Source organism: Anopheles marshallii, chromosome 2, assembly GCF_943734725.1.
Source record: "Anopheles marshallii chromosome 2, idAnoMarsDA_429_01, whole genome shotgun sequence".
Taxonomy (NCBI): domain Eukaryota; kingdom Metazoa; phylum Arthropoda; class Insecta; order Diptera; family Culicidae; genus Anopheles; species Anopheles marshallii.
The window spans coordinates 62733124-62794071 of NC_071326.1; the positions used below are offsets into that span (position 1 = coordinate 62733124).

Genomic DNA, 60948 nt, shown 5'->3' on the forward strand with positions numbered 1-60948 from the left:
GTTAAGTGGTTTCATGTTTACTGTTCTTTTTCACTTGTGGGTTATAGTTTTCTCATCTGTTTCGTTCACCAGCCCGATCGTGTAACTTGATCGCTATGTGTTTTTTTTTTGTTTTCTCTTACTGTTACTTTCAAACTTTTACATTTCTTTTGCTGCTTGTTACAGTTACATTTGTTTTAACGTTCTACTTGTCTGGTTTCTACCATCGTTTGTATGTTTTTAGCATTTCTTTCTTTGCCACCAGCTTACATTGCATGCTGTTTTTGCTTTCGAAGGGTTTTGGTCGTTCTAGGTTTACGTATCGTATAAACTACAGCATTGCCGTTTCTGATTTTCACCGATTTTGCCACCGATATGCGACGGACACAATACATCGATTTGCCATCGTGCAGTTGCACAGCGATCGCTGGATTGTTATTATAATCTTCTTGTTTTGGTTTTGGTTTTGTTTTTTAAACGGTAACATCTCGCTGATACCTTGCGGTTAATCCGTGTGATTTCGGGTGGAGATTTGATCTCCGAACGTTTTCCGCTTGTTTCTTCACTATCTCTACATTGCGCCTCCGTACCGCGCTGTGGTCTAGTGTTGATGCCACCCCATGGCACAAGGATTGATCACGTTTTGTGTGTTCGCTGTCTGCATTTGTTCTCACTGTGTCTATGACCATGCTTTTCTAATAATATAACCATTTCTCTCATTAATTAAAGCTACTGTGTAGGATGCAGAGTTTCTGGGAAACTCTCTCTCTCTCTCTCTTTGTCTCTCTCTCACGCTGTTAAACAACGGGATGAAAAGAAAAAATTGAAACGGAAACATCCAGATTGGCCTGTTCTGTGCGATGCGCGGGGAACGGATCCGATAACAGGGAACGTAGTTGCGCGTAGTTGATGTGTACGTTGCCATTGCTTCGTTTCCTTGGGGTTGAAAAAAAATCGTTTGAGATTTACTTCCGTTTCTGTATTAGTTGATCACATTTCGAAGTCGTTTTGGAACCGGAATGGTGTTCCGGTTTTTGTAAATAAGTGATTTGTTGGAGAAATTGTAATACTCTATAAAAACATCACCACCCTTCGGAACGGTGAATCGAACCTTCTTGGTTGAATGTTTCGTGTAACATTATTAGCATGTGCTGTTCCATCACTAGTCAGTAGGAGCGTAGCCATAAGATAGGAGGGCATCCGTAATAAACGTAATAAAGAACACATCCTTAGCGTTATTTTACAGATTGCCTTACACACACACACACACACTAACAGACTGAGCTCGATCGAAAACTTGTACATGAGTGCTAGGTGTCAGGTCATGTGTGTTGATTTTTTTTTTTTCCATTTGTGGTTTAATTATGTTTTGTTCCTTCGTCATGTGTCTTTGCTTTACAACTTCATGCACAACGAACGTGCTGCTCCGGATATGCCGGATTTTGAGATGCATGCATTTTATTGTGATCGCTTAAAAATCGCATTATGCGATAAGGTAGTGTCGTATAAATTCGAGAAAAACGGTTCTATTTTTAATTTCTCGTGGAGGCGTGTGTTCCATATTACTGCATTTTTCGGGTTTCTCCATCAAACAAACTATTGCTGGTAAATTAGTTTTTCTTTTGTTTGTGTGGGTGTGTCGGAGTTCGTTTTTGTCTCGCTTTCTCGTGAATGCTTCTGGTGCTTGAAGGCTCGCGTAAAAAATGACATTACACAAAAGTATTTGTTGCGAATTCTTGCGTATTTTGTTCCTTAGCATCGTCGTACGATTGACCATACTTTTCTCATGGTTTCGTGTTTTTGCTTTGTTTTCTTCTCTTTGCGCATTTAATGCCTTAAATCGTTACCTATGATAGTACATCTTAACATTAGTTTTTACTTCTTTTTTTGTTCTTTTCTGTTTTTTTTTTTCGTCGCTTATTTTACTTCCTCTGTTCGGGTTTCTTTCTCTTTTATACTGTTCATTGGTTTTCGGTACCGATTCGCACAGGTTAAGATTGCACACATTTGCTGATTTCCTGCTGCAGCGCGCATAATTTCAAACGTTTGACAAATAGTTTTTGCAACCCTTACGTACAATTTGCCCTTTTCTTCTGTTCTTTGTCCGCCCCTATACCTACATCCTAACGATACTTTTATTTGTTTTTTTCTTGTTTATTCGCTATAATAGACTTGAAAGGAAACAACAGAATTTAAAATTTCACAATATTTCATAATAGATAATCGGTAGTAGTCACCGTTCTTAATTGTTAGCTTCTTTCGATCCGTTTTGTTTTTGTTTGTTTGTTTTGTTTTTGCTTTCGTTCACTGGCCACACAGTGATGCGTTTCGTATTGCATGGTTTGGTTGTAGTTCTTCCTCCTTAGTCCCGATTTGTATGCCTTAAATACACCGTTTCTTATTTGGGTGGTTACATATTCTTGAAACGCTTAAAACAACAACGTGTGCACGATGAATAGATCAGAGGCAATGAGTTATAAAACACCGGAAAGTATAGGAAACTCAACCAAGATGAACGTTCTGTCTATTCTGGACCGAAACTCAGCCGAAAGCTGTTAGTTTAACGTAATGAAACAAATGCACAACACTTATTTTAACGATAATTTGTACTTCTTTCCTTTTCCCGTACACACAAGTATAAAATGTTGAAAAGCTTGCAAACCTCATTTCCAATATAATAATTGTTGGTTTAGTGACAGACGCCGTACATTTTTTCTCAATACATCGTACGCAAACAGAAACATACCTTAGGTCTCGCATATCGTAAGAGCTAATTCACGGAAAACATCTTTTTCAGCAATCGAATCATTTTCTGCTAAAGAAAATTGTGGAGCAAACATAAACTAACAAAATTTAACTAATTAGTAACTTTGCTTGCCTTTTCATTTCTCTATTCGCAATGCATATTGTTTTAGTGCTCTTTTTTACAATTACCTTCTTCATGTTACTCTGCAGTTGCTTTGCTTATGCAATGCTTCTAAATAAAAAGAATTAGCTTTCACTTTTTCGGCTATTTTCTCTCTCTCTCTCTCTCTCTCTCTCTCTCTTTCTATCTTATTCATTTTGTTTTGTGCTTGTTGATGTTTTTTTTTCGTTTCTCTCTTTTGCATTTTCCACTCGTAACATTTAACAGTAATATATATTGACTTCGTTATAATTTGCGTTTTCCATATAGGTTTTCTTTTTACTTGCTTTGAACCACAGCTGCAATCGTTATACTATCCATCTGATGGTCAAGTTCGGATGCGCTACCCATTACCACACCAAGGGACCTACACGATTTTTGTCGCTAATTCAATGCAATGGTTTTGTGTAAGAAATCAAAACGGATCCAAAAACTTAATGAGCTCTTGATGAATACTAGCGTTGGCAACGGATCTATGCAATACAAAAATAAAGTTGTTTACTTATAGTCTTGCACATTACTTCAACTCTCTTTAACTGAATCCTCTAAACGAGCTTTCCGTATTGGAAAGGATTTTCATTTCGATTAGCCGATTTTTTAATAAAGATTAACTGAGAAAAACAATGTCAGGGACTGTTTTATCCGTTATTATTCGTATCTGAAAAAAATATCCTGTGAAATATTTTCCTGAATGAAACACCAACAATTGAATGAAGCCTTTACAACTTTGCACAGTACGCGATCGTACATTGTACAGCAATTACCTTCATGCATTGGTTTCTGCTATGTTGTTTTACGCTGTGGTATCTTCATACTTTTCGTTTCGCAGCACAAATACTGCAATAACGGACAAACAAATACAACGTAAACTAGCAGTACACAACAATTTATTTTAACCTTTTGAATAGTTTTCTTTCCACTCGCTGTCAACGTATCCATATATATTCAGATTTGATCTGACCATTCTGATTAGTCTCGTTAATTTTGCAGGATATTTTCCGCAGTTCCTTGCCCTTTTAATCCCTCTGGTTCTTTCCCTTTCTCGGGTATCGTGATCAGGGTGTTTGCTTATCTTTGCCTTCATTGAATGATACTTATCATTGTTCTTTTTTTCACCTGCCTGTAGTAGTGTAGGCTTTGCGTGGTATTTTTAAAATGGTTTACCTTGATACACTATTTATCGACCATAAACGATAACTTGTTTTTACAGAGAAAAGTCTCAAGACTCACTGCTAAAGACTTTTGATGACGTCTTCTCGGCTAGGCTAGATAGAAGACGGGACCCAAATCTAGCCTACAAACACAGGGAATTGTTAAAAGATTTTAAAGGCGATGAGATGATCACGGTGTGTGGTCAGTACTCTAACGCATGTATCACGTGCATTCGCGCGTAGAAAGGCAGGTGTTCATGCTCCTTCCTAGTCTATAGTTTCTCTACCCCGTTGCGTTAATAACATGAGAAATAAGTAAATTAAAAAAAACTAAATAAAGTAACAGACACAAAATTAAACAATCTTACAACACAAAAGCCTAAGAACAATAAAACGATACATAATAGGAAGGGTAGTCGGAGGAGGAGAGGGGAGAGGGGATTAGAGCGGAAATGTGTAGCTTATTCTCTTCACCTAATTCACATCACCCACTCCGTCTGAATCGATATCTTCACTGTGTGTGTACGCCTCTTCTGTCCCTTGCGTCACATTCATCATTTCCACTACATGTGTTATAGTTCTTACTTTCTTTTAATATGCATTTTGCTATTAACTGTTGCTGCCGTTTAACGTTTCCACGAACTACCTCCAACCACCACCATTTTCAATTTAGCTTCAAACTACAAACCAACCAATTCGTTTGTCCTAGATTTTAACTGAATTTGCTTCACCTGTCACTAAATATTCCCAACTGTATTTTTTCTTCTTTTTTATTATTTATCTGCTATTTATCATTTTCCCGCCATCGTTGCACATCAGTGTGTGTTATGCTTCTCTTGTGTTCGATTTTTAATCCTTTTTCCCATGATCTGCTCTCATCACTATTTGATCTACGATTTATCAATATTATAATCTTTATTATTATTTGTGTTTTTTTTATATTACTCTTTCCATCTGTTCTCTATCTTTTTCCACCAGGTTCCTTTTGTATCTGTTTTTTGTGTTGTGTATTCTTTTGCTGTGTGTTTGCTTTGCAGTTGGGTATTTTCTTGTTACTATTCCTTTGCTTACCTTTGCTTGTTCATTGTTGTTTATTTTTATAACTCGAAATTTTACATATTATTTGATGTTTGCTTTTGTAAAGTATTATCGGCAGTGATTGAAGAAGTAGTTGACTCGGACGTTTTCTTCATTTTGTCACAGTAATCGGTGAGGATGTCGCGGAACCGTGACCAGCACTTTTCCGGCACCGTGATTGCGGTGCGGAAGTTGCTTTTAACCTCCGACACGCGCATGTATATTCCCCGGCTATTCTGTCCGATGTCGAAATAGAAATTTTTGTTATCGACCCGCATATGGCGCCCCTCGGGCAGCTCTCCCTTGTAGCCACCATCGTTGGTACCAAACTCCTCGAGCAAATCGGTTAGGGCGTCGCGGAACTCGATCATGCCCTGGGCCGGAATGGCGATCTGGGAGCGTGGACCGCCCCGCGTAATCGTCTGCGACACGCGTAGAAACCGTCCCCGTACGTTCTCCTTCAGATCCAGGTAGTACCGTCTGTTGTCCTTTATCATCATCTCCGACTTTAGCTTTCCGTCCTCGGGCACGTTGTCCGGGTTTGGTGGGCCAAGCGATGCATAGTAATCACTGAAGGTTGACAGATGATCTCGGAACTCGGCCGCGGTCGACAGTGCCAGAAAGATTTGGCTGCGCCGTCCATCTGCACCGATTTCCGCCACCTTAATGAACCGACCGCGCCGATTCTGCTTCACGTCCAGGTAGAAGCGCTTCGACTGGATCTGCAGCATCTTCGTGGCAAGTTCCTGCTCCGTCTGCTGGCTTTGCTGGCCAGAATCGAAGTCGCCGCTGCCTCCCCCTCCCAGCACACCTCCGCCGTCCATCTTCTGTGAATAGTCCTTTTGGGCGCCTCCGTCGTGTCCACTACCAGTGTCGGACATTTCCGAGGTGCCACCGAACCAACCGAGAGTCAGATTAAAGTTTATTTTCTATGCCGCTTTGGAACCGGGAAAACAAGAAAAGTGACAGGGATAAGGCCCCTGTGTACAAGTAGCAGCCCTTAACGGTACTACTACTGTTTTCTACCGATACCGCTACCCGCTTCGGCGTTTGCAACCGCTTGCTTGCAGACGCTACGGAACGCAGAGCGTATTACTGCCGATTGTGTCGTACCGGAATGGAACCTGGTGCGGCGTCGATCGTTGTGTATGATTTGCTGGCCTGCTTTGCCTTGTGCGTGAGTGTGCAACTGTGTTTATAGGACCTTCTAGCGATTCCTTCCGATCCTACGCCTCCGCCGGCCTCCTCCGACATATACCGTCCACCCGGCCCGGCTTACAGCATCCAACAGTCTGGTACGCGCTCCTGCACCCGCACGTTTGTCTTCGTCTCCTGCAGCACCGAATTGGTAATTAATGGCGTTACATCTGCCGCTCCCTTCAATTCGCAACTCTACACATGCCACCTCCGATGCTATTGGTCATCTGCCGGTCGCTGAACGCCACACATTGGTAAAGAGGTGGTTTTGCAGCATTCAAAGTTATTATGCACGGGCGTGTTACTTGCTACCTTGCTGGACAGCTTTAGATGTACACTATGATCCTAAAATGTTCAAAAGTGGTGTAATAATGGAATGTATCATCGGATCTTAAGTAAAACATACGTTGAAGCGGTTCCGGACGATGGCAAATTGGTGTCATTACAGCATTCGGAGGAATTTCCATACAAAAACAACGATCAACGTGTGCGTGCATAGGTGACAAATCCAAGCAGGCGTTGCATCAATCGATCAGTAAGAACCATGCAATTGAAAAAAAAGAATACATAACTTTCATTTAGTAAAGAATGGTTTGTAACATTCATAATATTCATTTTATCTGAATAGCCATCGGCTAAAAGTATACATCAAAGCATTTCTGAACTTTGATCCAACCCCAACAATAACCCTAAAAAGAGTGGTGCTCTTTCAGTACGTTGTATCACATCTATGAGCCGTGTTTTGTTGGGGCAACTGAAGCTAAATACAGGATCGATCGTACGCACACACTTCAGATGTCGGTGGAAAAAACACATTCAAACCAGCACGCACACTTTTCGCACCTGGCGATAGGCTAACCTGATACATAAGCACGATTGCCCTTATGCTATTTTCACGGAGGGTTATTTAATTGTGGTCGACGTTGGGGAAAAATCAATCCAACAAGTAATGGAGCTTCCAACAACAAGAACGAAATTCTTTTAGTCACATTTGTTTGCCTCAGTATTTTCACTTGCTTCTATAGAATGGCAATGGTTTGGATCTGACGATGATGATGTGTCTTTTTTCCTTCCATAGTGACACTTCACTCGCATAATACACGCACTTTTCACACTAGCACCGATGATCGTGGAGAAGCACAGGAACACCGATTTAACTAAATTTTAACCAAAGCCTACTATCCTAAAGTAAAGATACACATTCCAACACATTGTGCATGATGCTTTGGCATTCTTAACATAGCTGGCATCTCTTCCAGGCGATTGGAATCTAATTCGGGATGTAGTTTGAATGATGCTGCTGGAACAATAGCGTAAAAATGATGCTCTTTTGTAAAGAAGTGTATTTAACCTACACAAAATATCTTGATTTCGAATTGCTTTTGCGAGACCCAAAACAACACTCTTTGCGTGTATCTTACACACCACCCTGAAGCACAATGGTCTGCTTTTATATACTATTTCGTTGCGTCGTTATTTATCTACTGGAACAACGAAAAATGTACACTTTAGTCCGTACAAAATTAAAACTAATTACCGCGCCGAATGTTGTACTGACAAAATGCTAGCTGCTGCCAAGATGACGGCTGACGACAACGAATCGTTGATTCGGTTTTTTTATCCACACACAAGCAACTACCCTGGCCCACAGAGAATTGACACGCACACAACTGAAAACACACGCGCTCCCTTGCTTCTCGCTCACACGCACAGCTGTTGTTTCGCTCTCGTCTACGCACTTTACCCTTCACTCAAAAACGCTCAGCATTGCATTACAGCAAGCGCTTGCATGGCGACAGTCACCTTCCGTGCGCGCACACACACATACTTACACAAGCACACACAATCTATATACGAAACATACGCACATTTCGATACAGCTGCTACCGCGCGCCGTCAACTATTCTCTCGTCACTCTCTTTATAACTATTTCGCGACGATGCTCTCTTGTTTCAGCGACACACAACCACCACAGCACAGCACTGTTACGTTTTTATCTTCATCTTATGCCAAACTTTTTCACCTTTTCACTTTTAAAAGAAAACCCAGAAAGGCGAATTATTTTCCCCTAGCACAGCATGCCACTTCCGTTGTTAGCTGCCGAGCCAGTTTACTTCCATTTTGCACGATTCATTTCCTGCAAGCACTTGCCATCTCACCCTGTGCAACGTACCGATTGGTTGCGATCAGCTGAATTCGCTGATGCTCTGCTGCTGGTACAGCCGCTGCTGGTGCGACGGGGTAGTTCTGCACTCACTTTTCCACCACTGCTGCCTGTTCAGACCGTTTTGCCGCAGCCACACGACCCACCACGGGGCGCTGCTCCGCTTGCGCTGATGCTGCTGGGTTTAATCTTTTCAGCAACGCCAGGTTTAACAACACCTGCAACAGTGCAGAAAGAACGGTTAGTGAAGGCTCCGGGCGCTATTTTTCCGTACCAAGAACCAACACTTTTATTGCCTGCAACCAAACACTTTGACGGCTGGTAAATTTTCGACCAAGAAAAGTCACACAACTGTCAAGCAAAATGAAGGTAGAGAAAGAGCGTGCGAGAGCGACGTTCATCTCTCGCTCTTATTGGATGCATTTCTTTGTTACGCACTCTCTCGAAACTCATTTTTTTTTATTGGGGTCTGTTCGTTGCTGGGAGAAGAAGAAAAATATTCAAAATTTTCTCCAAATCACCAAGGATATCTCTATTTAACATGTTTTCCATGAGTAGTTCAGAAAATGTTTAATCTTATTTTGCAAAGAATTACCCACCGAAACGGAGGAATGGATGGCCTGCAAGTGCCTTTTACCATGTTTCGAAACGTACCAGGAGCCTCCATCAACATTGGTAAAGGGCATTCGGGTGAACAGTATCAGCATAGCATGATCATCAGTAAGGTTAACGATCTTGAGGTTAATGCTCAACGATGCCATTAGCCTTACAACTTTGGAATAAGGTTAGTGAATGAAAAAAACTATTCCAGATTGAAGTCATACAAATGGTTTTAATTGATCCGTTAAACTACTTGCTAATTTTGCTGCATGATTAACATATTAGTGCAGTATTATGTGCTCGTCTGATTAGCGCAGAAAGGAATATGTGCAACCTATTGCGCGAAAACAGGAACTGCAATAACGGTGGCCAATGAGAAAAATCGATATGATACTGATTTTAATTATACATTCAATGTCACGAAGCGAATAGGCTCGTGTGCTTCTCAAGTGTGTGTATGCACATTCGCACGGAATGCAAAAATTTGTTCCCTGGAGAGATTCTTCATCTTTTCATCGTCGTCCGATGCTTGCATTCAAATCTTGTACTAAACAATCTGAACCAAGTCCGGAACCACCGATGTTGGCACTGTTTGTAGGCCAATTTTTAAACCAACATTTGCTTGTTCGTTTTATGGTACATCCCAGCTGCTCTAGGTACAGCCAATCAACAAAATCAATATTGTTTTCAACACGGTTTTGGAACAAGGGTTTTGTCACCGAATATTTCAGCAGAAAGTGATTAGACAGTGGAAGAGCCAACGTAGCACAAAAGCAAAAGGTTTTCTTTCCGCGTAAAGTCTCTAGTGCAGGAATCAATGAACAATTAACGCACAGGGATTTCGACCACATTGTACCTATCACACACACTTGGTTCACTTAACCAAACATCCTCACGTTGAACGCACTCACTTTTTGACTGCTATAAATGTCATTGGTTTCTCATCGAAAAATTAAAAAAAAATATATTTCACATCATATGGCCACCGTTGCACGGAAAATAGAATCTTTATCCTTGCCTTGTAGCGCATCTATGTTGCTTGCCGTTAGACCGTGAAACAGAGAGAAAAAGAGAGAGAGAGAGAGAGAGAGAGAGAGAGGGAAAGAGAGATAGAGAGAAAGAGGGAGTGAAAAAGGAGAGAGTTTCACATGAAAATCCTCCAACTGTCGAAGAGAAAACTCGACGCTGAGCGAAGGGAAAATTCGACCTACCCGTGAGCCGAACAAACTGAGAAGCGTAGACTGAAACAAGAAAAAAATCATCATCTACAGAAAGGAGGTTGGCACGGAAGAAACTTTTTTCTTGCAAGACATCATTTCATAACTACGAATTCGGTCACTAATAAATGTACACGGCTCTTTTGCCGTGTGTACAGTATGTAAGGAGAAATGCTACTACAATTCTCTATTTGCACTAGCTGAAAAGTCAATCCTTGTGACGGTGGAACCAACACACACACACACACACTCACATATATATTCGATTCAATTTCGATACCTTTGATTAGTCCTGTAGCAAGGACAAACCATCAAAGAGCTTCCTTAGTATCGCCCAATTCCCAAAGGACACCTATTTTTCGGGAAGGAGAATTCCTTTACATTCAACACTAAGCGTACATTATAGATGACGGTGTGAGCATAGGGTCCGCATCATACACGCACATACACACACGCACAGGCACACACGCAAGCACAGACACCATGCGCCTCCATCTGCGAGTCAAGGTTCCCCGAACGTCTGCGGTAGAATCCTGCAGTAGAAGTAAGTCGCAAACACCTTCCTTACCCAAAACGAGTGCAATGGCAAAGCTTTACATATAATTCGGTTTCGATGCTTACTTTCACACTTTGTGGAGCAGTACACTGGCACTGCTAGTACAACCGTGTACACGCGTTGTCTACTGCCGAACACCGCTTTGCCGTGCGCCAATGGTACCAAACGACTGAGCGGGCCGTCGCGAATTCGATGGGGCAAGAAACCCATTGCTCTCCTGGTGCTGTGATATGCTCTTTGCTGGCGATGGCAAAAAGGATGCGAGAGCTGCCGCTCTCGTACGTAGCAGTGTTGCATCAGAGCGGATAGAAATGTATCCGACGGTGGCGACTTGGCGGAAAATACTATAATCAAATGACGACACGGCACGTGCAATGTAACGAAGCAAACAATCATCCCTTCCTTCCCGAGCAGGTGGAGTATGAACAGATGGTTGGTTAAAAGGTAATAGTTAGATGGACGACATTTTGCGTCAGTTGCGAAAGCAGAGTGGCAGAGAGACTCATAAAAAGCTACGTTGGGCACATCACGAATTACTGGGCAGGTTAATGCAACCATTACCGTTTGTGCAATCAGTAAAGATATTTAAAGTGCTAACATTCGATTTGATTTGAAAAAAGACATTATTTTCCGCCATCTTGTAACGAGTTTCTGTTACTATAAACCGTGCAAAATTGCCCGTCTCTTTGGGGTTTGCTTCCCATGCGTACAAGCTTTAACAAACCCCAGCACCTCAAGGTAAGATCACGGCGTTACGCACTTTTATTTTTCTACTGAAAATGTCGCGTCAAACACCGTATCCTCTTGACTGTCTGGTTCGGCACGGGTGAAAGATAAACTCCATCCCCGCTGTTGCACCATCAATTCTCCCTACAGGTAGCGCTCCGATTGGACTTGCGGTTGGTCGATCGTTGCCTACCACAACAACCAACCAGCGGCAAACACCAGCCCAACAATGCCCTGTGCTCAACCGCATTTAGGTACGGGTAGAGTTTTGTGTGCGAAGCTTCCCCTATGGTGCCTTTTATTCCTGCTCGCCCATCCATTCGCCGACCACCTGCACGTGGGTTTGTGTGCGTGCGCACCACCCACCATCAGGATGGGACGGGAGGTTTAGGGTTAGTGACAAGGTGAAACAGCACAATGCCCTTATTTTACATCCCGTTGCTAACCTCCGCCACCATCGACCATGCATCGACGAGCAGCTGAAGCTAACGGGGTCAACGAACTGCGACGCACGACGTTGCTCTGGTCAATGTCATTACAAAACTTTTTGGAGAGGAAATTCGACGGTAGATTGTATACCATCATAAAAGCGTTTAAAAACGGCAATGTATAGTGTAGTAACTTTGAAGATACATTTTTACTCAACGAATATTGTGCCCCAATTAACAGCAGAGGCTCGTCCTTGGCGCATCCAATTGGCGAGAATTTTCAGACGGTTTTTGTTTCAGAAACTGACCTAATACGAAATGGGTTCGCTTCTAATTTGACCATATGTAAGATTTGCGTATGTGGCAGACAATGAGAAAGGGAGAGATAACGACAAAGTATTACAAAGAGAGAATGGTTCGGAAGAGAGGAGAGCGAATTTAGATGTTTTATGTATACTAGCAACATTTGAAGAGCGAGTGTATTTGAACAACAAACTACACTAAGATACTTTCCCTTTGTTTGCGCATTCAGGGAACAAGCGTATGTTGCAAAATACGCTTTTCAAAAAGCAACGCAACATGTACGCTTACGACACTTCAGGTCGCTGAACATTCTTTAGTATTCGAATGTTTAGATAGATAAATAGCTATTACCTTATATTAACCTGTCGTGGATAATGATGAAAATTAATTTATTAGTAAATCAACACCTTCTTTGTACGTCTTAAACTGACCTATTTTATTGCAATATACACAATACACATCACATCTAATAGGTGATCAATGTTGATCTCGTGAATAAAAACAAAGATTCTGTAACATCATTATATACCTGTTCGGTGTTTTAAAGAGTAAACCTCGTACATACATCCAAACTCTATAGTCTTTTATCCAGAATGAGAATTATCGCCTCCAATCCAGTCCAATCGTTACAATTTTAAGATGATTACACGTGTCCATATCAAGGACTTGGTTGGTAAGGTTTCAACATACATAAACGTCCCTGTGCTGATTAGAACATGCCTTCTGATACCTACCATTTCAGTATTTGTTAATACCAAACAAGCGTACCCCATGGAATTGGGGAAGCTTTGGCACGAGAACCACTACGAGCGAGATGAAGTTGACGATAAAATGGTCGTTATCATTGCGCGTGTAAAGACATGTCAGAAGGAACCTACAAGAAAACGTCAACGTAAATCACAAAGAAACAAATATTACAATAGCATTAGGGCGCCAGCTTACAGGATAATTGGGGCAGCGGTCAGGAATTTTCTCGTCGTCGTAAACTGCTCACCACAGTTGATCTGTTCCCAGTGGGTGTATTTACGATTCTCACCCGCATCGATGCTCATCCATGGTGCGCCTTTGATCGAGTGTAGAAAGTACAAATGCGCCTGCAGAACGATGAGAAACAGATGGTTGTGTTAAACAACGCATCCTTTTTATAAGTTACCAACTCATTACCAGATTGTGAGAGATGTTCGTAATCGTCCAAGCGTACGGGATCTGCACAAACGGTATTGCTAGCAGCACGATGTGAAAGATAGTAATGCCCAAGACATACGCAAGCCATAAACCACGCGAATCAAGCCAGGACGAGTTGGGGTTTGGATCGCCATTACCACCGGCAATCATTTTTGCGCTAGAGAGAACCGCACCAAGAAGATTATTCCAAATGCAACAATTTACCAGCTGACGTTTGTTTGTTTGTTTACGTTCCATTTCGCCACCCTGGGAAGGGTGTATTCTACCGATTCTGTGCACAGCGTCATCGAATTGAAAGGAACATTAAAATGACAATTATTGGACTACATTATCACAAAAGATACATTTTTTTAAACTAATATATACAGTTAATAGTAAAAACATTTAGTTTGATCATTTCGTTGCTTCTTTCCCGAAAAAAAAAAATTATATATATTTTTGTTTGCTAAAATATTCAAGTTGAATGTCACAGTATCTCTACTGTAGTTTTATTTTAAATGGGCCGTTAATGCTTGTTACAGCCAGCTAAAATGCGATCGCATTATGTTACAAAATATGACTGTGACTTGAGAAGTCCCTAATAAAAGACACTACTCACCTTGGGAAATTGGGGAAAGACATATCTACAAAATGGTTTATTTAAATTCGTCATATGTGTGTATACTTTATTGTTCTTATGGTGATTTTGTGTGATTAGGATTATTTTATGCTGGTTCAATATTGTTGTCCTTTAGTTTATAATTTATAAAGCATGTATCGCTCCTATGCACATTGTAATCATTGTGTTCTCATGTAAAAAAATATGGTCGAACCAATAGGAAAAAAGACATTACTTTCGCCACTACTAATTGATCTAGTGTACTTTATGCGTCATATGACAGCTTACAGCTGCAACATACAGAAGGGCTTCGTTTTCAAATATTATATTGTACTAGTGGATGGTTCTTGGGAGATCCTGTTCCTGATTTACTGTTCATACGATAAGGTCCGAAGTAGATAGGATATTATGCATGGTGCGTCTTACAATCCGAGTATCTGGGTGTACTGGAAATACTGGATGCGAATAAATACCTTATTAACGACGGTTGGGGATTTATCTTATCGATACGGTTGGTAATATGAATATGTACTCTTCATTGACTGTGCATTCATTTCTACTATAGTTCCTTGTTTAATATACATATTACCGATTACGGCATGATTCGCTACACGTGTACCAGTAGTGTAGTGTGTAGTGTAGTATAAATGTTGATGTCCATTACTCTAAATTTTACTGCAAACAAAAACCAGAAAATGATAAGCGACCATCGAAAGCCATTATCTTATGGTGCGTGTTTTTCTATGCTTATACAAAGCTCAGCGATGAATGGGGAAAATTGCAGGATTGACTGTTGGAGTTAGTTACCCGTTTTTACGTTTTGTTTTTCCGTATATCAAACACATAGCGGCTAAGGTACACAAAATTCGGTGGTTGAAATACATTATAGAGCTATGTAACAATTGTTTCCACAACAAACAAAACTGGAGGTGTACAACAACAACGCAAACATGACTTGAGTAAGTAGTTTGTGGTAAAGTGTGTACAGTCTTTTCCCGAGTTATACGACACTCGAGTTACGTAAATTTGAGATACGTGAATCCCAAAAATTTGACAGTTCGTGTAATTTAGTATGTGGAATTGAAGTTAGTATTCGTCAAATTTCAGTTTTTTTCCCAAAAATACGTTACATTTTGATTCTTAAAAACATTAATTTTGGTAAAAATTACTCTAATTGTGAAAATAAACATAGCAATATCAATTACTAATGTGCTTCGTATCGTGAAAAGAAGAAATCGATCACTGAAAACTAACTATAAACGATATTCTGAAGGGAATCCGAGTTGTGCCAATTTCTATGGCACGCATTATTCGCGTAACTCGGAAAAAGACTGTATTGTAAAAATCTGTTAACAACCAAGGAAATTACTTCGTTAGGCAACAGTCCCAATTTTTCCATTAACTGAATTCTGGATTTGCTTTCCAATGATTCAATGGAAGCAAAGTTAATATGTTTAAAATTAAAAACAGTAAATTTATATTACTCAAATGCTTGAAAAAATCACTTGTTGGCTATGGATTAGAAAAATAAAAGCACAGCGCATTACACTTACTTTATGCAGACACATTGTTTGTTCTAAGGCAATCGTTAGTAGCATAATATCTAATACTGTGCATTGAAATAGGGCTACCCATTTCGTAGAATAGTTACTGTAAACGCCCATTCATTTCGCAATGGATCCTGGCGATCCACTTAATTCATATGTAAATATATCCTGGTAGACCGTTGTACAGAAAGATTTCGTTAAATTAGATGTAATCATAGTACTATAGTACATAGCATAGCTCCTATCTCGGGGCTGACCCTGGCAATAGATTCTTTGGTAGATAGCTTCGTAAAAAGGTTTACAAACTTGTACCTACGTATTTTGCACTGATGATATCCCTATGTGTGGCAGACTTGCCTATCATTTGGACCGTGTTAAGTTGTTCACTTTCAGTTACTCTCACGAGTAAGATATACGACATCTCGGAATGGTATCTCGGAAAGAAAGAATTACAAATTTTAACAAATACATTGCTCGTTAACGTTGTTACTATACAGGGCATTGAGAACAACCTCTAACGTGAAAACAGTGAATCAAATTTTAAAGTATTTTAAACGTGTAACGTAAATGGAAGGATGAAATCGCCCCAAACCACTATTCTTATTTAAGAATCCTCATCATCATCATCGTCCACTATCGCCTGTCTGTCCCCGGCTGTCTTGCGGCTTATTCTTCCTTTGATTATCTTTGTTACCGTTACCTTTGTGCCACCTCCAAGAGCAGTGCTGGTGGAGCCCCAGCCACGAATCGCTTCGCTGGTTGACATCAGCATGGAGTAGGACGTACCGAGCTCACCTTCCTTGCTGTTGTGAATGCCATACAGGAAGTACACAAGCATACCGATCGACAGCCAGATGAAGAACCGTAGCCAGGTTAAAAAGCTCAGATGTACCATCAGCTCGATATTGCAAAAAATGCTTAGTGCCGGTATGTACGGTACGAATGGTACCTTGAACTGTAACCCGCGAGTGTTTTGATGATGGGCCGATATAACAACTACGCCTACAAAAAAAAATAAGAGTAAAGGTTTTGTCAATGTCCACTCCAAATTTTTCAGAATGCTCAACTTACATGCAACGAGACAAAATAGAAGGAACCCATAAAGTCCTAATGCCCACCAGGTTCCATTGTACAGTTCGTCCCAGGAGTTCTCCAACTGAAAGCAGACAGCTACGCTGAGTACACAAAACATTAGCACCGCACCGGAACAGGCCACACCAGGTTCGCACCGGCCCAGTACAGGCTCTAGCCAACGGAACTGCGGCCGCAGTCTGCCGGCGAGGGCAATCTCAATCATTTCACTCGTAGGCGATGAAGGGTCAATGGTGCTCGACTGGGAGGACGAATCAATTCCACCTCCAGGTGGGCCGGTTGTAGCACTACCACCACTCGGTAAAGCCGGACCACCGTCTTCCTCATCCGTACCGGGTGTATCGGGCGCAAGATGGACGGTTTCTTCCACCGATATTGGACGATAGCGCAGTACGATCACGCTAGCCGACACGATCGTATAGGCGAGCAGTGTCCCAATCGACATAAACTCTACCAACTTTTCCAGATCGAAAAGCAGCGCCAACAGTGCACTACAGACACCGGACAGTGCGAGATTTAATAGCGGTACTTGTGTTTTCGTGTTAACCTTTCCGAAGCACGAAAACAGCAATCCATCGCTTGCCATCGCGTAAAGGCAACGGGGTAAAGCAAACAATGAACCAAGCAACGTTGTCGTCATACCGCAGATGGCTCCAGTCGAAATCGCGTACTTGGCCCACGTGATGCCACGCATACCGAACGCATCCGGCAGGGCCGCAGCCGGGTTAATTTCGTTATACGGAATCATGAGCGTTAGTGCCGCACTAACCAACACGTACCCGACCGTTACGACGCACAGCGACAGTATGGTGGCCAACGGTATCGAAACGCTCGGGTTTTTCGCTTCCTCACCAGACGTCGCAATACTATCGAATCCTACAAAGGCGTAGAAACAAGTTGCCGCACCAGCGAGCACCCCGCCAAAGCCGTACGGCATGAAGCCCTGCTCCGGAAGCGACCAGTTGTCTGGTGTGGCGTACCAGAAGCCCAACACCACCACCAGCGCCATCACGGCCACATTAACCGTGGTCAGTATGCTGTTTATCATAGCCGTTGCCTTGACACCGGCCGCTAGTGCTACGGCATAGCTGATACACACGAAGAATGCCAGGAAGTCGGGATACTTTGCTAGTAGCTGCTCGTGCATCTCGCCCGTAATCTCCATCGTAATGTTAGCCACAATATTGCCCAGCATTGAATCAACGTAACCACTCCAGGCGCGTGCTACAGAAGCCGCACCAAGCATATGCTCCAGGATAATGTTCCAGCCGATGACAAATGCCCAAAATTCGCCGATCGATACGTACGTGTAGACATACGCCGATCCTGCCTTGGGAACACGGGTGCCAAATTCCGCATAGCAAAGGGCCGCTAACAGTGACACTAACCCGGCAAGGATAAACGAAAGGACGATCGCAGGGCCAGCCATCTCGCGGGCAACGGTACCGGTAAGAACATAGATTCCAGCTCCCACCATATGACCGATACCTAAAAAGCGAAAACTTTGGATTAGTGGGGAATAAATACACAAATCATACGGCAAATCTTACAATCAACTTAAGACCGGTGCATGTTTTTCCATTCCGGTATAAGGCTTTGCCGCCCAAGGAATATGCTAAAAATACTCTCCAGCAGACACGTCCTTGAAAATTCTGCTTCCATATGTTTTAAGCAGTGCCCTTGGAATAGGTAATGTACACCTCCGATTTTGCACCATTATGTACCGATTTATGATTGATGATGCAAACATGAAATCAGATGATTACCTACACCGTTCACAGAAACCGAGTATGTGTTCAGCATTTAAAAGACATTTTCCGAATGCATCTCACTAGATGCAAAGCATAATTTGTATTACAAAATCACGCGCACACACACACGTACACTCCTTTGAGTTTGGTATTTGATAAAAAGAAAACTTAAGTACAACATAGTCCTAGAGCACATAAAATGCTTAGCGCAATTAATGTAAACAAAAAAGGATGTAAACAACACGGCGCAACTACCACCTGTTTACTTTGACGTAACGCAGCCTGTTTGCTCTGTATCCTTTTTCGATGGCTAGTGTGATGGCATGTGAAAATGTTGTGCATATGCGTGGGTGTGTGTGTGTGAATGTGCGTGCAACTACACTATTGGAGATAAGTAATTATCCTGTGTTTTCGCCATCCTTGGAACTGTGTTGGAAGTGAAATTACCGTACGTAATAAAACTCACCCAGCAACGTGATGTCGAATGTATTTAAACATCGATTCAGCGGAGTTTCCATCAGATCCGCCGGAAGCTGTTTGGTACGGTTCATCTTTGTGCACAGGCCGGACATGACGTGCCCCAGGATCATTCTCCTAGCGCTGGGCATCGTCACGTAGTTACGGTGAAGCTTAATTAAGAATCAAATTCCACGCACAGCCTCCACCCGTCCCCGTATCCGGTTGCGTCGTACAATCCTGCCATATGGAACGAACAGGTGGAAGGTAAGTATTTTTTTTTTCGCTTTTAATTTTTGCTAATTTATTACGTTGTTCAATATCCCTTAACACACACACACACACACACAACGAAAACACGGAAAACTTTTTAAAATGATATTCATTTACAATTGTTATAAAAGAAAGGTTTTTTTTTTCTTATTCCTATGTATGTTTCCACATGCTATGGGAATTGCACTTTTGTACCTTGAGTATGATTTGCCCGAGTGATAATGGTATAACAACTTCAGCAATAAATATTCGAATGGATCCGTGCCACAGTTTACTGCGCTCTCCTTTTCGAGAAGCCGGAAACTCCTTTGCCCACGGTTGGACCTCCTACCGAGCCAGGAGTGGAAGGACCGTCCGTTCTGTTCACCTTTAAAGTCTGTTTGGTTCTGACCCAACGCACAGTCTGGTACGGTGAGTGGCAACTTGTTCGATTTTTTCGTACGTACCTTACCTGCTCGCACTCGCACACATTGCGCGACGTAGATAGGAACGTGGGTGGTCATGCGCATACGCATCACCACCTTGTTGAATCTTAACATTTTGGGGATAGTTCCAATCAACGAGTTGTTGGGATAGAGCAAGAAATGGAAAGCGTTCAGCAGCACATTATGCTAAGGAAAGCGTGATTAAATCACTTCCACATGAAGGAATAACATTTATTGCACTATACTCATCAAACGCCTAACAATTTGTTTTGAATACCAAAGGAACATACGGAGCTTCAGGAGGCGGAGGCTGTATCGGAGTCTTCCTTCGATTTTTTCGCTGCCTCTTCTATAGCTCGGTTGCGTAGAATACTAGTGATGAAGAATTCACCCGCCTTGTATGAGCTGCGTACGAGTGGGCCGCTGGCCGTGTAGAGAAAGCCAAGCTCATTGCCTCGTTCCTCCCAGTGTTTGAACTTTTCCGGCGTCACGTATTCGATCACCTTCAGATGTCTTTTAGTAGGTTGCATGTACTGCCCAAGCGTTAGACAATCGACACCGACCGAACGAAGATCTACAGAGAAAAAGTGGTTTCCTTGTGTGATTCTTAGTTGTCCGCTGATAAAAGACAGTATATTTAACCGTACCTTTGAGCGTTTGTTCAACTTGTTCGTCTGTTTCGCCCAACCCAAGCATTATTGAGGATTTGGTCATGAGATTCGGATTGAATCGTTTCACGCTCGCTAGACACTCCAAACTCTGCCGATAGCGAGCCCGACGGTCGCGGACAAATGGTGTCAATGCTTCTACCGTTTCGATATTGTGTGCGTACACGTCTAGTCCGGACATTGTGACCGTTTCGATACACTCGATGTCACCACGAAAGTCTGGCGCAAGGCATTCGACAAAAATACGAGGATTTCTGAAAAAGGGAGAATATTTATGAAACATTTTTCTAAGGACTGGAAGACATAATAAAGTTTTGTCCCACTTACTGATTCTTAATTTCTTTGATCGTGGCGGCAATGTGCTTTGATCCACCGTCTGGCAGATCATCACGATCGACCGATGTAAGCACAATGTAATCCAAACCCCACGATGCAACGGCCGTAGCCGTATTCATTGGTTCGGCCGGATCCAGTGGAGGTGGTGCTCGTGCAGTTTTTACGCTGCAGAAGCGGCATCCTCGAGTGCAGGTGTCACCCATCAACTAAAACGAAAAACAAGCTAGATTTTAGAACTGTTACCATTCCTGCATCACATTCACTTTCATCCATTCGTTCACAACTATTGATAACAGGCGCCTATTTGAAAGACCTTCTTATCAGTAAGGAAAAGAAAAAAAAAACATCTCCCATGCTGTCTTACCATTATGGTAGCTGTCTGAGTGCCATGTTCGCCACCTCCCCAGCATTCACCGATGTTAGGACATTTTGCTTCCTCGCATACCGTGGCAAGCTTCAGCTCACGTAACTGTTCCTTGATACGCGTAAAATTTTTACCCATCGGAATTTTTGTCTTCAGCCAGGGTGGTAAACGCAACCGTTCATTTTCACCCTTTTCACGGCGTAGCTTTCCTTCGTATGCGGACCAATCCTCTTTGTTATAATCTGGATGTTGTACAAAGTCCTGAAAATTTGGCCCATTTTCCAATCGCTCCCGAATTTTCTCCAGCTGGTTGCTAGCACTTGCCGCACTGTGTTTACATTGCTGCGGAATCTGAAAGGACAGGAGGTGTACAAGGAAAAAAAACCAATGAGGAATGTTTCATAATCAACAGATGGGGTCTTTTGTTGAACTTTACTATACGCAGGTTTTAGCATCCGAACACGGTACTAATCAGTAGCAACTTACTTTAAACGGGACGTATTTTCCTTTTTGTAGCGAATTTCGCAACAGTGGCACACTGCTAGCCATCGTGAAGGAAAATGAGAGTAAAACAAAATTGATAGACGGTTTTTCTCTGTTATGACTTTCAATCTGTTGGAAGCGTCAGGTTAGATCACAAAATTCCGCATTACGCCATGTCAAATAGTTGAAGTTGGAAAATTGTACCGTGTAGCTCCGATTATCCGTGCAAAAGATTTTTGGTTGTAACAGGTTTTTGAAATCCCTCCCCCCTAGGCTTTGAAGCTACCCTGGACATATTGGTAAAAGGGTAAAAGATTTTTGGGTAAAAGATTTTTGTAGTCCCCCCTATAGGGTTTGAAGCTACCCTGGACATATTTGTTGCACTATGGACTCGAGTTGGTAATGGATAGGTAAAAATTCAAATTTTATAAGGTATGTTTTAATTTTTGTTTCCGTGGCTGTAATAGTTAAAAACAATGGTGGTTATGAAAATTATGACAAAATAAGGATATATTAAAAAAAAAACTATCAGCGATTAACTTCTAATATATTTATGATTTCAGGATGGTTATCATATAGTTAAAAACATAACAATTTTTTAAATATTTAACTTAATATCTTTAATAAAAAAAACTTTGTTGAAACATATTTTTATTCAACTTTACTCAATTTATTAGGAATATTCCCTTGCATAAATGTTTACTACATCTTTAGATAAATTATAATAAAAAATTCGTGCTTCACGGGAGTAAAATCTTTAAGTAATGCTTTTCATTAATAATAAAATACATGTATTAACTTTTTTCTCTACTTACACCTTACTTCCCTTAAATCACTGTTTAAAACCACCATTGCAACGAGAACCAAAAAAAACACTTTAATTTTTATTTTGTTTTCCTTCATGACTCAGCCCATAGTGTCATGTCAAATTTTTGTCCAGGGTAGCTTCAAACCCTGTGGGGGGGACTACAAAAATCTTTTGCCCAAGTTAAAAATTGATTGCATTTACCAAAAACCCAATCGAAATCATTCATCAAGTAAAAACCATCCAGAAAACAACTATCCGATCCACAACAAAAAGTCTGGAGATGCCGGGGATTGAACCCGGGACTTCTCACATGCGAAGCGAGCGCTCTACCACTGAGCTACATCCCCGATACATGCAGAGGCTGTCTAGTACCGAACGGGTGGGCAACATCATGAGTGGATCAGCAGATTAGAACAGGCGTGTCAAACTTATTTTGTAAAACACTCAACATAGCCATGTGCGTAGAATATTATCGGAAAAAGATAATTTTTATAATGTTTATTTTTTTACTATTCTGCTAACATTTCCGCAGTTTTGCCATCATCGTCCACTAAATCCGTTGGAAACTGAAGGTTCTTAACTAAATACTCAATCATTCGGGGGCGTTTTTCTAGCGTAAACTTATGCAGCAGAGTGGCATTACGATGATGTTCAAATCGATAATTAAACGCACTGTTTGGACTTGCTCCACTTTGTATCAATTGTTCAACGATTGCAATATGCTCGGCTTCCAGTGCAACTACCAGCGGGGTGCGCCCAAAGTTGTCTTTAGCTCCATAATTAACCTTCGCTGCGAGTAGAATTCTAGATATAGCGATAAAATTATTTAACGCTGCAACGTGCAAACAGTTCATTCCAAGTAAATTCACTGTGTTACGATCGGCACCACGATCGAGCAGATATTGTGCCATGGTGGTATGGTTCAAAATCACTGCAATCATTAAAGGAGTACGCTGTAGAAAATCCTTCACTTCCATGTTCTCTGGTTGACGATTGATTAATAGCTTCAGAATGTCCATTTTACCTAGCAGACAGGCATGCAGCACGTGCTCTGCTTGAACTGTCACACCGACAGTGTTTAGTAGGAAGTTTATCTGAGCTTCAGTTTGATCGGTTTCGATCGCGATACTTAATGCAGATCGTTTATCCCTAGCTACCACATTCACATCCAAATTCGGGATCGATAGGAACAGCGAAAGGATACACCTTTTCCCACAATGTACGGCAAAATGCCAGGGGCTGTAATTGTTTTCATTTTGATACAATCCATTCGCACCATTCTGTAGCAGTAGCTGTGCTGCCTCACGATGTCCGCCAGCACATGCAAGCATAAGTGGAGTGAAGCAGTATTCCTTACTGTTGGAATCAATTAAACTCGCCTGTTCAGGATGTTGTCCTTCGGCTGTAAGCATATACCGCAGGCAGTCAACTCTATTTAACCGGGCAGCTAAATGAAGTAGATCGCCTTTGTGAAGCTCATACCCAAACCGTTTATGAAGCATCACGAACAATTCGTAATTATTTGCTTCGATGGCCGCCCTGAGTGGATTGTTTTGATAGCCATGCGCCTGCATAGCTACGATCCGTCCTATATCTACTGGAAAACATTTCAGTAGTTCCTGTCTGTTTTGCATTGCTACGGTGTGTATGACTTTTGGTTCGATCCATGGATCAGCACCGTGATCCAGCAGTAGCTGAACAACCTCGTCCGCGTGATACACCACCGCGATAAGCAATGGTACATCGCCGAATATGTTTTTCGATTTAAGGAGTATGTTGTATCGATTCAGCACAAATTTTAATAACTCCAGGTCAGAGCGTAATACCGTCCAATGGAGCACTGTGTTCTTCACATGATCTTGTAACTGAAGAAACCATTCTGATGGAAACAAAAGTAGAAGTTCGCGTATAAATTCTGACGAGCGTCGAGTGAATATGGAAGACATTTCAGTGGTTATGAGCGTTTTCATCGCTTCTTCGCTGATTCGTTTCCATTGTGAACGCAGAACATCGATTAATCCGTATTTCAATGCAAGGCGACAGCAAAACACTTCAGGACTGTTGATCAATAGTTTTATCTTTTCAGTTAGATCTTCATCTTTAAAATATCGTATGAGCAGATGAAACAAATTTGAACTGCATGGTTCGTAACCGATTAGTTGCGAAATAAAGCGGGAAGGATTTCCATCCAGCGCCACCGATACGATATCCTGATCGAGAAAGGTACGTCTCATGAGAAGCGCATCTACGCCGGAGTTTATTTGTTGCTCTAAATGGCTCGTTTGAAAGTTTCTAACGATTTCAAACAAATCAGCCTGTTCGATTGTCCACTCGGTTTGTTGATGAAATATATCTCTAAAATGCGCATTTTTTTGCAATCCTATGAACTGTCGGCCTTTACATGGTGTTGTCGACTTAACCACTGTGGTAACATACAATTGAAATCGATTTTCAACTAAATATCGTGCATTTTGCACGACAGTGTTTGTGCAGGCAGTTAGCGTATCGTACGGTAGCATATCATGTGCCAAATAATTCCGCAGATTTCGCCCTGTTATTATTGGAATAGCCATCGATAGATCGATTACGTTATCACGGAATAGTGTCAAATTGCATAGTATTTCTGATGCTTCCAACAGACAATACTCCAGCGCTAGTTGGTCCGTGGCTGTAGATAATGTACCAGTGTTCCTGTCGCAATTGTCCAAAATAGCTTCCATGCTGTCCAGCAATTCGTCGAACATTCGCTGCAACATGTGCTCATCTGACTTCCGGAGCTCTTTTAGCTTCTCCAGCACCTCGCGCGTGTTGGTCCGTTGCGCACGTCGATCTTTCACGACCTCCTTCAATACGCGATATTTGTTATCCAGCACAAACACATTTTGATAGTAGCTTTTGGCTAGACGACGATTCACAAACTGCACATATTCGTCATCCTGTAAAGGAAGACTTAATGCCAGCATCGTGTTGACCGTTGCATCCATTGCCACATCGACGCGTTGCTCTGTGCGTCCTAGTAATGTGTCAAGCCCACCAAACTGTTCCTTTGCTAAACGGGTCCAAATGGCACTCCACATGTACTTACGCGTTTCATCTCTTTCGGCCATTTGCAGACGCGCTAATAATTCCCGTGCATACATCAAATCTGTTTTCTGCACCAATTTGTGACGCTTGGAATGCTCCGTACGGGTCAGTATGCAGTCTACAATTTGTCGCACACGATCAAACGTTGCCGTCGGCTGGTGGATGTAACTTTCAAGGAAAAAGAACTCATCGATTGTACGCCCGAGAGATGAGTTTTCTATGCGAATAACATCGATGCGGAATTGTAAATCCTTCAAGATGAACTGCAAATCGTTTCTCGTTGCTGGGTCCACAGGACCTGATGATTCTGAAGTGTCCAACATGTACTGTACAAGCATTTTAGCCTCCGTCAGTTGCTCAGGTAGGAAAGTTTCAATTAAAGTCCCTTTAAATTCCGTTCCAACGAAGGCAATATAGCTACGAAGTGCCTCGATAGATCGGAAACGCTTCAAGTAGGCCAAATACCGTCGATAAATTAGCAGATTCTGCTGAGTCTGCGTGTATACGAACCAACGTCGAGCTTCGCGAAGATTCGTCTCTATTTTTTGAAACACCGTCCCAAGTTGGTCAGTGCTTTCCGCTTCCAGCTCCCATTTGGCGAGCGAATAACCGTGACTGAAGAATTGTCTCAAATCTTTTGTCCGCTCCGTGAGGGCTTCTGATGTGATCAGTTGAAGTATGCGATTCAGTTTGGCCGTAATGTTGGGTGATTCTCGTGTGCTTTTAATCATTTCTCCGATCACTTGCAGGGTGCGCTTTATCGCACGAATCCGTACCGGCGAAGGGACCGGTGGTTGCTTGTGGGGTGGATCATTGCAGGGACCTTCCCGCATGCCATCGATGTATGTTAATACCTTGCGGATAGAATAGTGTTGCTTCATTATGAAGTATGTTTCATGCAATTCCTTGTACGTTTTTCTTGCTTGCTTACGACGGTCCCAATCGATAATTTTTTCGTACAAGGATTTTATAGTCTGCTGCAATGGCAGTGGAAACTTATCGAAACAAATATCCCCGCGGATGCCTTCCAATGTGATGGAATTTAGTTCCTTTACATTCATCCAAATGTAAGTGCGAATGCGTTTGGGAACGCCAGAGAGCTTCTTTTCGGCAGTAGGATTACATAAATGTCGAACATATTGTACGCAACGTTCCAAGCTTATCGCCGGCTTCGTTTCATTCGTCACATCGTCTCGAATTGATTTCAAAAAATTAATAAGGCGTTCTAAAATGAAAAGAAAAGTACAACTTAGTCCGCACTTACAACACTGCCAAACCATTACATGCCTTTGTCGATAGCAAATGCGTACACGTCGAATCCATTGACCGCTTTGCCTGTAACTAGTTTCAGGAACACGGCGATGCAGAACTGCAACTGCAGTAGGGGCAATTTGCGTAGATGCGTTTTAAGGAAAAACACATGGGCATAAATGTGCCGCAAACGAAGCACCAGCAATTCATCAATATCCGTGTACGAATTCGGTTTATGATGGGCTATGACAAGATCGATGCACTCCACCATATGCGCAATACGCTCCGCAACATCCGTACCCTTCGCGCATGAACTATTGTCAGTGGTCTGATAAGCGCTTGCACCATAGCTTTGATAGCTAGCCTTCACGAGTTCGTACTCGACGTAGTGTACCATTTCTTCCGATAAGACAATGTTGCGATGTTTCAGTTCGGCGTACGGCTTAGATAGTTGCGTACGATTATCCGTATCGGTTTTTTTATCGTATGATAATAACTGTTTCAGCTGATCCACATTTCCATTGAGGATAGCAGCTTGAATGGATGTGTATAAGGTATCCATTTTAAATGCGTATCATTAAATGGTTTCGTTACATACACTTCACTATGTCAAACGACCGTTACAGGCCACACTTCAGCCAAAACTGGATGGTATGTTGATACCTTCCAATACAACAGGAAACATGCTATCAGCTTTTTAGCTTGAGTTTGTTGCAGTAGCGTCAGCTATACATTTTTCGCGTTAAGCGAGCAATCTTTCGAGTGGTTTCTTCTTGTAGTTTCAGTGGTTAGCGTTGTAATGTCTCAGTCAGCTTGCCATAGTGCCTGCAATTTTCACAAAAGATTTCCGCCTTTCTTTGTTGTTGATTTCGCCTTACGTCTTTGCTGTTGACTACATAATATGTAATGGAAAGTAAACAAATGCTTTTTACGGATAATAACTTAAAAATGTAATATAATTGTTTTCTTACCTTTGCATTTTAAAACAAATGAACTCACACGTAACGTTAGTTCAGTTCAATCGACTTCATTTGTAACCTGTTTATAGGCTGCATTGTTGTACACTTCAGTATCAAGCTGTGAATCAAAGTTCGATCGTACTTTTTTGATATGATCACTATGGTAGTTGGTTTGGCCAAAATATAATCATTTCTACAACGAGATTGCTGAACGGCATCAAAAACGCTAGCTATGCAAACGTGTACAACAAAAAAAAACTAGATAAAAATTAACGCAAAAAATATATCAAAAAATATTGTTTTACAGAATTATTCGATTTATGTATAAGTAAAGAAAATTACAATTGAATACAAGTAACGTGGATGTAAAAGCTCACAAAAAACACCTTTACAGCAAATCAATGATCGTTCAACTCAAACGATTCTTTGTGCAGCATTCATGTGGCCGTTGATCTTGTTCTTCTCCTGAATTTGCTTTTCCTGCTTGAAAGCCAATGTGTTTGCCTTGCGTTCTATCCTGCGTTCGGCACGGTACTCCTTGAGTAACTTTTTGCGTTCACGCTTTTCTTCAGGCGTTTCGTCTTTGGGTCTGAGCGAAAGCACACTGAGGGTGGAAATAACGCTTCCGTCACAGAGTGATTTTGGACCGGTTGGTTTGTCACTGTAGAAGACAAGAAAAGTTATTATTAATTACAAGCAACTTGTTTCGCTGAACTACTATGAATACAAATAATATAATTATTATTTACCTTTCACCCTGCTCAAGCTTGGCAATGGATTTCATCGTTAATTTACCTCCCTCTGCACCGAGCACATTCTCGGGCAGACCTGTTTTGGGATTGATAAGAATTTTACGTGCCTTTCTAGGTTCCTGGATCAATTTCGGGTGGTTGTATATGTTGCTGTAGGTGGAAAGTATACTTTCACAGTCCCATTTTTTCACTTCACTATCCTCTACCTCCATGTCCACCTCCTCTTCGGACTGTTCCGCTTCAATCTGCGAAAGCCTGTTGAAGGATGTTCCAAAAGTTAATTCCACTTCTGTACAAATGGCTATTCGCCCACTTTTCCACTCACCGCTTTCTGATCCATTGTTTCTCGAACTCTGCATCATATTTTAGGTCACGATCTCGCTTATACTCGGCCGCACACCTCAACAGAACATCGTCGTTCGGTTCGACGTACCCTTCTATTTCTTCACAGTCCAATGCACCTACCTCAGGATCGTCGTATTGTTCAAAGAACTTCTCGAAACGATCGTCGAGCAACGTTAGCTGCTCGTTGCGCCGGATGACACTGCTAGACATAGAGTATTCTGTAAAACGTGATTTTGTTTCCTCCCGACCGTAGCCATCTTCGAGCGGACCCAAACCATCCCGTTCTTCATCCGAGTAATCATCGTCCATATCTTCCGAGTCGAACTCATGTTCACCTTCCTCGTCGTAACCATCTTCATCGCCACCCTCCCCAGGCTGCATCGCCAGCTCCATGAAGTTATCCTCCAGCTCATTATCGGGATTATTGAAGTCAAAGTCTTCATCCAGTGCTGCGACTACATCCGGATCCCAGTCCGGACGTGGACCACGGGTCACTTCGACCGCTTTCTTCATGAGACCATCCTTTTCTTCAAACTCTGAAGCAAACACCGAACTGGGAAGCTTAATGCGGACATCGTCCTCCTCATGTGTATCCGGTTTAGTCGGTGGTTTGGTTTGTGGTTTCGTGCCAACCGGTTCCCAGACAACCTCATTACGGTCCGGCTCCCTGAGATGTTGCAGGTAATCGTAATCATCGTCAAAGAAGATGCCATACTTTGCTTGTTCTTTTTTACGCTTGGCAGCGTCAACCTATCGCAGCGTCAACATAGATGTAAACCATGCACTGTTAAGGAATTCTCCAGGTGACATAAACTAGTGGCTCTACTTACTTTTCCTTCGCCAACTGGACGAGTGCTGTTGGCAATTAAGTTTGCGTATTTTGGCGGCACTCTCACCGGTACCAATACGTGCTGTGGAGCCGTCTCATCTACGTACAGTGGATCGTGCTGGCTTCGATTTACCAACCGGAAAGTGACCGCAGTCTTTTTGTCGATGAACTTTTTCTTTCCCTGCAAATATGGCCGTAAAGTAGGGTATAGGTTGTGATTGTTTTGTTAGTAAAACTTGGTACACGGAAGAACATTACTTACCATTGTTTATGAGCCAGGTGCACTTTTATTACCACCGATTGCCGTATCTGGTTAGAAAACAAGGCAAAAAATCAAGTTTTCTATCGCGCAGAAAGAAAACTCGTGTGGACATGCCAGGTGCTTCGAGGCAAAAGAGTGAAACGTCAAATTGTTCGACGAAAAGTCAGAGGTTTGCAATAAAAAAAAAACCATAACATAAACACACACGAAGGAAGGAGCGTCTAGGGAAATTAATATTTATGTAAGTTTTCCTTTAGAAATTGTATCGAATTGTGGCTTTAGATTGATCAAATTTTTGGATTTTCAGTACTGACTGTTCAAAATGGGAGGATGGGCGTTGGAAATCGGGAAAATGGCACTCTACATGACCTTCCCGGTGGCAATGTTCCACTGGTTCAATCAGCCAGAATATTTCGAGAAATGGGTAACTGATACTAGGCGGCAGCTGTATCCGCCGGAAAACCCTCAGCACCGCGATGAGATTGAAAAATGTATCCGTAACGTACGGGAGCGCCATGATCAGGAGCTGATGAAAGCGTTGGAGGAGATGGAGCAAAAGGATAAGAAGTGATCGGCAGAAATACATTCGCTCATCGCAATGTACATAATTTGTTTTTGTTTAGTGTAAAAATGAAGTTGGTAGAAAAATATATAAAATGCTTTGTTGCAGAGCGTTTTGAACGATAAAATGTGATATTTTCATTGGTCAAATGATACTGTTTAAAGCATTGAAGTAAAAAAAGTATTAAATAAAATAGAAACAAACGAAGGAAACATGTGAAGCCGAGTCAAAAACCTAGCACAATCGCTCCACAATAGTCCAGTGAAAAATATATCACCATAGACTGGGATAATAGTTTTGATCGATAATCGAGCTATGGTTGCCAAAACGCACGTGTGTTTTGTTTATATTGCTGTTGAAATCTCCGGTGTTCGTTCTTACTTTTGCTCATTCACTAACAATATTCTTTAAAATGGGAGGAAATTCGAGAAAATTCAAAAAAGCAGAAAAATCTAAAATTAAGCTGAAAGGAGCCAAACTCCCTAAAGGCACAAACATCACGAAAACCAACTTTAAGGTGCGTAAAATCGTCGTACCGGATCAGCTGAAGCAGCGGAGTCTCACAGACGCAGCGGTTCTGTCTAGCAGAAACCTAAGCCTGAAGGATTGTCTTGCAAAGCTGAAACTCAACAATGTGTCTTCCAAAACCGAGGGTCTTCGTGGAGTGCGAGAAATCATCACGAAAATGCCTTCGGAACTGCAAAGGATGCTCAGCTCTGTGGTGAAAGATGTCTCAAGTCTGTCCATTGATATAGAGCCCGACGTGCGAAAGGATTCGTATAAAACGCTAGGTTGCATATTGGCCGCTTGTGGACCATCAATAATGATACCGTTCTACGAGGTGCTGCTATCTTTTTTGCGCTGTAGCATGACACACATTCAGTCGCGAATACAAGAAGATTCGCTCTTGTTACTGGACGTACTATTGCAGTACCTGCCGGAGCTGATTGTGGCAAATCGGGACAAAATTCTGCCCCAGTTTTTGGATATGATTTCAAAACTACGAACGGAATCTAAACCGGGTCGCACGTTAACGATCAACCTGGACAAACAATCGTCGAGTACGCGGTGGCGTGTAAAGGTACTGTCCCGGTTGACGGGTATATTGAAGATTCTTATTGATAGTAAAGCTATGAAGGATACAGCGATGGAACCTCTTGATGAAATACCCCGTCCAACTGAAGATGCCGATAATCCGTAAGAATATTTCTAGCGAACGTCGGTTTTCAAATCAGGCCCACATTTCATGCCATTTCTTCCTTCAGGTTTGCTTCGAAAGTTTCAGATTATCAACCGAATAAGGCGGTGCAAATCAATTACACCTTCGATGGGACAACAACCATGTTTCTACCGATACGAAAGCAGCATCTCTACACAATTTGTCCGATGGACGTACTGTTTCGAAAATCAATCGGTACAGATAAAGACCTTTCGCTAGGCGATCGTATTGATGATGGGCGAAAACTGAAAATGTACGTAGAAATGCTGATGCCGGTGTTGCTCGAATCCTGGCTAGAGGTTCGTCCTGCCGGTACCGGATCCGACATGGTACAGGAACACTCACTAACGCAGGAAGCTGCAGCAACACTAGAACTCCTTATGGCTATTTTCATACAGCTTTGGGAGTTAATCGTTCAGTACTGCTTAGAGACAAACAACGACGATATGAAGCGATGGTTCCGTGATGAGTACAGCTCCAAATTTTGTTCCCACATTCTCGCTGGGTTTCCGTATTATCAATCTAGCACGGAGGTAAAAAATCAAGGAAAGCGTTCCAAAACTGTAGCTTCGATTTTACCCGAGAAAACGGTAGACGATCATTGCTATAGGCACAATTTCAACATTTGCTTCTTTTACTGTTGCCTTCACGACCAGTTCCGTGGAGGAAAGAAAAAGTCCCAAACGTACGCGAAGATTGTGGAGTACGTGAAACGGTGCGTATTGAACTGGAAGTTCCGCGGGGCCGAAGCCACAAACTTGCTGCTACAGGTGCTTCGCTACATGTTGCTCGACACCGACTGCATGTCGGTAAATCAGGAAACACGAGCACTGCTGCAAACACTGCTGGAGGTATACATAACGGCGAAACTTCCGCAGGATATTCGCAATCGCATTCTGGTGCTGTTTTGCGATATAATTGTGCAGAACGATTCGCTCTGGCGTCGATACGGTCAAGAGTTATTTACACTGTGGCTGAAAATGTTGCCCAATTTATTGTGCAAACCTACAATCGACCTAACGGTGTTGAAGGCGTTGCTTTGTTTGGGTCAGCGAGGGAATGTTCCGTTCCTGGAGGTGTTGGAGACGAATGCGAAACAAATTGTTGCGAATTTGGATACAATACGTGTAACGAAGGAAGTGAAACCGGGCGAAGGATTTGTACTGATTTGCAACTTACTGTTTTACATTCGTAAACGGAAATTGATTGAAGAACTGATCGCCTGCGATGTGCAGGGTTTGAAAGAAATATCCCAAAGGGAGCGTCTTTGCAGCACACTAGCACTAAAGTTAGAAATGTTACAAAATTAATTATAATAAACCGAAAGTTGGAATGCACCAAAAGAAAATGTACTTTCTTGCAGGAAAACGATCCGCAAAGAAAATGAATGCAAATGTTATAAAAAAGCGCTTGTTTTTGAAAATCGCTTCCCAAGCAACGCTTAAAATGTTATGTTCATCAAAATCGATAAACTGGCAGCACTGACAAACGGCGCCAAGCGTTTGTTTACTTCGCTTAGCCTTTTTTTATTGTTTTGTTCCGTCGCAAAGAAAGCGAAAAGCCATATTCAGCGTGTTTCTGTGATCTATCTGCATAAAACGTGCCCTATCCGCATGAAAAAGCGATGAATCTAGAATTGCTTGGTAGGGGACTTGGTATTATCTGATGATCAATTGCTAATGACATTGTCTCTGCTTGTCCCACAGAATCGTTCGGCCAAAACTACCCGGAAGAGTTCGATGGTTCATTGGATTGTATTTCGCTGGCGGTAACGTGCGCTTTTAACAAGTATGGCACCTTGCTAGCTGTTGGTTGTAACGATGGACGCGTGGTGATATGGGACTTTCTAACGCGCGGCATCGCAAAGATCATCTCCGCTCATGTGCATCCGGTGTGCAGTTTGTGTTGGTCGCGCAATGGCCACAAGCTACTGTCCGCATCGACCGACAACAACGTTTGCATCTGGGACGTGCTAAGCGGAGACTGCGAGCAGAAGTACCGATTTCCATCGCCGATTCTGAAGGTTCAGTTCCATCCACGGAACGATAACAAATTCTTGGTCTGTCCGATGCGCTACGCTGCGATTTTGGTGGATATCGGTGGTAAGCATGAGTGTTTACCGTTGGATAATGATGTAAGCTACCAGTGATGTGATGTGGGGCGGGTTGATCATAACATTACGCTTAATGTTTGCTATTGCAGGGTGATTTGAACATTGTTGCTGCATTTGATCGGCGTGGAGAACACATATACACAGGCAATGCGAAAGGAAAAATTCTGGTTCTGAATGCCAACACGCTTGAAATTGTCGCCAGTTTTAAGATCGTCTTGGGTAGCTCCAGTGTGACGGCCGTCAAGAGCATCGAATTTGCCCGAAGAGGAGAGTAAGTTGCAAAAAGGCTGTTTGTTGCGCTCCAACTAATGGAGTGTAATTGTAACGATATTTGCGTTTTGTTTGCAGAGCATTTTTGGTGAACACTTCCGATCGTGTCATTCGCGTGTATGATTCCAAGGAGGTGGTTACGTGCGGGAAGGACGGCGAACCGGAACCGATACAGAAGCTACAGGATTTGGTGAACAAGTTCGTATTATTTGCGGCAATGTATTCAGAAACTTTGGTATAACGTTAGACTGTTTCTCTTTCACGTACAGGACAACGTGGAAAAAGTGTTGCTTTTCGGGTGATGGGGAATACATTTGTGCCGGTAGCGCTCGTCAGCACGCCCTCTACGTGTGGGAGAAATCGATCGGAAATCTGGTAAAAATCCTGCACGGTACCAAAGGTGAACTACTGCTTGACGTTGTTTGGCATCCAGTACGGCCGATAATTGCCAGCATCAGCTCCGGACTGGTGTCTATTTGGGCCCAGAACCAGGTAGAAAATTGGTCCGCTTTTGCACCCGACTTTAAGGAGCTGGACGAAAACGTTGAGTACGAGGAGCGTGAATCCGAGTTTGACATTACGGACGAGGACAAGTCGGTCGATCTGGCGGCCGAATCGAAACAAGACGAAGAGGTTGAGGTGGACGTTGTTTCCGCAGAACCGATTGCTGCGTTCTGCAGCTCCGACGAGGAGTATGAGGATGAACACGCGCTCCAGTTTCTACCGATGGCGCCGGAAGTGGAAGATCCGGAGGATGGTTGGGGTTCGCAGGATAACGATACGCTTGGTGGTGGTGGCGGTGCATTCGGGGCTTCTGTGGGAGGGCTCGGTGGGGGACCGGATTCAATGAAGGAAAACGAACCGTCGATGAAAAAGCGCAAAACGAGCCAGTACGAGATAAATCTTGATAATGCACCGATCGACGATGTACATCCATTGTTGCAGAACAAAACGAACAAAGACAAACAGTCGACCACGAGCAAAAAAGCAGCCGGACGCCCCCGGAAATGAACAGTTCTTTTTTTCCATTACGATATGATTTGTTGATCGTGGTCTAAGTAAAAACAAATTTAAATCTTATAAAAAAAACACATACACACAAACACGTGTAAGTAATTTCACTTTTCATTTTTTTCGCACTCTCCATAATACACGGGAATACTAGCAGAAAACAAACTACCGTTCACTTTACTCGCCCCGCATTACTCGAGTTACTATGGCAGCGACGGCGGGATAATTTCGTTATTAGCCCTGAACTGCAACTGTCCTGAATACAAAATTGTTCGCCTGGTGAAGGAGTATCAGTGTGAGGTGAAATAAGATTGTGGTTTTAACAAAGGGATCTATCAATACATCGAATGTAATCGCTACTATTGCTCTTAGTGTGTGGTATTGAACTTCCACCAGTTCACCCGGCAATTAAAACCCGATGCTCTTTTGAAGGCCCTACCGCCTGTTCACACATTTACGCTAAATACGCTTACGCGGCACTATCCTAGTAGGTGCTCATTTCCTGGCGGGCAAAATCTCGCATATTGTTTTTAAGTAGCGTCATCATAAACCGTCTTCGCTGATCTCGTTCATCTTCGGAATAGGCATAAATACTGTTGCTAAACTCCGGCTTTGGTGGCAACTGACTGCGAATCATTATTCGACCAAATAAGCCAGCTAAAAAGAAAAAAAACACAATATACCGTTAATGTTTATGATCTCCCAAATACCATTAGGTATTCTTCTTACCGATCATTTCGATCCGGAGTGATTTATTAACGTTCCATAGATCCTGTAAAAAAAGACAAATGTACAGAAAAAGAATTCGGTTTACCGACTTCAGTTTCGATCGCAGTAACTCTTTGCAGCGCTCAAAGTTGTCGGCCGCAATGATACACTCCCGTTCACTGATGGTGACTACCGGTTCCGGCAGGGCTTCCAGCATCATTAAAAGCGCTTCCGCTGTCGCGTGCGGTGTCCCGGCTAGAATCATAAATCTTCGTTAAGGATAATCCTTTGCCCCAAAAGTAGTGCCTTTTGTACTCCAATAAACTAACAAGAACATTACAAAAGGATACGAAATTCATCCGTTGACCAACGGTCCAACCAGTCGCGTATTTCGAGCAGGTTAGCTGCATCCGACTGGCCCAACTTTCGGTCCAGCGTGAATAGCTGTGGTGTTTGCATCCCCATTTTGCGCAGATTATCCACCAAGCGCCAGATTTCGCGCGGAAAGCGAAGATTACTACCCCCGACATCATCCCCAACCAGATCGATCAGCTTTTCCTCGTGATCCAACGATACCAGCTCGTGAATTGCGTACATCGATACGGGTTTGTTCAGCTTCATCAGGGTATCGATTGACACACCGAAGCAGCTCGGTTTGTACTCGCCAAATATGGTGATAAATATGTCCCGTCCATTCTCCACGTGGAGCACCAGTATGTCGAGCGGTATCTTTGAACCGGCCTGGGCGTCCTTAAGCTTGCGCAGCATGCGCGATGCAGCCGGTGCATCGACCAGTATGTCGATGCGAATGCTTAAGCTGTTTCCGGTCAACAGTTCACCGTTGCTGTGGCTAATGCGGATGAAATCTTCGCACACCTGACTGTTTCGATCGTCCTTGCAGGCGAACCGGAAACGTACGGGCAGGTGACAATTGTTCGCAACCAGCAGCTCGCACGAGAACTTTTCGTTGAATCGGATTAAACCAAAATCGAGATCCGTCTGTTCCACCGTAATCTGCGGTTGATTGTCATTTTCATATTTGTCGACAGTTTTCAGCACCTCTTCGCTTATTTTTTTCAGCTTCGCATGATCCTTTGCTTGAGCCTGAGTGTGAATAATTAGAAATAAGGAGACACCATCCAAAATTTTCAGAGACTGTTATTTACCTCGACCTTAAAATCTGCATATACCGGCTTGTGGTCACTTCTTCGCAACTGCATCACGCTATGGTACCGGAGCAACTCTATTCGTTGCCCCTTCCACAGTATACGATCGCACCAGGCAGGCGTACGACTTTTTTCGCTACTGTCCCACTCATCCGTACCGGGGTTGTATTTGTACGTTGGTGGAAATAGAATTTTACCCTCCTTGTACTTGCGGAAGATGCGGTTCCGACGCTTTTCCACGTACAGTTGATCGTGCTGGTAAAGCTGGTTGTAGTCACGATCCTTACGGTTGACATACTCCTGAGACACTTCCGGGCCATCTAGACGGTAGTTTAAATCACCGATCCAAAATATGTGACTAAATGCAAAAAAAAACGAAAGAACGAAACGAAATCGAAGAATTATAGCACATTTGAAAAGAGTTAAAGATTAACTTTATCGTAATAGTGCCATACCACTGATAAAAATTCTATTTGTACAATCGTTATGTATCAACAAAACGAACATGAGTTTATCTACTTTTCCCCAATAGTTATATTGATTGATAAGCAAACAGACCGTCTACCCGTTCCTCCCACCATTCTATACTTACTGATGTTCGTCGATCGAACGCATTCGAAATCCATTGTCGAATGACATACGCCGTATAATGTCGTCATGATCGTCATTCCTTCGCTCCACTTCCTGCGTGTGCGCGGCCAGGTGCGTATTAACGAAGCAAAAAAGGGCTTCGTTCAATTTAAAGCTCACGCCAACGCCACCTTTATTGCCCTAAAAAAAGATAATCGATAATGATATTTATAGCTGGTTCATGCATTGCATCGGTTTGCGCAGGAAATGACATCTTTGTTTACCCAATTCAGCGTGCCAGTACCGACGGCAGACGTGAGGCAATCGGTTATCTTGGGATAGATTGTATTTTTAACAGCCACGGTTAGCATCATGCCCACCAACCGTACCGATGCAAGCTCGGTATATACGGCTCCCTTATGCAGACCACTCATAACCTTATCGCTACAAGTTGAGTTGATGAAGAAAGTATTAAAAAAAGGATGCGTCAAGCGACCAAATTATTATTAAAAAATTAACTTACACCCATGTTCGATCAATTTTTGTTTCATTTCTCAGAATTTTTTCGGTCGTCCATTCGATCTCTTGGAAGCCAACCGCATATATATCTGGTGGACTGTCGGCCGTAGCGAGCCATTCTGGCAGATCGATCGCTTCGTACGTTTGTCCGTTAACGTTCCAGGTGGCGGTATACACGTGATACGATTCATACACGGTGTACTCATGCCGTCGTCGTTCCAGCTCCTCACGGAACTTTGCATCGCGTGTTTTTGGCGCCTGGCTACCGTCTGCTACACTGCGATCGATCGCCAACAGCCCGGCCCGTTCATCCGCTGGCCTGTAGTAAAGTAACCAATCGTATGCCGTCGGCGAATGTACCGGAACGGCATGGTATGAAGCTTTCAGATTTTTGAGACTGGTCAACAAATGTTCCTTCGCTGCGTTGATTTCATCGGTTGCGTGGTAGTAGTAGGTGGTCGGCTGGCTATCCGAGAACACGGTAAACTGATGACTGGACACGGAACCGGAACCGGAATCTAGAAAAGCATGATAAAATGTAGCTAATGTGCAGACGAAAAAATAGGAGCGTGAGAACGTTAAATTCGTCCCTAGCATATTTGCCTGTATTGACGATAAATGATTCATTTATAGGGAAAACCGCCACTATCGTCAGATCGGATATGCTTTCAGGGGGTTCGCGCGAAACTGAAAATGAAAACAAGGCCGCCGTTTCGCTGGAACTGACTGTTACGAGCAGCCGGTTTTGGAAGTTATTGCCGACGATTTGGTACGCCGCCAGTATCTGCAATCAAGCGTCGTTGTTTGATCTACTGGTGAAGGAAAATAAACTAACCCAGCTTCAGTAAAAGGGTGCCATATGTTTGGACAAATATGCTTATGCTATCGCTACTATTTTTTTCTTATTTGCGTTTTCTTCACCAGCCCACCAGATGCCAAATGAATCGCACGCAATGTTTGTATATGTTTGGGACGGCATGTCGTGCGTCATCAAAATGAGAATCCCTTTCGAGGATATCATGATCGCTGCAAACTGGTTTGAGTGTTCGAAATCTAGAATCCAAAGCAAACAATCACCAAGGTAGTATGTGCTGTGTCTTGTGTAATGTTTGAGTAAATTAAATGTTCCCTGAATCACGAGAACCAATCCTATCTCTGCGGTTGCCAAGATTGCACACAAATGAAAAACCGCAAATGCTTCGCTTTCATTTTGCAGTTATTCTGATTTGCCACACAGTTAGCTTTCTCTTAGCTAGGGTCCATTTGCCCCTCCCTCAAGCATTCTTATCGTTTCCAATAAATAAACAAACCATCAATACGAATTGCATTCGGTTGGGTAGCGAAAAGCGAAAACGCAATCTTCGTTTCGGCTTCTGGCATCGAACGTTTTTTTTTGTTAATGACCTGAACACATTGCTTCATTCTACAAAGAACAAAAATTATGTTATATGAAACAGAGCATGCGTTTGTGCGGTTATATGTGTATTTCGATTCCTTATCGTTAACAACTGTAAAAAAGCATCTAGTTCTTATTCTTGGGCCAATGCGTCTGCAGATAGGAAGATTATTTAGATTTAAATATTGTTTCCACTGAAAAGGATACAGCCAGCACGGACTCGCCCTCCCGAAACTTTTGTGTCACCGTTCGGATAATAATCGAATCATGATTCGCACTGTTCATTTTCACATTCGTATAAGTACAAATTGGGTCCACGGGAAAACTGAACGCTGAACGCTACAGGCTTATTTACACCTTTTTTGTCGTAACAATAAACCACAGCCAATTCAACACTTTATTCCACAAAAGGACACTTCAGGAAGCTTATGGGTCTGTTTTACGTGTGGATAAAAACAACATTGTTTTATAAAAACGCAAACATTTGAGGGAAAGATAAACGTGACAATAATTTTCGTGGTTGATTCTACGGCTTCGTATTTTGTTGGAGTTGCGTGTTTTTTTTTTTATTTGCACAACTTTGACATATTATCGATGGTTGCCAGTAAAGTGTTTATGGCTACAAGTTTGAAACTTCGATAAAATACTGCTTCGATTTTTTTGGAAACAATTTAACTCAATTCAAAATAAAATGTATAAAGTTCAACTTTTCAATATGAGTGTTGTTTTAACATGGAATAGAGTAAATCAAAAATTTTCATAAAATGTCACTCGTATGTCCGATTGGCTGAGAAGCCCACAGTTGGGTTTAATTGTTTACAAACTATTTGCATTTCTCGCCGCTGTCTTGCTTCATAATTTTTAACACAAAGGAAAATGTTAATATTGAACTTTATCCGCAGCTTTAATACGGCTACGAAGAGTGCAAACATTAAATTGTCGAAGGCGAATGTTATAAAACGTTTAAACTATGAGAACAAAGCGCTGTTTGGAGCAGTAGTAAAACCGGCCAAAAACGAACCAAAACCCGTGCAAGTGAATAAAGAAGCTAAGCCGCATGCACAGGCTGCTGAAACGGAGTATTCATCCGAGATATACTGGCAAACGCGCAATGTGTCACGGGTAATCCCCATCTCAAATGTATTGGTTGAAAGTACTGGCGTATCACCAGGGCTGGTGATTCCATTTACAGAGATGGAACTACAACGCATCACTAAGTTCCCGATCGTTCCAAGTGCTAATGGAATCATTGATAAAGAATGGATACTTCATGAGCAATACGAAAGTGAAGAGTACAAATCACCCTCGGTTAATCGGGTACTATCGGCAACCCTGCCGGAAGCATCAAGACAGGCACTGTTACGATGGAAAGCAACTAAAATCGCTGAGCTGGGTGAAGCAGGATTTCAACAGCTGCAAAAGGACATATTCACACGTGGAAGCACATTGCATAGTACGCTGGAGACATGGTTATCTGGTTGTGATCCTTCAGATGAAATGGTTGAGAAAACTGGTGAACTGTGGAAAAGTGTTCGTGGGGCACTTGAGGAAGTTGAACGACCAGCGAAGATGATTGAACAGAAGCTATATCATCCCTATCTACACTACAACGGCGTAGTGGACTGCATTACGTCAATAAAGTAAGTACTGCGTACTGGTGTAGTGTGTCTTGCTCTGTACCGACAGAAAATTCTCTTCCGCAGAGGCCAATATCATGTCATAGAATGGAAAACGTCGGAAAATCCGAAGACAAGCGTTGGAGCTACCTACGATGCACCGATACAATTATGTGCGTACATGGGAGCGCTGCAGGCAAACAAAGGCCTGTGTGATTCACGCATACAACGTGGAGCGATATTTGTTGCATATACAAGTGGAAAACCGGCAAATGTTCACATTCTTGATGGCGATAAAATGCGGCTTTATTGGCAGCTATGGTTGCATCGCTTGCAAGAATATTGGACGCGTTACAGGGATGGCACTTTACCAGATCCGATTTAAAAAAAAGGATATCTAGCACATTGTTTTAAGATATCAATAAAAGTGCCAAGTTTAATTGTGGATACATCTTTGATATTCATTACCGGCGGTTAGCAAATCAGCTGATTTAAAAAAGGGCGCCACAATCTGACATTTCGTTTGACACAAGCGCATTTGGCAGCCCTGCCGTACGTCAAGATTCGAAAACCGTTTTGTTTCTTTTGTTTGCGTGTGTGGATATTGTGTTTTGTTATGGAAAATAGTAAAAGAAAAATGATTTCCAATGGTAAAATGAAAGCACCAACCAATTGTACATGTAAAAGCGTTTAAACTTTATATTCTCGACAGCACCGACGAAAGAATGCCAGTATGGAGGTGAATGTTATCGTGTAAATCCGGTCCACTTCCGTGAATACTCTCATCCACACAGTGAGCGATACTACCGGTCGATTGTGTAAATGCAACATCTGATACATTTCATATTAACTTTTTCAGTTGAAAAATTGCTTGCCAAGGCCGCATCCTTTTCATTGGTTGAAATACCCGACGATGTAAAAGTACACAAAAGCGTGTTTGCAGAGCAGTTGAAAATTGTATCCAGCTTATTTCCACATCTTTCGTGCGATCCGATAAATCCAGAAAAGAAATCCAAAGTGGAACCGACCACTTCTACACAACCGCTTCCCACGACTTCATCCGGCTCCACTAGCAGTGTTTCGAAGACCGATCCAAAACCGTCCAACCTCGGGCAGGATAACAAGAACACAATTGAATCACTGTTTGCAGAACGTAGGGCAAAAATGCAAGCTGCGCCAAAGGATAAACCGCTAGAAACAGTTGTTCCACTCAAAAAAGATGGACCATCTTCCAACACTACTACCAATACAGGAATATCATTGAAACAGGCAATACCACGCGACATAAACTCTTACTTTCCGGTGGTAGCACAAAGGGGTCGGATGGCCGCCAAACTGGTTGCAGCTGCCCCGTATAACTTTTTCCTAACCACCATCACTGCGTCCAAGCCCACACACACGGAACCACTTTCCATCACGTTCCAGGAGCTACTTGATTCGAGTCTGGGCGAGTTAGAATGTTCGCTGCAGATGAATTTCATGGTAGATATAGGTTGGTTGTTGGCACATTATTTTTTCGCTGGTTACGAAAATGTCCCTCTACTTGTACTGTATGGCGATGAAACACCCGAGTTGAGGATGGTTTCGCAGAAGAAGCCTAATGTTACAGCATTGAAGGTAGAGATTAAAACACCGTTCGGTGTCCATCACACGAAAATGGGCCTCTACGGATATCGTGACGGTTCGATGCGTGTCGTCATTTCGACCGCCAATCTGTACGAAGACGATTGGCACAATCGCACACAGGGGCTTTGGATTAGTCCAAGATTACCAGCCGTACCGGAGGGGTCTGACACAACGTACGGTGAAAGCAGAACGGAGTTCCGCGCTAGTTTGTTGAATTATCTAGATGCGTACAAACTGCACCAGCTACAACCGTGGATGGAACGAATAAGAAAAACTGACTTTTCGGACGTAAAGTAAGTTCAAGTTTCGATTCGTTTATAGTAAACGCGTTTCATGTTTCATGTTTTCCTTATGCTTTCAGAGTATTTCTCATCGCTTCTGTTCCCGGCGGTCACACGAATACCCCGAAGGGTCCCTTATGGGGACATCCACGCTTAGGCTATGTGCTATCTCAGCATGCCGCACCAATTGATGATGCTTGTCCATTGGTTGCTCAAAGTTCAAGCATTGGCAGCCTCGGTCCTTCTCCCGAATCTTGGGTATTGGGAGAAATAATGGCAAGCTTCCGGAAAGACAGTGCAGCGGTAGGCATAAGACGGTTGCCTGGCTTTCGGATGATTTATCCCAGCTACTCGAACGTGCGTCAAAGCCATGACGGTTTGCTCGGGGGAGGTTGCCTACCGTACGTAAGGAATACGCATGTGAAGCAAGAATGGCTGAAAGATTATTTGCACCAGTGGTGTAGTCGAGCAAGGCATCGGAACAAAGCGATGCCGCACATAAAGACTTACTGCCGCTGGTCTCATCGAGGATTGTATTGGTTTTTGCTCACTTCAGCGAATCTGTCTAAAGCGGCCTGGGGTGTTTACAATAAGACGGGCCGGTTCGAAAAACCGCTTCGGATTAATAGCTACGAAGCGGGTGTACTGTTCCTGCCAAAGATGTTGGTAAGTTGAGCCAGTAGCTTTATTTAACGTTTCCAAGTCTTGAAATTGATACGTTATTTGTATGGAATGCATACTTTCAGTTGGACGAAAATTTTTTTCCGATGGAATCAAACAAAAAACATCCACTGTTTCCGATGCCTTATGATATCCCAATCATCCCATATGCTCCAGAAGACACCCCGTTTTTCATGGACTATTTGCATCAATAGAATCTCGGCTAAAAATTCGTAATTAATTGAAAATCTGAGTTTTATGTTGAAAGTATGTCCTTGCTAAGATTGTCTAAGATGCTAATTCAATATAAATAGTATTTGTCAAACAATATCTCGGGTTTTACTTAACGTAATGTACATTTATAATTTAATACTAAGGGATGAAACGTGAATGCATAGAAAAGAACAAAATTACAAACACATCTTTGCGTTATTACGTTATCTACGTGAAAGATTTTTATCAAACCCTTAATGCATTATAACAATTGATAGCATTCTTTTGAGATTACGAGTGCTTCAAAGGTTTCAAGGAGTGTCTGTCAGATAGCTCATACCGTGTTTGTAATGTACTAATAGTTTTGACTTCTTTGGTCCAGTTTTTACGGAGCTTTTAAATTTTCGTGTAGTAGCCAATAATTCCCTTAAACAAAAACTAACCATCTGCAACGATGGAAAGAACGTTAGAAAACGAACTATCGGTTGGTGTCGCTGAATTAGATATCGCATCTAACGTGAACATAGGGGCTAGTGATTCCAACGAAAATGATACCGAAGATTTTTTGTCCGTCGTAGTGCCGCGGGGTCGAATGGCCGCTAAACTGGCTGCAGCAGCCCCATATAACTTTTTCCTAACCACCATAACCAATTCTGAACCTACGCATACTGATCCACTCTCCGTCACCTTTCAAGAGCTGCTTGATCCAAGTTTGGGAGAGCTGGAATGTTCGCTGCAGATTAGCTTCTTGGTCGATATGGGTTGGCTGTTAAAACATTACTCCTTGGCAGGTTACGAAAACGTCCCTCTATTTGTGTTGCATGGCGATGAAACACCCGAGTTGCAGAAGAAACCTAATGTTACAGCATTGAAGGTAGAGATTAAAACACCGTTCGGTGTCCATCACACGAAAATGGGCCTCTACGGATATCGTGACGGTTCGATGCGTGTCGTCATTTCGACCGCCAATCTGTACGAAAAGGATTGGCACAATCGTACACAGGGGCTTTGGATTAGTCCAAGATTACCAGCCGTACCGGAGGGGTCTGACACAACGTACGGAGAAAGCAGAACGGAGTTCCGCGCTAGTTTGCTGAATTACCTAGATGCGTACAAACTGCACCAGCTACAACCGTGGATGGAACGAATAAGAAAAACTGACTTTTCGGACGTAAAGTAAGTTCTCTTTACACTTTTCGAATGTGATGGTTGAAGTTGAAATGTTTATCTTTGCAGAGTATTTCTTGTTGCATCAGTTCCATGTGGTGAACACTATATTCCCATGGGTCCTTTTTGGGGTTATCCTCGTTTGGGCCACCTACTATCACAACACGCCACTCCGATAGATGAATCGTTCCCGCTAATAGCACAGAGCTCAGCAATTGGCTGTTTCGGAAGATCGCCAAAATCATGGATCCAACGAGAAATTTTGAACAATTTTGGGAAAGACCGTGCATACAGGAACATTCGTCTGTTGCCGGGCTTTCGCTTTATTTTTCCCACCTATGCATACGTATGCAATAGCCACGATGGCTTGGAGGGTGGTAGTTGTTTGCCATACACTCAAGAAGTGCACGATAAGCAGAAATGGCTAAAAAACTATCTGTACCAGTGGCTTAGCCAAGCACGGCATCGGAATAAGGCGATCCCGCATATAAAAACTTACTGTCGCTGGTCGCCCGAGGGTTTACAGTGGTTTCTACTCACATCGGCCAACTTTTCTAAATCAGCCTGGGGAACAGATCGATATGACGGTTGTTTGCGTATAAATAATTACGAGGCAGGTGTACTGTTCCTTCCAAAGATTTTGGTAAGAGAAGTAGACGACATTGTGATGCGCTGCATGAAATAACAAAAAATTAAAATTTTAGTTGAACGAAGACTTCTTGCCGTTGGATTCAAATGGCAAGCATCCCCAATTTCCACTGCCTTACGATGTTCCAATTGTTCCGTATGCTCCAAGGGACACTCCATTCTTCATCGATTATCTTCTTAATGATACAGAATCGGGTTAACAAAACAATTTGAAGCTATTAGGGTATAAGTATTACAGTTAAATAGTTTGTTTATTTCCTTCCACGACACGTTTAATTATTAAGAACGTAAACAACTTAAGTGCTGCGTGCACTTTACATCACAGTACATAATCTTTAACCCCTGGTGGGTGGTACGGCACAGATGCCCGTTTCATCTCTTACGCTATGAACTTTTTCTGTCCTTCTTTATCCAATTATTCAAATCGGAATGCGTTGTGTGGAATGCGCTCGGATCGTTCTTATCACAAATCATAAACCTCAAATGTGAACCGCAGTGTGGGTTTTTTAGCTGCAAATCATTCAGTTGGTAAAAACCCACGATACACACTGGTGGCGTTAGAAGAACATTTTGCTGCAGTAAGTTGAAATTCGCATATACGCTATAGTTGCTTTTCATTTGATAGAAACTGTTAATCGTGTTATGATTTGCCTAGATGAGTCACACAAACCCTACCGTATTGGGAGCGATCCTGATGTTGGCCCTAGCTATTGAATGCCACGCCGTAACGCGGTACAATGTCAGCTTTGACGGTGAGTGAAGTGGAAGAAAACATCCAAAGGGTTTGCTTAAAATTTGTTTCTGTTAATCTCTTCCTTATCAACATTCCCTCGACTGACCTTAACTGCATAGAATTGCACAAATGCAAGCAGCACAATGCTATCAATGGGTACAACTATCGAGCATTCTTCAAACTGCATGAACTACAGCATCATCATCTAACTGACCCCGACCTAATGGTCGACCTGCAAATGTATGTGCTGGCCCCTCGCGATGGTCATATCCTGCTGTCGGAACAGAACAAAACCTTGGGAACAGCAGTGGAAATAGGTAAACATTAGCGGATTACTTTTCATTCTGTTTCAATCTACATGATGCGCCCCTGTTTTGTTCTCTTTCAGTACTCGGTGGTGGTGGAAATACATTTTCACAGATACGTTTCGGCCAGAAGGGATCTCCGTTAAGAACGAAGGCGACTATCGGGCTGCTATCACCGATTGAACCACTTCCTGTACGGGTACGTATCTATGCAGGAGGCCAGATCAGGATACACGCTGGCAATCTTACGGACGAACCATTCATGGAAACGATGATACCGAGCAAGAATTTCAATGAATTAAGATACGTCAGTTTTACTACCTGGGGAACAGCATTGGCAAAATGGTTCTATGATTGTCCACTGCCTTCAAACGCTACCAACGGTACGGTGATGATTGACGGTAACGAGCTAGAGCAAGAGTACGATGGGAAGCAACGTTTGCTGGACCATTTGGCGAAGGTTCCGCGGTGGATTGACCCACCGGATAACTTTACGGGCGTCGTAATTCAACACATGTACGTAAAAGGATTCGTTTACGATCAGACAACTAACCAGATCGAGCTTTCGGGATCCATGGGCCTGGCATGGGAAGATCAACGCTACAGCTGGAATGCATCCCACTTCGACAATACCATTTTTGTTGGTGACGTCTGCCATACGGTCTGGATACCGTCCTTCGAACCGTTGAGCCTGTTTACGGGAACGTCCTTCATGTGCTACCTCACAGATAACGGTATTATGGGTGTCGAATTCTTGGAGTTTACGTGGATCAATTTCTGTACACTTTCGGAGAGTTACCGGTGGCCGTACGATACAAACACCTGCAAGCTACAACTGCTAGCGGCCAGCCATGAAAGGAATGTACCTATACGTTTAACAATGGGAAGTATAGTAAGTGTGTTTGTTGGTAGTTTCCATTCGAGCACGTAGCTGATCCTTATCATCCAATCGTTATATAGCAATTCGATCCGAATTTCGAACAGACGGAATGGTCCCTCAAGTCCATTGGTAAGCATGAAACGGAACGGAGCATTACGCCATTTGGACAGCAACCAATTCTCGAGCTGCACATCGAAATGAGCCGAAAAAGTGATATACATTCCGTTTCGATTCATCCATCATACTTCGGTGAGTTTTAATAGCCGTCTAGGTTTTTCATGTATGCCAATAGGTAGATATTTTTTTGCGATGATGCGTTAGACGCAAAGATTGTGTCTTCTCAATGATCAACTTCTAGTTGAACCTTCAAAGTATGAATTTTATGAATAATATTTATTTTCGATAGGATTAATTCTACCAAATCGGAGGCGTTGGTCTGATATTTGGTTTCCTTGAGTGGAATTTAAACGCAGCAGTATATTCAGTCCTGCTTTAGGGTGAACGGTTCTAATTTAAAAGAGGATGGTCATTTGATACCAGTAATATCGCGCGAAAGGCATCATAAATATGAATAATAGCGTTTAAAATACCTTTCTGCTTTCTTTGCGATATTGGACCAGTAGGTCATGCTCGGTCAAATTCTATCGCATGTCCTTTAACGTCACCTGGAGGGTTATTGAACAGTTACTAATGATAATATAGCTCGTAGCTACCGTTTCCCGATGACTTCCATAACACAATTATGTTTCCAATTGCAGTGGGCAACTTGCTGATATCCATTTCCTTCCTTGTCGATGGGCGATCGCGACTGTTGCTGAACTCGCTTGGTTTGATCGTGCTGCTCAATGCGTTTTTAAGCCTTTCCGCCATCGTACCACGTACTGGAGTACCAAAACTATGTAAAAATCTAATATTATGAAGAATATGCCAAAAGCTAACCCAATGCTAAAAAAAAACTATTAAAATTTATTTTCTTATTATCAGACATCTTTTTCCAGTGGTCACTTGTTTTTTACTCAATGTCGACCATTCTGTTCGTCATCGAGATGTGGTTGAAGAAAATGCGCGCCAACATACCATCCGACTCCTGGATTGGGCGAATTATAAGTTTCCGAGCCGTACGGTTTGTGCTCGCCATGGATCAAAGGAGTGTAAGTGCTATTCAGCAAGGATGAACAATTATTCATCCTTTTTTTTTTAATTCTTTTGGTTTCTGATTTGTAGAACTATAACACGTTAGAGCACAAAAACGTTCGATGGGACGAAGTGACCTGCATCCTGAATCGACTCATGATGGTTGTTGTGCTGATCGTGCTTGCAATTGGATTCACCAAACCGTGAAATTCAATGGTTTATTTCTCAAAGGTAACCTACGGTAACATATACGAAGGTATATTCGCGTAAACTTGAGTCAATGCAGCGCAGGAGGACATTCTCTGTTATTGATTATTTGCACAGAATGCATTGGATAATATCGCCATGTTTTTGCAAGTATTTGAATAAGTAATAAAGATAATCAAACGTCAGTTATTTGTCCGTTACAAGGTTTTATTGTTTGAATGGAATCATCAACTAATTTCATCTGCTACAAAAGTGTCGCACCATATGTCGCATCCCGGTGATGTATTTGGAGGCGACAACGGAACCACATGACAGGACCGAAACAAAATCCTATCCAAACCGATCCGGTGGGAAAGCACTTGATTATTCGCATTGTAGCAAGAACTAGACTATCCGATAACGTACGTGGTTGAAATAAGTCGATAAAACCTGACCGCTCTAACGAAAAGAAAGCGAACCACATGTAACCCAATGGTCAGTTCTGAGAGAAGGTACAGTAAAAGTTGAGATATTAAAACAGGTTCAGCATATTGTGGAGTGCGTCACCACATGCTTGAAACAAATTTCGCCGTAAACCGATCCCAAAAACAGGAATTATTTAGATTTATTTAGACCTACATTAAACAATTAAACAAGTAAAACAATAATCGCCATCACCATCAATCACCAATTTGAATAAAGTCACTGGCATTTTTTTAACGTCAATGCATAGAACGAGGGATCATTTTCGAATACGTTTATTTGTTTTTGGGATGGGAGTACGTCGAAGGATTGCTTGTGCCCACGCCAATTAAGACGACATGAACAACATCACCATCTTATAAATCTATCCTATGGGAAATGCGGCGGATGCGACATCTTAGATATTAACATGCACTACGGACTTAGAAGACTGTTAAGATTGTAATCTGCAAAGTTTCTGGAGCTCAACGGATATGTAGTTGCTAAAAAATGGCAAAATAGTATTAAAAAGTCAAAAGCAAGGGGATGGGCCGGTGGGGTATTGGTGAAGTTGCCGGTCTTCACATGACACTCCTATCGAAGACCTATCGAAGGTCCTATCCCCGTAGCAAGGACTGCCTATTCAGCTAGGTGGTAAAATAAGTCTAGTTAGTCAGAAATGGCAAGTATGGCCTTAGTAGGTCGTTAAGCTTAGAATAAAAGGAAAAAGTACATTCACGATGAGCTTAATAGTTTATTGAAATACTGAACGATCATGTTAACATGCTGCTAAAACACTCTGTTGCTAAAAAAAGATATCACATTTCAGACACATGACATGGATGAAACAAGATAAAGACGTAATAGTAAACAAACTAATCAATATGGAATAAGAATGCCAGAACACAACATTTATTTAATTTACCTAGGGATATGGATGTTAGGGTCTCGTTGATTGTATTATAAAGCCAACTGATGGAGATTCGTGTTGCGGCAATTCGTTGTTACTTTGTAATGGCAGAAATAACATGTGGTTGAATTCCCTTTAACTTATTTTTATTCCACATTTCATTCGTATTATTTATCATAGCTTCAATTTGGATTGCACATACGGCCTGTTCTTGATGAATAAAAAACAGTGGATTTCATAATATAACGACGTGCAGGTTAATCTAAAACGGTACGCCACAGCCCATTATGTCGTCATCCCACTTTTAACAATCCCCTTTTGCAATATGAGATCCAATCGAACCTTGCTCCCGGTAATATGGACATGAAGTTCAATTAAACAGGTAAACAAGATGATGGCATGAAAATCCCGATTCATGAACGTCACAGACTTGGTTAGACGACGTCGTGACCTGAGGGGAATTGCCGGATCATCCTTTTCTAATACTATTCCCTCAGTTTCGAAGCGGACAAAAGGCTGAAATTATAGTTTTTGTGCAGTGGAAAGTAGCGTTTTTAATGCTTCCAGGTTGTACTTTTTTGTCTTGCGTACGATTTTTAAAATGGTTCTAATTGAGGAGACATAAAATTACCGTGTTTGAAGGCATGTGCGCACAACCCGCACCGGAACATGTGCTTGCAATCGTAAGTCATCGCATGTTTCAGCTCCCCTCCTCCTCAGTTGCCTTGGGTCAGACTAATCGAATGTCGCTATAATAGCCCGTTATTAAATGACGAACATGTCTCACGCGGCGTACGATTCATACGAACGCAGGATGTATCGGGATTACGGTAATAAAGTGAAGCGAAAATGATAAGAGCCTGTCCGCGACCGCATGATCACGCACTATCGAAGGCAGTAAGGCAACCGAACAGGTAAGCATGCCTTATCCGATGTTGGTTAACCGGTTTTGAGCATCTTCTTCAACTCGCTGAACAACCTGAACGTGGGGAACGAAAGCGAGATGCATCGCGTTGCGGGTTATACGTGGGCAAGACGACTAACCCACTGTGTGGTGCCGCGTTCAGAAGGCAGGGAAAGTGTTAGCATAGAAACCTGTCCTGCACGGATCGCTTCATGCTTCATGCATCGGACCTTCATTGAAGGTCGTTTGGATTGATGCACACGACATCGAGGGGAAGTCGTCTCTCGAGAACTGTGCCTGTTTTGGGCGCTATTGAACGTGAACAAGGGCGCGTTGTTGTTTGTTGTACCTTGAGGTTGGAGTTGACATTCAAAATCATGCATTATTGTGTACAGCAACTGCAAGCGTATGGTTTTTTTAATTCACCATGAGAAGATCATACCATAAAATGTGTATTATACACCAGCGCCTAAACCCTTTTAATGCTCTGGAAAACAAATATATCGCCTGTAACAATTGCATAATCCATAGGGTTGCCATTTTCCGCATAGACAAAGTCTTGTACATAGCTTTAGAAACATTCCGCACCAGATCACTGTGTAGGTGTGATGATGAAAGGTACTTTTCCATTTTTCCGCTTCGTTTGCCACGAACGATTTGTATGGTGCTGCCTGGTTACGTTTGAAATTACCATCCGACAGCTGGGAGCAGTTATTTGATCTCTCGGAACCGGAACAAACCGTCATCAATTGTAAAGATGAACCCATTCGGTACGGGCAGTGGAATGTTGGATTGTTACAGTCATGAGATAAAAACTTTCATTCCGTAACACTTTGAACACCGCAATGTAATTTTGTCGCAGGGTTGGGGAGAGGTTCGAGAACTCGAAAGTTAGAATCACTAGTCGTTAATGTTGTGTACACCTTGATCACGTACGCAGCCAGTTAATCACTCGTTGCTGTCTGGGAACCGACAGCATCCGATGTGCCGAGAACTGCCCTACCCGATCGCTCTCGCGATCCTTACGCTTTCTTTCTCGTTTGGGCGTCCGCTGGAGACAGTCGTTTTTGCGTTATCGTGTGTGTTATCTTTTAGTGTAATAAACGAGTTTTAATGTGTAATTGTGCGAGTACGTTTTTACTAAAGTGACGACACAACAACTGGCGACGAGGATTCACGAATACGGTACGCGTGCTAAAAACTGAAAATTCCGCGAAAACGACCAAGAATGTCCAGTCCGGAAGAGACGCCGATCACCGAGGAACAGCGTCGGTTATCACAAAATGGTGCCCTGAATGCCGCGTTCTGGCAGCACCCGCCATCGCAGAATCCACCAGCGCAACAAACCGACGCCCCGACGATACAGCAAACGCTGCAATTGTTGCAAGCTCAACTAGCACAGCAACAAGCACTCCTTTCACAATTAGTGCAACAGCAGCTTTCTCCGCCGCAGACTCAACAGCCCGAACAGCATCCACCGCCCAAGCCCAGCAACCCGGAGCTCATCCTCGAAGCTCTTGCTAGTAACATTACGGAGTTCCGTTACGACGCCGATGCAGGCGTTACGTTCGAGTCTTGGTATGCGAGGTATGAGGATCTTTTTGCACAGGACGCAGCTCGCCTAGACGACGCATCGAAAGTCCGCCTACTAGGACGTAAGTTAGGCGCTGCTGAGCACGCCCGATTCATAAATTACATCCTGCCACGATCCGCCCGCGACCTCGCGTTTACCGAAATGGTGGAAAAGCTTACGGTGCTTTTCGGCAAAATGGAGTCTACCCTGTGCAAGCGTTTTAAGTGTTTTAACACAATGAAAACACGCGATGAGGACTTACTAGCATTTACTTGCCGCGTAAATCGTGCATGTGTGGAAGCAGAATTTTCGTCGATGACAGAAGAGCAGTTTAAATGTCTCGTCCTCGTGTGTGGTTTGAAGGACGAAGGTGACCGAGACATTCGCATTAAGCTGCTAGCTAACTTGGAGGAACGGAAAGATGCAACCTTAGAGCAGTTGGCGGAACTTTGTCAGCGATTAATTCGTGTCAAGGCCGATAGTGCAATGATCGCACCTGGAGTGAATGAACGCGTACACACATTGCATACAGGACGACAAAGGCAGCGATACCAACGACCAGCAAGGAACGAGCAGAACAGTGAACGATATTCTGAATCCAAACCCCGCAATCCATGTTGGCTGTGTGGTGCATTTCACTGGACTCGAGAATGCACATACAAAGCGCACAAATGCCGAGATTGTGCCCGTGTTGGCCATCGCGAGGGATTTTGCTCTACCTACAATCGCCGTGGTAAACGTGACAAGTTCGATCGTCACAAATTTGCAGCATCGAAAGTGGTACAGGTGAACGTCTGCGGTGTACAACAGAACAGGAAATATGTTAACATCCTAATCGGAAAGAAGCCAGCTCGATTACAGCTGGATACAGGTTCCGATATTTCCGTGATAAGTCAGCGTATGTGGAAACAGTTGGGCAGACCAGACTTAGTGCCAGTAACAGTTAAGGCCAAAGCAGCTTCAGGTGACATCCTTGAACTGAAAGGGGAATTCACCTCACACGTGTCCATCGGCAGTAAAGTGAAGCGAGCCACAATTCGAGTGTCGAGAGCAGAATTGGCGCTACTAGGAGCGGACCTGGTAACCCTTTTCTCTTTAGGAGCGGTTCCAATGAATTACTTTTGTAATCAGATTGGGGTAGCGGAACCAGACATTTGGAAGAACAAATTTCCATCGGTTTTCCAAGGCCTAGGACTTTGCACTAAGGCCCGTGTTCACCTGCAGCTACGACCAGACAGCCGACCAGTGTTTCGCCCGAAACGGCCTGTCGCGTATGCGATGGAAGAAACCGTCAACAAGGAGCTTGCGAGGCTAGAAGGATTAGGTATCATCACGCCAGTCGACTATTCGGAATGGGCGGCACCAGTGGTCGTCGTAAGGAAAGCAAATGGAAGTGTTCGACTCTGTGGTGACTACTCTACCGGATTGAATTCAGCCTTACAGCCACATGAGTATCCACTCCCCTTACCTGGGGATATCTTTGCAAAATTGGCTCGTAGTAAAGTTTTTAGCAAAATTGATCTATCTGACGCTTTCTTGCAGGTTGAGGTTGACGCTCGCTATCGCTCCCTGCTTACCATAAATACGCATCGGGGACTTTACAATTACAATAGATTGCCTCCAGGTATCAAAATAGCTCCATCTGCGTTCCAGCAGATAGTAGACACGATGTTAGCTGGCATCGAAGGCGTAGCAGGCTACATGGATGACATCATAGTCGGAGGTGTAACGGAGCTAGAACACGATGCTAAGTTATCGGAGGTTCTGAAGAGAATCGAAGAATACGGATTTACTATTCGCGCGGAGAAATGTGCGTTTAAGGTCAAACAAATCCAGTATTTGGGATACATCATCGACGTCAATGGTTTGCGCCCAGATCCAGTGAAGATAGAGGCTATCACAAAACTGCCGGAGCCAACAGACCTCACAGGAGTACGATCTTTTTTGGGTGCTATTAACTACTACGGCAAATTTGTGCCAAATATGAGGAACCTACGCTACCCTTTGGACAAATTATTAGAAACCAACGCACCATTTCACTGGTCGAAAGAATGTTCGCAAGCGTTTAAGACTTTCAAATCATTGCTATCATCGAAACTACTGTTAACGCACTACGACCCAACACAGAAAATAATCGTATCAGCAGATGCATCGTCAGTGGGTTTAGGAGCTACGATAAGCCATCAATATCCCGACAGCTCCATTCGTGTAGTTCAGCATGCCTCAAGAGCACTCACTAAAGCAGAACAAGGATATAGCCAGATCGACCGAGAGGGACTGGCCATAATATTTGCGGTAACCAAATTTCATCGGATGTTGTATGGCCGCCACTTCACCTTACAAACTGATCACCGACCATTAGTACGCATATTCGGCAGCAAAAAGGGAATCCCGACGTACACTGCAAATCGCCTGCAAAGATTTGCACTTACGCTCCAATTGTATGACATGAACATCGAATATATACCTACAGGCGCATTTGGAAACGCTGATGTCCTTTCGCGACTCATACAAGACCACTCTAAGCCGGAAGCTGAATACATAATCGCCAGTGTGGAATTGGAGCAAGATCTAAGGTCAGTTACTATAAAAGCATTAAACGCCTTCCCTCTTCGTTTTAGAGAAGTCCAGTTTGCCACACAACAGGATGCGTTGCTGCAGAAGGTGTACAAGTACGTGCAGAACGGTTGGCCTAGAGACGTTTCTTTTGGAACTAATGTTGCGCAGCTTCATGCCAGAAGGGAATCCCTGACAACAATTGATGGTTGTATTATTTTTGGAGAGAGGGTGGTGATTCCAGAAAGTTTGCGCACTCGTTGTCTGGTCCAACTTCATCGAGGACATCCAGGAGTACAAAGGATGAAGGCAATCGCACGTAGCTACCTGTATTGGCCAAATTTGGACAGCGATATAGAACGCTATGTAGCAAATTGCGGAGCGTGTGCAGTAGCCGCAAAAACACCCCCAAGGGCAACCCCAGTGGCATGGCCAAAACCTTCAGGCGTCTGGACTAGGATTCACATCGATTATGCAGGTCCGTGGGAAGGTTCGTACCTTTTAATCGTAGTCGACGCTTATTCGAAGTGGCCAGAAATAGTGAAAACATCAAGCACCACCACATCAGCTACCATCGCTATATTGAGAAGCCTGTTTGCACGTTTCGGCATGCCTGCAACTTTGGTCAGCGATAACGGACCGCAATTTGTCAGCGGTTTATTTAAGGAATTTTGTCAGCATAGTGGGATAGAACATCTCACAACGGCCCCGTTTCATCCACAATCCAACGGGCAGGCAGAGCGATACGTCGATACGGTGAAACGAGCTTTGAGGAAAATCCAAACGGACGAAACTACGTTAGAAGAGGCCTTGGACCTATTCCTCATGACGTATCGATCGACTCCAAATTCACAACTGGAACAGCAGAAAAGTCCGGCTGAAGTTATGTTTGGTCGTCCAATAAGAACAGCTCTAGAACTATTGCGACCTCCTTCACCACGTGCAGAATCTCCTTCACCACAGGATCAGTCAGCTCGTAGATTCCGGCGTGGCGATACCGTATGGGCAAAACAGTTTGTTAATAATTCATGGAAGTGGATCTCAGGAAAGATCATTCGTCGTTGCGGACGTGTAATGTACGAGGTCATTGACCAGCATGACCGTTTACTCCGTAGGCATATTAACCAGCTAAGGCGACGAGTTGGTAGCAGTTCAGCGGTAACGAAGCAGCTACCACTGGAGGTGTTGATAACGGAATGGAACTTCGGCCAAGCGAAGGACGGCCAACGTGGTTCAGCGCCAGACGTAGTTGAACCGCCTCCACTTGCCAAATCAACAACCGGCGCCGTACCTGTAGATGCACCTCGACCGACCTCATCTCTGACGCCATCCCAAACCGCGCACATCCCCGAACCAATTGGTGGTACTACGGATCAGCCTATCGATTTACCACGTAGGTCTTCTCGTGTTAGAAGACTTCCACGTCGGCTCGGAGCCTATTGGCTCAATTAACCGGGGGAGATGTTGTGTACACCTTGATCACGTACGCAGCCAGTTAATCACTCGTTGCTGTCTGGGAACCGACAGCATCCGATGTGCCGAGAACTGCCCTACCCGATCGCTCTCGCGATCCTTACGCTTTCTTTCTCGTTTGGGCGTCCGCTGGAGACAGTCGTTTTTGCGTTATCGTGTGTGTTATCTTTTAGTGTAATAAACGAGTTTTAATGTGTAATTGTGCGAGTACGTTTTTACTAAAGTGACGACACAACAGTTAATACTTAGAATCTAGTGGTAGTTTAAAATAAACAGCCATTAATACTATTGGCCTTAGTCGTCTTCAGACTTTTGTCAACATATGAGTGTTGAAAGCAAAAAATAACATAAAAAAGCAAAAAAAATTAACGCTCTAGGGCTTCCACAACTATTGTTTATAAATCTTCAAGTCTGTTTAGTGTACTACACCTGCGCCCAACTGACATTCGTGCATTCGCTTTCAATGGTAAACACATGTAAAATGATATTGAATCGCACTTTAACGGTGTTGGACGCAATGCTCTAATCAAATTAACATCTTATCCATGAGCGCCTCACAAAAATTCAAGGTCATTGTTGTGCAGATGATAGGGAGGAGTACTACCGAAATATACTCAACATCGCAGTACAACGACATACCTTGCGTCATGAATGCAATGCGTACTAACAAGTTTTAAAATTCCTCTGAAGCGCTTTGCATTACTAATTCCTATTCCTTAGTGTACTAGCGGATGTCGCAATGGGAAGCTAAACAAAAAATTACAACTTTGTCCAACGATCGTCGATCTCTGTTTGATCGATTCGCTTGCTCTGTCCTTATTTCTCTGCCTTCTGCTTACTGTCTCTTTCTCTGCACGATCTCTTAATCGCTTTGCGTGTAGATGATGATCGTCCACCAAATTACTCTCTCCCCTTCTCTCGTACTCTTTGCTAGCGGTTAGTGATGGCGCTAAACCAGCTTGGCATGCGTTACCTGGCGGCTTAAGCCATGGCACGATGTGTCTGCTCTGCGGGCCCGAGGCGTACCGCTCGCAACCGCGAGTTTAAATCTCCCGAGACTTGCACGCGCACATCGTTCGGCTTTGAGCGGCAGTCCGGCCGTAAATCTGGTCGCTCGCGGTTGTGGTTTTCCAGTGTCTGCCGTTGGCCCTTCTGATCGTACGTGAAATCGTGTACGTAGTGAAATCGTTTCCCGTTTCACACGGGAAATCGTGAAAAGAAATTTCCAAACCACGTGCCGGTGCGTTTGTGTTGTATGTGTGCAATTCTGTGTTGTGTAAATATCGTACGTGTGCTGTGTAAAGTTAGTTGGTGGTTTTGTTAAGCGTTTTGTTTTGCAGTACAATTTTTGACTGCAGGGAGATTTTCTGCACCGCTGGGCAAATGGTTTAGGAAGGATTGGCATTGCCCCATCGGACAGCAAGATTGGAGGGAACGCGTGCGCATAGATTGTACCTCTGCCATCTGATCAACCTGTCGATGGTTGACCTGTTGGACAGTTGTTTTGGTCACTTAATATGGTCAGCAAACTATGTGTGTGTGTTTATAGTTGTGTGTTTCTGCTTTTGTATTGTGTGTATGATGGTTTAGTGTGGCATGTTAGTTCAGAATTCCCTCGGTGTTAGCTACAGTGGTATAAAATTGTGTTTAGAAATAATAGCAATCATAGATAGCACGAAGTGATTAAATATTGAGCGTGTTATCTAGTATTGTGTCAACGTATAGGCGTGATTTCAAAAATCTGTAAAACTTTTGTCCTTCATGAGGGAACCACACGATCCCATTTACTGGAACACCAGATGGAGCAGATCTTCAATCTGGCGCTACGATTACCTGATTTAACCGTTTAACCAGCGTTTTATTCAACTTATTTTGTAGTGTTTTAATCTTCTATCGTTTATTTGTTTTATCTCCTTTAAAAAGCATTTATTAACAAATAAATTATTTATTTGTTTTTTTTCCAATTCACTTTTTCCAACCTTTGGCGTTTTATCTACCCAACTTTGATGCTCCTAAACTCTGCCACTTTATTTATTTAGTGTTATTTCTTCATTATTATTTCTTTCCCGCTCGTCAGTTGCACTCTCCCTCTCGATCTATCTGTAAGTTTCTCTTTCTCCTTTCGATTCTGTTTTGGTTACTATTTCTGTTTTACTTTCCATCCGCTTAACACCACCAGCAGCATCCACCTGTGGATGCGTTGTTTCCTCTCCAAACCGCCGTGGTAAAGTTTTCACTTGTAGCCGACTCCGCGGCTAAATTCCCCGGTTTTGGCCTCTCCCAAGGTTCGGGCAAAATCGTTTTGTTCGTTTAAAGCAAACCGCCATGCTGATAGAGCTGGTGTAAGCAGCAACGGTAGGTGTACCTTCACCGTCGGCATAGTACGTACTGAGTCGGCATACCAAACTCTGTCAGATTTCCTCCTTTCTCTTCCGATTTCTTACCGATCACGTATCACCGTCACCGTTGGCAGTTTTGCTTGCCTCTGGGCGGGGGTCTTGCCTATTTCTTTCTTTCTGCTTTAACCGTGCGTGCAAACGGTGATCGTGCGGTGATCACTAACACAAGCGAAATCAAGAAACGAAAAAATAAACCAAAAACGCATAAGAGATACGGTACACATGGCGCACCTATCACTAACCGAAAGCTGTACTTCCTTACCATCTCAGTACGAACGAAACCTGATCACGTGCAGAGGGGTGCTTGGCAAGCTGTGTGTAAGATACAGGTTAATCTCTGGTTCTCCTGTAAAACTCACAAAGTGTGCAAAAATAATTGTTTTGTTCAATTAAACACACCGCTTCTGGTAACAGTTTACTACACCCCTCTGCAAATGGGGTGTCGAACCATTCCGGTGTGAAAGCTGATGATAGTGCCCTTTTTTTCCCTACTACTCACATAGTAGTGCACCAGCTAAACGTCAGTCAAAACGGCAGCCACACTCACAGGACGAGTGGTTAATAATTCTCCCAAATTGAAAAGCGGGAATGGGAGAGGAAAATTATAGACACTTTAGCACCAGTGTGCGATCAATCGAATTTGTTCGATCATTGGAACTTGCAGTTTTCTTCCCAAACGAAATTCATTGCGGTAAAATTGTGCAACTTCACCGTCATTCGGAAATGTAAGTTCGTGTGGAATGATTGTTTAATTCGCGATCGTCGTCATTCCTAACGTCGGTGGTGGAACCAAACGGCAAACAAAACAAATGACGAATAATTATATCCCTTCCAGAGCTCTTTTTTTGCAGATCATTTAAAAGCAAACACCAAAACTGAATTCTAAATTTGTTGACTCATGGTGATGCTTCTTCCTCATTGCTTTTTAAGATCCACTCCGTATCACTAATCCACTTCCTGTATTTTTTACTACAAAAAATCATCAAACAAATCGCTTACTGTAGTATTGCGTGGAATATAGTGTGAGGGGAACCAGGCTTACCTTGAAGAAGGGTTCTCAACCGTAAAGAGCTACAAACAGCGCTGCGATCGTGCCAGCTTGTCACTTTCACCGTCTGCGCCAAAAAGTCCATTAGGAAGCGTGCAAACGTAGTACGAAGAGATAAAATTGCGGCCGCTAGAATCATAGCGATTGTATCAACTTAAAATTGTTATTCTTTGCTTAGAAAAACGACCGCTACATACAGTTCCATAGTGGGCTACAAATTTTATAAAAGCAGCAACTCCAACACCAAGTATGATAATTAGTTCAACGAACAATATCAAGGCCGTACCAAATCTGCAATACCTTGTACTAGCTACATTTGAAAACGGTCCACCTATAACTTCACCTCACTGGTACATCCTTCTGTAAACAACTCTCACCTGTAATACTACTTTTTTTATTTGCTTTTTTTCTTGTACCGATTGAAAGTAGGCCGCCTGTTTTGAGCGTGCGGATGGAATATTGCACTTCTAGCGTGCCACGATGGCGTTCGATCTAGACACTAAATTTTTCGCCGAAAACTCAGCCACATATGAGAAACAGTTGGCACATGTGTTTTGCTGGATCTTGAAATGGTCCGGTGTGCCTAAATTCGAACATGATACGATTTGAGCAAAACGTCTACTAAAGAAATAATAATATTTACGAGCTGTAATTAGCGCTACAATTAATCTAGCCCTCCAGCACTGATCGGATCTTTCCCACTCAACGGTGTTATTCTCTATAAATAAGTTTACACCCTTTTTAGTATAATCAAACAGCCCTTCTAGATTGCATCTTCTAGCGATGGTTGAGCAACGTGCTGAATCTTAACGGATTATCACCTAACAGTAGTTCGATCATGGATGAACGTTGGTAGAACGTTCTCCTAT

General features: G+C 42.9%; 14 protein-coding genes and 1 non-coding gene across 15 annotated transcripts; 7 read left to right on the forward strand and 8 right to left on the reverse strand.

Moving 5' to 3' along the window:
- Positions 1-5062: 5062 nt before the first annotated feature.
- On the reverse strand, positions 5063-6165 carry LOC128710301 (transcriptional activator protein Pur-alpha). Its single transcript, XM_053805351.1, has one exon. The coding sequence runs from the start codon at positions 5991-5993 to the stop codon at positions 5148-5150; it is 846 nt and encodes a 281-aa protein (XP_053661326.1). The 5' UTR covers positions 5994-6165; the 3' UTR covers positions 5063-5147.
- Positions 6166-13041: 6876 nt separating this feature from the next.
- Positions 13042-13638, reverse strand: LOC128707683 (ORM1-like protein). Its single transcript, XM_053802641.1, has 3 exons — positions 13468-13638; positions 13246-13397; positions 13042-13177 (listed from the first exon to the last, which is right to left on the reverse strand). Exons 1-3 carry the CDS (start codon positions 13636-13638, stop codon positions 13042-13044), a joined length of 459 nt encoding a protein of 152 aa, XP_053658616.1.
- Positions 13639-16237: 2599 nt separating this feature from the next.
- LOC128707809 (cationic amino acid transporter 4) lies at positions 16238-19084 on the reverse strand. Its single transcript, XM_053802766.1, has 3 exons — positions 18943-19084; positions 16705-18213; positions 16238-16635 (listed from the first exon to the last, which is right to left on the reverse strand). The coding sequence occupies exons 1-3, from the start codon at positions 19082-19084 to the stop codon at positions 16238-16240; spliced, it is 2049 nt and encodes a 682-aa protein (XP_053658741.1).
- An 842-nt stretch (positions 19085-19926) lies between these two features.
- Positions 19927-21547, reverse strand: LOC128718341 (lipoyl synthase, mitochondrial). The gene is made up of 5 exons (XM_053811970.1): positions 21485-21547; positions 20999-21349; positions 20626-20840; positions 20278-20552; positions 19927-20204 (listed from the first exon to the last, which is right to left on the reverse strand). The coding sequence occupies exons 1-5, from the start codon at positions 21545-21547 to the stop codon at positions 19927-19929; spliced, it is 1182 nt and encodes a 393-aa protein (XP_053667945.1).
- Positions 21548-22564: 1017 nt separating this feature from the next.
- On the reverse strand, positions 22565-22636 carry Trnaa-cgc (transfer RNA alanine (anticodon CGC)). Its single transcript has one exon. It is a non-coding gene; the product is annotated as a tRNA-Ala (tRNA).
- A 162-nt stretch (positions 22637-22798) lies between these two features.
- On the reverse strand, positions 22799-27186 carry LOC128718342 (uncharacterized). Its single transcript, XM_053811971.1, has 2 exons — positions 26661-27186; positions 22799-26598 (listed from the first exon to the last, which is right to left on the reverse strand). The coding sequence occupies exons 1-2, from the start codon at positions 27184-27186 to the stop codon at positions 22799-22801; spliced, it is 4326 nt and encodes a 1441-aa protein (XP_053667946.1).
- Positions 27187-27997: 811 nt separating this feature from the next.
- LOC128718343 (protein LTV1 homolog) lies at positions 27998-29764 on the reverse strand. Its single transcript, XM_053811973.1, has 5 exons — positions 29753-29764; positions 29511-29690; positions 28661-29430; positions 28333-28590; positions 27998-28244 (listed from the first exon to the last, which is right to left on the reverse strand). Exons 1-5 carry the CDS (start codon positions 29762-29764, stop codon positions 27998-28000), a joined length of 1467 nt encoding a protein of 488 aa, XP_053667948.1.
- Positions 29765-30093: 329 nt separating this feature from the next.
- Positions 30094-30342, forward strand: LOC128708898 (protein PET100 homolog, mitochondrial). The gene has a single exon (XM_053803876.1). The coding sequence runs from the start codon at positions 30094-30096 to the stop codon at positions 30340-30342; it is 249 nt and encodes an 82-aa protein (XP_053659851.1).
- Positions 30343-30745: 403 nt separating this feature from the next.
- Positions 30746-32862, forward strand: LOC128718344 (testis-expressed protein 10 homolog). Its single transcript, XM_053811974.1, has 2 exons — positions 30746-31530; positions 31599-32862. The coding sequence occupies exons 1-2, from the start codon at positions 30746-30748 to the stop codon at positions 32860-32862; spliced, it is 2049 nt and encodes a 682-aa protein (XP_053667949.1).
- A 314-nt stretch (positions 32863-33176) lies between these two features.
- LOC128707145 (retinoblastoma-binding protein 5 homolog) lies at positions 33177-34946 on the forward strand. Its single transcript, XM_053802091.1, has 5 exons — positions 33177-33195; positions 33259-33686; positions 33755-33936; positions 34014-34133; positions 34205-34946. The coding sequence occupies exons 1-5, from the start codon at positions 33177-33179 to the stop codon at positions 34944-34946; spliced, it is 1491 nt and encodes a 496-aa protein (XP_053658066.1).
- A 484-nt stretch (positions 34947-35430) lies between these two features.
- Positions 35431-39590, reverse strand: LOC128719393 (inositol polyphosphate 5-phosphatase OCRL). The gene is made up of 9 exons (XM_053813018.1): positions 39513-39590; positions 38513-38693; positions 37914-38427; positions 37675-37834; positions 37413-37591; positions 36821-37178; positions 36005-36758; positions 35676-35909; positions 35431-35603 (listed from the first exon to the last, which is right to left on the reverse strand). Exons 1-9 carry the CDS (start codon positions 39588-39590, stop codon positions 35431-35433), a joined length of 2631 nt encoding a protein of 876 aa, XP_053668993.1.
- A 490-nt stretch (positions 39591-40080) lies between these two features.
- On the forward strand, positions 40081-41306 carry LOC128718345 (mitochondrial genome maintenance exonuclease 1-like). The gene is made up of 3 exons (XM_053811975.1): positions 40081-40106; positions 40178-40945; positions 41009-41306. Exons 1-3 carry the CDS (start codon positions 40081-40083, stop codon positions 41304-41306), a joined length of 1092 nt encoding a protein of 363 aa, XP_053667950.1.
- A 231-nt stretch (positions 41307-41537) lies between these two features.
- Positions 41538-43703, forward strand: LOC128719766 (probable tyrosyl-DNA phosphodiesterase). Its single transcript, XM_053813397.1, has 5 exons — positions 41538-41571; positions 41634-41714; positions 41781-42840; positions 42909-43494; positions 43575-43703. The coding sequence occupies exons 1-5, from the start codon at positions 41538-41540 to the stop codon at positions 43701-43703; spliced, it is 1890 nt and encodes a 629-aa protein (XP_053669372.1).
- Positions 43704-44155: 452 nt separating this feature from the next.
- LOC128718347 (probable tyrosyl-DNA phosphodiesterase) lies at positions 44156-45716 on the forward strand. Its single transcript, XM_053811976.1, has 3 exons — positions 44156-44877; positions 44938-45511; positions 45573-45716. Exons 1-3 carry the CDS (start codon positions 44156-44158, stop codon positions 45714-45716), a joined length of 1440 nt encoding a protein of 479 aa, XP_053667951.1.
- A 455-nt stretch (positions 45717-46171) lies between these two features.
- LOC128708466 (uncharacterized) lies at positions 46172-48775 on the forward strand. The gene is made up of 7 exons (XM_053803445.1): positions 46172-46268; positions 46369-46566; positions 46638-47446; positions 47515-47683; positions 48193-48333; positions 48419-48585; positions 48659-48775. The coding sequence occupies exons 1-7, from the start codon at positions 46172-46174 to the stop codon at positions 48773-48775; spliced, it is 1698 nt and encodes a 565-aa protein (XP_053659420.1).
- The last annotated feature ends 12173 nt before the right edge of the window (positions 48776-60948 follow it).

Bases quoted from the DNA above. Each gene is read 5' to 3' on its own strand.
- LOC128710301 (XM_053805351.1), bottom strand. From the start codon at position 5,993: ATGTCCGACACTGGTAGTGGACACGACGGAGGCGCCCAAAAGGACTAT.
- LOC128707683 (XM_053802641.1), bottom strand. From the start codon at position 13,638: ATGATTGCCGGTGGTAATGGCGATCCAAACCCCAACTCGTCCTGGCTT. The intron at 13,398-13,467 runs GTAATGAGTTGG...ATCGTTCTGCAG, and splicing joins CGAACATCTCTCACAATCTG to GCGCATTTGTACTTTCTACA. The intron at 13,178-13,245 runs GTAAGCTGGCGC...GTTTTCTTGTAG, and splicing joins ACCGCTGCCCCAATTATCCT to GTTCCTTCTGACATGTCTTT.
- LOC128707809 (XM_053802766.1), bottom strand. From the start codon at position 19,084: ATGCCCAGCGCTAGGAGAATGATCCTGGGGCACGTCATGTCCGGCCTG. The intron at 18,214-18,942 runs GTGAGTTTTATT...TTCGCTTTTTAG, and splicing joins ATTCGACATCACGTTGCTGG to GTATCGGTCATATGGTGGGA. The intron at 16,636-16,704 runs GTAAGTTGAGCA...TTTTTTTTGTAG, and splicing joins TCTATTTTGTCTCGTTGCAT to GCGTAGTTGTTATATCGGCC.
- LOC128718341 (XM_053811970.1), bottom strand. From the start codon at position 21,547: ATGGCTAGCAGTGTGCCACTGTTGCGAAATTCGCTACAAAAAGGAAAA. The intron at 21,350-21,484 runs GTAAGTTGCTAC...CTGTCCTTTCAG, and splicing joins GAAAATACGTCCCGTTTAAA to ATTCCGCAGCAATGTAAACA. The intron at 20,841-20,998 runs GTAAGACAGCAT...TTTTCGTTTTAG, and splicing joins CTCAGACAGCTACCATAATG to TTGATGGGTGACACCTGCAC.
- LOC128718342 (XM_053811971.1), bottom strand. From the start codon at position 27,186: ATGGATACCTTATACACATCCATTCAAGCTGCTATCCTCAATGGAAAT. The intron at 26,599-26,660 runs GCATGTAATGGT...TTTTCATTTTAG, and splicing joins CGCATTTGCTATCGACAAAG to AACGCCTTATTAATTTTTTG.
- LOC128718343 (XM_053811973.1), bottom strand. The intron at 28,591-28,660 runs GTGAGTGGAAAA...ATCCTTCAACAG, and splicing joins AAACAATGGATCAGAAAGCG to GCTTTCGCAGATTGAAGCGG. The intron at 28,245-28,332 runs GTAAATAATAAT...TGTCTTCTACAG, and splicing joins AAGCTTGAGCAGGGTGAAAG to TGACAAACCAACCGGTCCAA.
- LOC128708898 (XM_053803876.1), top strand. From the start codon at position 30,094: ATGGGAGGATGGGCGTTGGAAATCGGGAAAATGGCACTCTACATGACC.
- LOC128718344 (XM_053811974.1), top strand. From the start codon at position 30,746: ATGGGAGGAAATTCGAGAAAATTCAAAAAAGCAGAAAAATCTAAAATT. The intron at 31,531-31,598 runs GTAAGAATATTT...TTCTTCCTTCAG, and splicing joins ACTGAAGATGCCGATAATCC to GTTTGCTTCGAAAGTTTCAG.
- LOC128707145 (XM_053802091.1), top strand. The intron at 33,687-33,754 runs GTAAGCTACCAG...TTGCTATTGCAG, and splicing joins GTTTACCGTTGGATAATGAT to GGTGATTTGAACATTGTTGC. The intron at 34,134-34,204 runs GTTCGTATTATT...TTTCACGTACAG, and splicing joins CTACAGGATTTGGTGAACAA to GACAACGTGGAAAAAGTGTT.
- LOC128719393 (XM_053813018.1), bottom strand. From the start codon at position 39,590: ATGAACAGTGCGAATCATGATTCGATTATTATCCGAACGGTGACACAA. The intron at 38,694-39,512 runs GTATCCTTTTCA...GCTTGATTGCAG, and splicing joins AGGGCGAGTCCGTGCTGGCT to ATACTGGCGGCGTACCAAAT. The intron at 37,179-37,412 runs GTAAGTATAGAA...TTTTGCATTTAG, and splicing joins CGTTCGATCGACGAACATCA to TCACATATTTTGGATCGGTG.
- LOC128718345 (XM_053811975.1), top strand. From the start codon at position 40,081: ATGTCCGATTGGCTGAGAAGCCCACA. The intron at 40,107-40,177 runs GTTGGGTTTAAT...TTTAACACAAAG, and splicing joins GATTGGCTGAGAAGCCCACA to GAAAATGTTAATATTGAACT. The intron at 40,946-41,008 runs GTAAGTACTGCG...TCTCTTCCGCAG, and splicing joins GACTGCATTACGTCAATAAA to AGGCCAATATCATGTCATAG.
- LOC128719766 (XM_053813397.1), top strand. From the start codon at position 41,538: ATGGAAAATAGTAAAAGAAAAATGATTTCCAATG. The intron at 41,572-41,633 runs GTAAAATGAAAG...TATTCTCGACAG, and splicing joins AAGAAAAATGATTTCCAATG to CACCGACGAAAGAATGCCAG. The intron at 42,841-42,908 runs GTAAGTTCAAGT...TTATGCTTTCAG, and splicing joins ACTGACTTTTCGGACGTAAA to AGTATTTCTCATCGCTTCTG.
- LOC128718347 (XM_053811976.1), top strand. From the start codon at position 44,156: ATGGAAAGAACGTTAGAAAACGAACTATCGGTTGGTGTCGCTGAATTA. The intron at 44,878-44,937 runs GTAAGTTCTCTT...TTATCTTTGCAG, and splicing joins ACTGACTTTTCGGACGTAAA to AGTATTTCTTGTTGCATCAG. The intron at 45,512-45,572 runs GTAAGAGAAGTA...TTAAAATTTTAG, and splicing joins TGTTCCTTCCAAAGATTTTG to TTGAACGAAGACTTCTTGCC.
- LOC128708466 (XM_053803445.1), top strand. From the start codon at position 46,172: ATGAGTCACACAAACCCTACCGTATTGGGAGCGATCCTGATGTTGGCC. The intron at 47,684-48,192 runs GTGAGTTTTAAT...TTCCAATTGCAG, and splicing joins GATTCATCCATCATACTTCG to TGGGCAACTTGCTGATATCC. The intron at 48,334-48,418 runs GTAAAAATCTAA...TCTTATTATCAG, and splicing joins TACTGGAGTACCAAAACTAT to ACATCTTTTTCCAGTGGTCA.